Below are 72,089 nucleotides of genomic sequence, written 5' to 3'. Positions count from 1 at the left end.
AAATGAAAAGTCCTAGTTATTTCTTAGCCAGAATAGTATTGTCATGTCTAATCAACTTTTCTTCTTAAGGCATGGGTCTTTCACTGATCACCATATGGCCAGGAACTATTCGGATAAGTCATCAATACATTGATTGAGTTCTTGATACTAAAACTCTATAAATTTAACAACTTATGGCATGGTTACTGAGTCTTTTTAGTTTCTTGATCCATATTTGACTTTGGGTTTGCAATTTACTGTTTCCAGTGAAAGTCAGTTTGAAGCGGAGCTCACATTTGCTGGTTTGCTGCCACGTGCCACCTCCCTTGCAACCCCGAAAGGCAGGAAATTAATTAAAAGACATTTTACATGATATTTCGAATTTATTTCCATCAACATTTATCTGTGTTTCATTGTTGGGCTGTAGCCTTGAAGGGAGGGCTTTGAATTTGAAATATGTTATTTCCGCTTGAAGCCGATATGTCTAGACTTTCCCAATATATCCAATCGATCCAAGCCGAAGAGGGTTGTTTGTATGTGGTCACCCCCTCAATGCTATGATAGCTCATTCATAACTAGAAAACGATGACAAACAATCAACCGTAGTGATAAGGATGATCCATTCGGACCAAACAATCAACCCATTGACCTAGAAAACGATGACAAAAGTGATTCCATTTTAGGTTCTTAATTGGCTTAATTTACTCGTTTTGATCGATTAGTTTTGTTTATTAAATTAAACAATTAACTTCATTTTCTTTATTCATTTAATTTCTTAATTTACTTAATTAACTTTATTAAAGTGGCCCATGCCCATTATATATATGTATTTATGTATGTATGTATTTCTACCCTAACATTCCTATCTAAGGGCTAAATCTATCAACCGCTTGAACTATTTGACCTAGATGATCAAACCTCTGACCTAAAACCTTGGTGGTTTCTGTAGAAAAAACAATACAAAGTTTATGAAGAACAAGAAAAATAAAGAAATTTTGAAGTTGCAGATTCACCTTTAAACAATTAAACAATTAATAAGAAGGGAAACTTTGATAAATAAATCAATTTCAAAAAAGATATTGAAAGAATTTGGGGTAGCAATCCATATGAAAGAAAATTTGGAAAATAAACATTTTGGCCAAAAGTAATTAAATAGGTACCTTGGACATTTTCATGCCTCTTTTTGGAAGATTCTAAACTTTAGTAGACGTGATTGCAATTACCAAACTTTAGAAGAAGTTTCAGCAACAAGCAGAAAGCTTCAAAGGAAGTTTCAACAATTTACCCTTTAAATTATACCATAATGTTCAATGGGCCTTAGGAGCCCAATTCGCTTTTTAGTTTCCCATATTGAATTGGCTGATACTAAAGATTGGACTTGGGTCGAGGGCCCACTCCCAAGTCCCAACACCCTATAAAGAAGGCTCAATTCAGCACTCCCCTTGGAAGCAGAAATTGGGCAGGAGCCGAAAACCTAAAAGTTGTGCATTAGCACCTACGGGGGAAGTACATATGCCTTTTGATATTCCTCTACTTATTATATTTTGGGAGAATGACGGTTCAACCCAGGTCAGAATTTTTAGTCTCAAAGTACAGTTGGGATAGTTGCCAGGTCAGAATTGATGCCAATTCACGGGCAGACATTGGTGTATAAAATGGGGGTTTTTAACATTTTGAATGTTTATAAATCTACAGTAAAATTCAGAAATCTGCATTGTACCTGTCCATACTTTTCCATTATATTTTTATACTCCATTGTTTTTCTTTTGTATCTTATAAAAAATTTAAGAAAAGTTATAATTTTTTCCGGTGTTGTTGAACTTTCTCTTGATCTATGATTTTTTTTCACAATGAAAGACTTATATATATTATCTGTAATTTACCCTTAATTGGCACCAACGTGAGAATTCATTTTTTGTCTAATTTGCTTCCCTCCATCTCAAAATTCATTTTTTGATCGTACAGTTTGGATCAGTATGGGGAAGATGCTAAATTCACGAGGGTGATTTTGTGGCATGCATGTCAGATTTCAGAGTCCAAGTCCAAGTCAATGGGGGAGTATTTTCTTTTTTCTATTATTTTTAAATCTTTCCGTGTAAAAGTCGATCCTACTAATGTTTAGTGGTTGAGGTGAAATGATTTGCCTGATCGAAACTACTAACCAGCTGGTAGTATAGCTAATATCATAACCGGAAAAGGATCCATTTTTTGTTATATCTTTTAATTTTTGGTAATTTATCATATTTTATTGAAAATCATGTTAATCCATCTTTTTTTAATTTTTGGATAATTTTTGGTAATGATGACAAAATTATTGATACTTTATTTTTGGTTATCTTCTTGGCTAATTTCTGTTCATTAAATGTAATTTTCTGTTATTTATAGCTTAAATTAAAATTTAATTTTATTACTTACAGTTTCAAATATAAATTAAATAATTTTTAAAATGAAACTTGAAAGGCTACTTTAGACTATAAAATTTGAAAGGTCACTTTTGATGTTAAAAAATTGATTAATTAAAAAATAAATTTTATTCATTTTAAATCAAACTACTTAAAGGATTTTATCAAATTAGAGTCATTACATTAACAATAATTAATTTAATAGTAAATAATTAAAAATAATTAAGAATAAATTAATAGTAAATTAATAGTAACGATCATGAATGGCAACACGGCTGGGCAGGGATGGGGAGCCTCTCCCCATGAAAATCCCCATCCCCGTCCCCACTAATGGGGACAAGGTTATCCCCATTCCTGTTCCTACGGGGATCCCCATCCCCCGTGATTTTTTATAATGTTAACCATTTTTTTTGTTTTTTATTTTATTTATAAAATAAAATTAAAATAATTAAATTTACAATCCTATTAGAAAATATTCAACCATATTTTAAAAAATATTAATATATAGATGTATGTGTACACTTGTACATATATACATATATTAGTGGGGATCCCATAGGGCGGGGATCGGGGACCTCGTGGGGTGGCGAGTGCTCTCCCCTTCCCTGCCCCGTCCCCTCTAACGGGGACAAAAATTTCCCCATTCTTGCCCCTGCAGGGGAAAAATCATCCCATCCCCACCTACCCCATTCGGGGTGGATCCCCACAAGGATCGGGAAAATGGGAAAAATTGCAATCCCTAAAACAATAAAGGGGTTTATGATGGTATACTAGTTAATAATTAGTCATTAAATTAATAATTATTAAGAGTAAAATTATTCTTTAAACTCTAACATAGTTTTCTTAACTAATAGTAAATTAACAATCGCATACTAAACTTAGTAACTCAATTTGATTAATTAAACTAATTTATTCGATTTCTTTAATTACTTTATTTACCTTTATTATTTTACTTAATTAGCAGTAATTTAATCAACTTATTTACTTTAACAAGCTTTGATTATTTAATTATTCTATTTACTTTATGAATTAATCATTTCACATAATTGGCTTAATTTACTTAATTATCATAATTTATTTAATTAACTTTAAGCCATCATACACCATTGAAATAATTTGCTTAATTAAGCTTATTAAAGTGGCCTTTCCAAATGTGTGCTTAACGTGGCGTTTCCATAAGAGTTTGAGGGTAAACATGACAGGCCCCTTTTCTATGAATATATCTACATGCAAATTTAGATTGGACTCCAACCATACTCAGATATAATCAAGTAAAATACAATAAACAACAGGACTTGAAATAGTTTCCATGCACGAGACGTGGATCTAAAACACATCAGTAAACTTGTAATATTAAAACCAATATTAGTGATAGCCTGATAGGTATATATAAACTACTTTTATATGTGTATTGTCTGAATCAAGCCTGATAGCAGGGACTCGTGCCATATATGAAAAAATCTGAAAGATTGAATAATTTTATTTATTATTAATTAATAATCAAAATTTTCGGTTAATTAATTAAAAATATTCAATGTTATTATTAATATTTAAAATTTTAATAAGTGTATTTTTCATTTAATGTTGATTTATAAAAAGAAGTTATTGTTAATTTAATTAATATGGACAAATATTTTTTAATTAATTTAATCTTATTAACCATTTGTAGGAATTTTATTAACAATTATTATTTTCATTATTTTTAATGAAACTTTGATTGACTTTAAATAAATAGAAATAATTACAAAAGCTAGCATTTTTATTAATTTCACTAATAATTAACAATTATGTAGGATTAGCAATGGGGTGGAGCACCCCATCCCTGTCTCCACTCTCCAGTCAAGACACTCTACACCATCCCTATCCCATCCTAGTATCAAGCAAGTTCAAGGCAAGGCAGGACCCACTCCTCGTTAGGGACGAGGAGTCCTCAAATTTCCCTGCCTTATCCTTTGTGGTGTGAATTCAGGGCAAGGCCCCCACTCCTCATCAAGGATGGAAAATCCTCGAATTTTCCTTACCCTGTCCCCAGTGTCGAGCGGGCTCAAGGCAAGGCACACGCTCCTCGTCAACCCAATATTTATTTTGATGACAAAAATGATCAAAAGGATATATTGAGTATCAACCACATGGTAAATTTCTAAAAGTATATTAAAATGTCTTTAATTTTCAAAACAAGTAATTTTATGAAAATTTTGGAAAATTTATTACATTTGTGTAATTTTGAAAACTTGTTCAAATTTATTTTTAAATTGTTATTAAATAATTTATTTTCTTTTTAAATATTTACTTATAGAATTACACTAATTTATCTTATATTTTGCTAATATAAACTAATTAATAATTTCCTTTTCCATTATTATACTAATTTATCTTATTAATTTGTGTAATTATTGGTTCAAATTATAGTTTTCCCTTTTCCATACTCATTTATCTTTAAAAATTTTCAATAATTAACAATGAAAATTATATAATTTTTCAATAGCTTTCCAAAGTCTATTAGATGTAATAAATTTTCCTAAAATTTTAAAGATATTCTAATAATTTACAATAATCATTTAATACATTGTAAATAAACTTTCAAATTTTTTCTAAAAGTGCAATATTATATCTTTTAATTTCTAAAATGTTATTTTATGAAAATGTAGTTTTATGAAAATTTTTGAAAATATTATGGAGATTTATTGAAAATTATTTTAAAACTTTATTTTTATGAAATAGTTTACTAACAAAATTACAATAATTTATCTTTTATTTTCCAATATAAATTAATTAATAATTTCATTTTCCAACATTATAATATTTTATTCCCTGCATTCGATTATTAACTATAATAACAATAATAACTTAAATTTTAATTTTTTTGTAACTATTAAATATAATTATCACTTTTATAGAAACTAATTAATGGGTTTTCAATTTTTATAAAATATTGTTAATTAACATAAGTATAACAACATTTACCCAAAATATTTTAAAAAGTTATGATGAGTTAATTAATGATAGTATTTATTAATTTTTGGTAATTTACTAACTATATTTATTAACTTTTGATAATAACATTATTTAACATTCATTTAATGTGGATTTAATTTTAATTATATTTAACAATTATTAATTAATATAAATATTTTAAAGGAAAAATTACTGTAAACCCCCCCATAAAAGGAAAACCTCCTAACACCTTAATGTTGAAAATCCAACCGCTGAAAACCGATAATAAAACCAAAATACCACTGCAACCCCCTCTAGTCGCAGATGTGATATACACCACCTATCTCTCAATTCTTTGACCATAATTCCCATATGAAACTCAGAGATCTGAACACCCTTTATGCAAAACTCTCGATACATGATTTAGATGCCCACAACTGAGTCTTTTGTTTTTTGCTTGTAAATTATTTTTTTATAAAACAAGTTATAAATTAAAGGTGCACGTATGAATCCTATAAATTTCTGTTTAAGCTTTCTTGTTGCGAAAAGAAAATCAAGCATTTATTCAATGTTTAGATGAAGTGACCCAATAAATGGGGTTACAACTCCTCGACCATCTAAAAGAAATTTGTTTTTCTAGAAAAAAGAGAGAGGAATTAGATATCGTAGCTCAAATCATGTAATACATTTTGGTTGCCACCATTGGCCATCTACTAATATAAGGGAATCTTTAGGGAACGTCGATGGGTGGCATTAGGATGGAGTGGGTTTGGTGGTCATCGAACCCCTCTGCACTTGTCGGAGCGGCCTACGGGTGATTCTACCATTTTCTAGAAGCAGTCGCGGACGGGGGGCATGGGGGTAGACGAGCGGTGGAAACACTTCATTGTGATGGGGAGAGGGCTCTTGGACGTCCCCAAAGGAGGCGGAGATGCCCTAGGCCAATGAGGTAGGCCGACGGTGGGAAACTATGCTTTTTCAAAACTATCGTTTCTCTCTGTTGGCCTGGGCCATCAGGCCGATGGTCGATTGGAAGCTGCCGAGATGCTCGATGGGTGAGTGCTAGTAGGATGGAGTGGGTTTGGTAGCCATCGAACCGCTCCGCACCCGCCATAGCAGCCTCTAGGTGATTCTGCCATTTTGGAGAAGCGGTCCCAAAGGGGGACATGGGGGGTAAGCGGGTAGTGGAACCACCTCCACGAGGTGGGGAGAGGTTTCCTTGACGTTCCCAGAGGAGGGAGAGATGCCCCGGGCCAATGGGGAAGGCCGACAGTTGAAAACGATGCTTTTGCAGAACCATTGTTTTCAAGCATTGGCTCGGGTTGTTGGGTCGATGGGTGATCAAAAAGTGACTGGATGCTTAGTGGGTGAGTGGTAGTAGGAGGGAGTGGGTTTGGTGGCCATCGAACAGCTCCGCACCTGTAGACAGGCAGTGAAACCACCTCCACATGGTGGGGCAAGGGCTCCTAAACGTCCCCAAAGGAGGCATAGATGCCCCGGGCCAACGAGGAAGGTCGACGGTGGGAAACAATGCTTTTTCAAAACCACCGTTTCCCATTTTCGACCCGGGCCGTTGGACGATCAGAAAGTGTTTGGATGCTCGGTCTATGAGTGGTAGTAGGACGGAGTGGGTTTGGTGGCCATCGAACCCCTCCACACTCGTCGGAGTAGCCTTCGGGTGATTCTGCCATTTCTGAGAAGCGGTCCCATAGGGGCGCGAGGATAGACGGGCGATGGAATCACCTCCACGTGGTGGGGAAAGGGCTCCTACACATCCCCAGAGGAGGCGTAGATTCCCCAGGCAAGGAAGGTCGACGATGGGAAACAATGCTTTTTCAAAACCACCGTTTCTCACCATTTGCCCGGGCCTTTGGGCCAATGGGTGATCGGAAAGTGTCCAGATGCTCGATGAGTAAGTGGTAGTATGAGGGAGTGAGTTTGATGGCCATCTAACCCCTCTACACCCACTGAAGCGACCTTCGGTTGATTCTACCATTTCCGAGAAGTGGTCCCGAAGGGGGGGAGGGGCGGCGGTAGATGGGCAGTGGAACCACCTCCTTGTTGAATCCAAGGTCTTAAATTCTGATCAAATATTAAATCAGATTCTAATGCATAATTTTACTAATCAAATCTAATTCAAATTTATGAACCCGATCTGAATCCAATCCAATTATATCCCTAATTGTGAATCGATATCTATCAAATATGCACATACAAATTTAAACTCCACTGCCCATGAACTAGCATATAAAACATGTAATATATATTAATAGATGGCAGATGGTGGCAGCCAAAATGTTCTTTTTAGATGGATTGGGGAATTATAACCAGTGTTCAAAAACACCAATTATTGGGTTACTTCATGTAAGCATTGAATAATTGCTGGATTTTCAATGGGCCTTAGGAGCCCAATTCTCTTTTTAGTTTCCCATATTGAATTGGTTGATACTAAAGATTGGACTTGGGTCGAGGGCCCACTCCCAAGTCCAAACACCCTATGAAAGCTTGTATTTTCCCTAATAAAGAATACATATTTACAGGTGAGACCCACAATTGAAGACTGATATCCTGTCTTTTTCCGAAGTCTTAATTGGCACCAACCATGAAAGCTTGATTTTTCCACACGTCATTTTACAATAAACAAAACTATCAAATACTTTCTCTTGATCTATGATTTTATTCACAAAGACTTATATATATTATCTGTAATTTACCCTTAATTGGCACCAACGTGAGAAATGGATTTGTCTCTTAGCTATCATGCTTTTTTCTGTGCTGATTTTTATTGGTCTTTTCCATTAATGTAACATTTGAATACAATAAAGTTCCATTTCCTTGGTTGTGTAATTTGCTTCCCTCCATCTCAAAATTCATTTTTTGATCGTACAGTTTGGATCAGTACGGGGAAGATGCTAAACTCACGAGGGTGATTTTGTGGCATGCATGTCAGATTTCAGAGTCCAAGTCCAAGTCAATGGGGGAGTATTTTCTTTTTTCTATTATTTTTAAATCTTTCCGTGTAAAAGTCGATCCTATTAATGTTTAGTGGTTGAGGTGAAATGATTTGTCTGATCGAAACTACTAACCAGCTGGTAGTATAGCTAATATCATAACCGGAAAAGGATCCATTTTTTGTTATATCTTTTAATTTTTGGTAATTTATAATATTTTATTGAAAATCATGTTAATCCATTTTTGATCATTTTTGGATAATTTTTGTTAATGATGACTAATTTCTGTTCATTAAATGTAATTTTCTGTTATTTATAGCTTAAATTAAAATTTAATTTTATTACTTACAGTTTCAAATATTTAAATTAAATAATTTTTAAAATTAAACTTGAAAGGCTATTTTAGACTATAAAATTTGAAAGGTCACTTTTGATGTTAAAAAATAAATTTTATTCATTTTAAAACAAAATACTTAAAGGATTTTATCAAATTTGAGTCATTACGTTAACAATAATTAATTTAATAGTAAATAATTAAGAATAAATTAACAGTAACGATCATGAATGGCAACACGGCTGGGCCGGGATGGGAAGCCTCTCCCCATGAAAATCCCCATCCCCGTCCCCGCTAACGGGGACAAGGTTATCCCAATCCCTGCTCCTACGGGGATCCCCATCCCCCGTGATTTTTTATAATGTTAACCATTTTTTTTTGTTTCTTATTTTATTTAAAAAATAAAATTAAAATAATTAAAATTTACAATCCTACTAGAATATATTCAACCATATTTTTAAAAATATTAATATATAGATGTATGTGTACATATATACATATATAACGTATGCATACATATATACATATATTAGTGGGGATCCCATAGGGTGGGGATCAGGGACCTCATGGGACGGGGAGTGCTCTCCCTATCCATGCCCCGTCCCCTCTAACGAGGATGAAAATTTCCCCATTCTCGCCCCTACAGGGGGAAAATCATCCCCATCCCCACCCCATTCGGGATGGATCCCCACAGGGATCGAGGAAATGGGAAAAATTGCCACACTATGCAAAACAGAGCCATCAACAGGTTTTGATACAAGTAAAATTAATACAAATATAATGTGTAAAACTTTGTATTTTGCTTGTATTCACACTACATATTTGTATATGCACAGCTCATACACAGGCTGTAGGCTCTGTTTGTATTTACACGAAATATATTGGTATTTACACTCTTTTCAAATGGAGCCTAAGGGAATAAAGGTAGCAATTTGTCTAATTAGACGACTTGACTTGTAATAACTTATCTTAGGTCTACGACTCTACATGGTTGAAGGCCTTGAAACACACTTTTCCAAGCAAGCATCTATTGATTTTGGAACTGAAACACTTGGAAATTTTGGCTCTACCATAACTAAAGTTAAAGGCATTGAAAGAGATTGGTGCGATTATTTCAAGATCACTCTTTCTTGACTTAGCTTCAACCTGGAAGCTTAGGTTGAGGACTGAGGTAGCCCGATGTGGCCGGGCTAAACTGACGTGGATGAGCTATGCTGACCTGGCCGAGCTAGGATAATGTGGCAGGGTGATAGTTGGGCAGTTACGTATCTCGAAGAGCCAGTTCAGCCATGACCCGAACACTACTAAATTTGGAAAGATAACGCCGATATTTGTTGGGATTGAACCTAAGAAGTTAATGTGTGAGAGAATCATATGGGACAGATTTAGACAAGGACAAGAGGGCCCGTAAAAGAATTATTCATCAGGTAGAATTTCTCCAATTTGGCATTGTTCTCTAATAACCAGGTGGGAAGCTGCCCCCTTCGGGATGTTGTTGTTGAAGAATTTGACTACTCGCAAGTCATGTTGGTAGTAAAGGGAACTAAGAATAGAACCATTTTTGTATGTGAAGCTTGATAAAATGAGGACGAAACCCAAGTCGGAGAGTCGGTTTCCACTAGTTATTTGTTTTCTATACTTATAAACACTTCAACTTTGGAAAAGAATCTTCAATAGCTTACGTTTTTGCTAAATGAACTAGTAAAATTTCTTTTTGAAGTACGTTTGTATATAAATCTAGAGCTTATACTAAGGCTGCTCATATAATTGGTCAAAAGGCAAAAAACTTTGGATGTTTTACACAGGTAGTACTCACCACCTGAGTAGCTGGAACCTCATATTTGTAAGAGGTTCCAGCATTGGATGTTGTTTACTTTTTCATTATTTTTTGATTAGTGTTAACCGAAAATTTAATATTCATGTATTCTTTTGGTCGGCAAGAAGTAATTCATTGTCTATTCAAACTAAAGGGTTGAACATAGACCCAAGTTGTGGTCTAAGCACTGATCAAGAAGAATCTGTTGACTATTTATTCTTGCAATATCACTGTTCAAAACATAAGGCTGTCATTGGTTTGAAAGAAAAGGTAAATACATAAAGGGAAAACCAAGGACTGATAGAATAACACTAGACTAAAATGTGCAACCTTTATAAATTTAATCAAAAAGTTAAAAGACATGCAGTGAATGAACCAAGGAAACGTCAGAACAATACTAATTTCAGAAACATTGGTGCATGTATAAATACATATAAATGAACCAAGGAAACCTACATATATTATAAGATGATTCAAAATATTTTGATTATTGATTTTATGCTTCCAAGCTTCTGGTTTAGATTGTCGTGAACTTCAGCAGTAGTTGAACTAGAAGAAACAAGCTGGAAAAAGACGAAAGTAGCCTGAAAAGAGGAGATGGGATCAGGTCCCCCCCAGGTTGTGTAGTCCATAACTTTTGATCTAGGCAACAAAATGACAAATATGGTATAAGGATTATACGTATTAATAAGAATTTCTGTTTTATCCTTTGCTTTTCGCTATATAAACCTTTAGAAAATAAGAGAAAAACCAAAAATGGAGGTTAAAACTTTCATAAAAATCTTATGACCTTTACTTCAAATTTCTATTTCTCTCTTACTTTTACCTAACCAATATTATGTTTTATAATTTTATCCCATACAGCACATATATAAAGCTGCAACTTAGAAGTCAGATACAACACATATATAAGGCTGCAACTTAGAATTCAGGTTGAGTTGGGGCAGGCTGATACTCGGGTTAGGGTTAGGGTTGAAATTCATGAACCCAACTTTACTTTGACTTGCGTTAGGGTTGACCCCTTGGGCAACTTGAACCCAACTCTATGGTACACGTCATATATAAATACATATATTATATATGATATATCATACATAGATTTGCTTAGATGCATGATAGTTGTTTAGCCCCTATCACATACTATCATGTCTTTAAGACAATCACTTAATTTAATCCCAATCCAAAAGACTAAAACCCTAATAACATATTTTATTCTTCCTCTCCTCTCAGCCCTTTACTACCTATAAGTCATAACTCGTTTATGACTAAAAGAACTAATAAAAACATAGATTTTCTGTTCTTTTTTTTTTTTACTAAAAGAACTAATAAAAACATCAACAAACAAATACTAATAAAACATGGATCAATATATGCAATGAAATTTGAGTTAAAATATGCGATTGACAAGCTCTACAAGATTTTAAGAAATGGGAAGAAGGTTGGGTTGGGCCCAACCCGAGCCAACCCAATCTGAATTTTGGGTTGGGTTGGATTAGGGTTGAAGGAACTTAGTTAGAGTTAGGGTTGGATAGATCGGGTTGGGTTAGGGTCAGAGTTGGGGTTTAGAACATAGGGTTAGGCTAGGGTTGGCCCCAACCTGACCTAACCCAGCCCAACTTGCAGCTCTACGCATATATATACTTTTTCTTAGGAATGCAAATAAGTCGGATTAGATCTAATTTGAACCTAAATCTGATCCGATAAGAGCTGAATTTGGATACCTCCATTGATCCTAACTGATGAGGGCGGATTTGGCCCTCTAGTGAAATTGTAACACCTGGCACCTCATGCAAATCAAGTGCAGCCTCTTGACAACTGGGCAGCTCGGGAAGCTCATGCAGCTCGGCAGAGCTCGCCACAAGCAGCTCGGCATAGCTTAGGGAGCTCGGTATAGCTAGGGGCAGCTTGGCATAGGCAGCTGGCCACTCCGCAGGCAGCCTGGCGTCTTACGAAGAGCTCGCCACTTAGGGGCAGCTCGGCACTTACAGGTAGCTCGGCATAGGCAGCTCGCCACAGGCAGTTGGCCACTCCGCAGGCAGCCTGGCGTCTTATGAAGAGCTCGCCACTTAGGGGCAGCTCGGCACTTACAAGTAGCTCGGCATAGGTAGCTCGGCACTTAGCGGCAGCTCAGCGTATGGCAGGAAGATCTCCTGCCTGACAACCGTACCTGATAGATCCAGAGACCTGCGCCCACGTCTCTCGCTAGGCGGCGCTGTAGGAATGTTAACTACAGTGAAAGTATGGCTTTCGTAGCAATTCTCCATGAAAGATCTTGGAGAAGCCTCCTATATATTGGGTCTTCGACTCTATAGAGATAGATCGAAGTGGATAATAGGATTATCCCAATCTGCTTACATTGACAAAATAGTCAAAAGGTACATCATGGAGAATTCCAAGAAAGGAAATGTTCCTTTCAGGCACGGAGTCACTCTCTCCAAGAAGATGTCTCCCAAGATTTCTGAGGAGATTGAGGGCATGAAGGACGTTCCCTATGCCTCTGCCATAGGGAGCATCATGTATGCCATGTTGTGCACTCGCCCTGACATTGCTCGGTCAGTGAGTGTGGTAAGCAGATTTCAAGCCAACCCAGGGCAGGAACACTGGACCACTGTGAAAAATATACTCAAATATCTACGAAGGACAAAAGAGTTTTGTCTGGTATTTGATGGTAGTTCACTACAGATCCAAGGATATACTGATGCTGATTTCCAGTCGGATCCAGATGATAGAAAGTCTACATCTGGATATGTTTTCACGATAGGATTCTGTGTTGTTTGCTGGAAAAGCAGCAAATAGGGGTCCACGGCAGACTCCACAACTGAAGCCGAATACATTGCCACAAGCGAGGCTGCCAAAGAAGCCGTATGGATGAAGAAGTTCATTCACGAGTTGGGAATAGTTCCATCCAGCACATCACTCATCCCGTTGTTGTGTGACAACAATGGAGCAATTGCTCAGGCTAAGGAGCCATGAGCCCACTTGAAGTCAAAGAACATCGAGAGGAAGTACCACATACTGCGGGAGATTGTCGGTAGTGGGGACGTCCTGATTCAGAAGGTAGCATCAGCGGAAAATGTAGCAGACCCATTGACGAAGCCACTATCACAGAAAGTGTTTGAGAAACATGTGGAAAGCATGAGACTCCAGCTTGTACCAGATTGGACCTAAGTGCAAGTGGGAGTTGTTAGACAGTCTTTGTATGCCCTTAGCTCCAATCAGAATGATGTACTTTTGACATTTATTGTAAATAAATAAAGTGCATATTTGATTCATGTTCTTGTGGTGTGTTTCTGTGCTATACCCTTAAACTGGACACTTAATGAGACTCGTGTTAGTTTAGAATGTTCACAGCCGGTGGATCGGTTTGGGGAGACCTATCCTGATAAGGCTAACATTGATGTGCCACCAAGTCAGTTGGGGTGGCCTGTCTCAGCCACCAGGGTGAGACCCAAGGCACATGCCGTGTAGGATTAATTAAATCTTTGAATTGGACCAGATTTGCAGTATTGCCCTGGACCTTGGAGATTAATGGGCAAAACTGGAAAGTTACACCTGACCCCTAGACTCGATTATGATACTGCACTAGGTGTCGGATTGGACTGTCTTTGATGTACCAATTAGTGAGATCCTTAGCGGGGATGCACTCTCTTTGATGGAAACCAAGACTGCCGGCAGCCAATTTCAATCGTTGAGATTTGTTTTGCAAAATATATTTTATATGAGATATAAAAGTTTATATATATTACGATTTTTAAAATGTTTGCAAAAGGTTTTAATTCCCGGGATCCATATAAGCAAAGTGTGCAACACTGTTCCTTGCAGCTGAGGGAGAGGTCCTCTTTTGTCGGGCAGTGTTTGATCATTATGGGCTGAGAAGTTAAGTATAAGGCCATTGAGGGTAATGCCTGATGGGCTAATCTTGCATCTGCCCACAGCCCCTGGGTTTTATAAGGTGGCTTGGCCCAGGGACCACTTAATGTAAGTGTTGGGCCCAATAGAAACCCATGTGATGGGTTTCTGGTGGTGCACTGTCCACAACAGTGTATTCGGCCAGCCCTTGTAACAAAGGCTGGGCCGAGCCCATGTGGCTGATGTGTAGATCAATGCTTGGGTCCCATGACATACCAAGAAGCCCAATTGGGCAGCAGTTTGGAAGCAGTTTTGAGCACATAGACTTATTGGGCCTAAAGCCCATTTCGAACTGGCCTAATTTGATTAGTTAAATAGATGGGGCGGATCTAGTATTAAATCAGCAGATAGGATAGAGTCCTACCCTATCCACTCAGAGAGTCCACATCTGAATTCAGATCTGGAAACCTCGTGATAAGATCAGAAGAAGGCTGATCTAATCTGTAGATAAGATAAGGGTCTTATCCTTATCACTTAAAGAGAGTCCAGATTCAGATAATGATCTGAATTAGGAAACTCCTGATAGGATCATGAGCTGATCTCTTTAAGCCTATAAAAGCAGGAGGGGCAAACCATCCAAACCATCCAAGAAATTCTAGAGATACCAGATCTCAAATTACAGAGAGAAGAATACATAGTGTGACTGCGCCTTCTCCCTGTGATCCCTTCCTTCCGCCGCCATACTGCCATTTCGTTCTCTAACATTATAGGAGTGGTCAAGATTGGATCTTGACATCAGTCTTTGGTGAAAGGCTGAGAGGAAGTTGTGCTCATTGCCTCCATTGGATTCTTGCTGAAGAATTCAGTTCGTGGGACGGATCCTGCTGATTCTGCTCCTCCATCCACTGTGTCATCTTCAGTGGGAGCAATCTTTGGCGATCTTCTTTGGGCGTGAACACCTCCATTGAGAGATACTATTTCTCTGTATCAGGTATATCCCTCTCCTACTGTTTCGTTTCAAATCTGGTATAGTTTATAGTTCAAAATTGATTCTTGAAAAATATGATTTTTCTAAAATAGGGAATATGATTCCCAGTTGAAGGGAGAGAAAATTTTTGAAATTCGCCCACCCTATTCCGCAAGATTTGGGCATCCATGTGATGGATCTCTCATCCCTTCATTAGTATCCCTGGCTTGTTAGATCCCATACAACACTTGGTATCCCTGCCTTGTTAAATCCCATACAGCACTTGGTACCCCATTAGTTGAAGACAAACAACTCAGAAGAGCCTCGTGAAAGATGGCAGCTTTCAGCCTGTAAGTTTTGTATTCGTTCTTCAAACGCTCAAGCAAAGCTGTGAAAGCATCTGCACACAATGAATTGAAAACACCCTGATTTGGTGGGTGAGATCTCTCAATCTGTATGTGGGATCAAATCCTTCTTGGTCTCAATTTGAGGTTTAAGGGTAGTTTCTAATGTAATTGTATTCGTTCCTTTATATCATGCTTTTGTATAAGCTCTTTTGAGGGAAACAAAGGACTGGTTAAAGGACTAGAAAGATATTTGGTTTGGAAGATTAAAATTGTGGTTTCTAATGCTTTAAGAGGAGTGATATATGGTGCTTGGACAGTCCTCTGTCATAGCCGAATCCTACCACATACTCTGAAAAGGCATACTGTATACTATTTTTTAATGGGGGTAGTTGGTCTAGAACAGTGATTAGGAAGCATCAGTTTTCAAATATTACAATTAGTTCATCAAATCCTACCACATACTCTGAAAATGCAACTGAAAAGAAATGAGTTAATTGTAGTAGCATCAATGCATCACCTGTGATTTTCATCTATTTCATGGCATTATCAAGGTTCTAGATGAGGCCTATGTTTAAGAGGGTATCCAATATTTTCCATGTGCAAGCATGTGGCAAAAATCTAAAATTGATGGTGGGTAACTAGATGATTATTTGGATGCCCATGATCAATTCTAAAACTGAAATACTGAGTTTAATTTCAAATACTTTGTAAATTTGGTTTGGCCTATTAGATTTATCTATTCTTTACTTACGAGAATGGTAAACAGCAGCTGAAAAGCCTGAATTGTCCTGCTTAATAGATTTAGAGAAAACTCTTTCCCTTTAAAATCTATTATATCCTCAACTTGAGGAAAACCAACCCAACTCTTATCATGGACTGGTATTGATTAAAGTCTAGTTGGATTCCAAATTAGTTCTTGGTATTCTGATGGCTCAGAAAATGTTGTCACACAAAGTAGATAACCGGAAAAATATTTGACAAGTTTGGGATCAAAAGAGATTTTATGATTTTTCATTGCTCAATAAAATGTAGATGTTTGTGTAATTGTTAATTATTCAAGTATAAAAAAGACATGAAGAGACAAGAAACAGACTTGTGGGTCCGTTCGTAATGGCTGAAGTGGGTGAACTTACTAGCTTGTTGCTTTGTCCCTGAATGGATAAGTTAGCTATGGACTTTGTTCGACACCACCCATTCAAATTGTGGTTGTTTGGAAGCATCTCCAAGTTCAGTTTGACTCTGTCCATTTAAATTACGGATGGCTAGAAGTATTGACTCCATCCAAGCGACTTCATATTGGGAAGCATTGATTCCATCTGGCTGGAAAGCATCAACTCGACCGATTCAAACTACGGATAGATGGGAAGACTCCATCTTCAAAGAAATACTTCTCCTAGTTCAAGTTCGAGTGGTTTGGGGTCCCATTCTTCATCCAAGTTCGACTTCAAGCGATTTAGGATCTCATTCTTCGTCCATGTTCAAGTTTGAGTGATTTGGGGTCCCATTCTCCATGTTCGAGTTCAAAATTACTATTTGATTGTTTGTCTTCTCACAAACTTCAGAGTTAGCAGGAAGTGGTTTCTTCTTCTAACCTCGATTTGGGGGTCCCATTCCTTTTATTTTTTTTTCTTGTTTATTGTTTCTCCAATTCTTTTTGACAGGCCTAGGGAGATTTTGCGCATTTTATTTTTTGTTTGTTGTTTCTTTGTATTTGTATTTCATTGTTTAAGTAATTGAGGTGATTAATTGGTTGCTAGGTCTAAAAAATATGAGAATCATACAGAACCAAGAGGTTCATTGAGTTGTAAATGGTTTTGATGGTGTAACCTCTAGGGGGATAGATGTTCAAATATGTAATTTATGTATCAAAATTGCAAACAATTATTTGGTCTGTTTAGTGTTGGATAATTTCTAAGTCCGTAAACATATGAGAATCATACAGAACAAAGAGGTTTAGTGGGTTCTAAATGATTTTGATGGTGTAACTATTACGCGGAGGGGTAGATATTTGCAACTATAATTTATGTTTCAAAAAGCATTCAAAAAAATTATGTTTCAATATTGCAAACAATAAACTTGTCTACGTAATGCCAGATGGTATTCAACTTTGTAAAAAACTATCCAGTTTGTGTAATGCTGGATGGTTTCCAAATTTGTAATAAAGCATCCGGTCTACTCCATACCGGATGGTTTATACACTTGTGAAAATCATATACTACCTTATGAAATGTTGGGCTTTAGATGATTGTGAAGGTGTAAATACTATTTTATCACCCGAGGGGTTGAAATTTACACTGCAATAAACCATCTGGTCTGTGTAATGCTGGATGGTTTCCAACTCTATAAAACACTATTTGGTTTTTGTAATGTCGGATGGTTTCTGACTTTGTAAAACACTATCTGGTTTGTGTAATGTCGGATGGTTTCCAACTCTGTAAAACACTATTTGGTCTGTGTGATGCCAAATGGTTTCCTACTCTATAATAAACCATTCAGTCTATGTAATGCCAAACGGTTTTCAACTCTGTAATAAACCATCTAGTCCTCCCCATGCTGGATGGTGTCTAAATCTGTTAAACACCACCTAAGTTTCTCCATAGCAGATAGTCTAGGCACAATATCTGTTCTTGTTGTTGATCATATAAGTAGATATATATGTAGTCTGGGTATTAATCACATAGATAAGCATTGTGAGCTTTACTAAACTGCTTGCTATTTTAGCCAATCTAGCATTACCATTCACCACCTTCCTCTAGTACACTTGCTTTGAAGATGGAGTCGATGCTTCCAAGCAATCCATAGTTTGAATCTATGGAATTGATGCTTCCCAGCCAGATGGAGTTGATGCTTCCCAATCTGAAGTCGTTTGAATGGATGGAGTCGATGCTTTCCATCCAACCGTAATTTGAATCAATCGAGTTGATGCTTCGCAATCTGAAATTGTTTGAATGGCTAGAGTCAATGCCTCTAGTTAGTTGTCATTTGAATGGATGGAGTCGAATTTGAACTTGGAGATGCTTCCAACTAAATGGATGGAGTCAAATTCGAACTTGGAGAAGACGAATGGAACATGAATGCTTTTTGGATTTGGTGATTCTGTTTTTAACAAAAGGGTAATTTTATCCTAAAAACTTCATGTTTTCTCCCGCTCACTGAATTTGCTATTATTTCTAAACGTATCTAAAATTGTCAATTGACCAAACTTGGTCAATTTTTTTTTGCAAAAAGTCCTTAAAATAATTATTCTATTATTAATATTTTTAAAATTTTTTTAAATTAAAAATCAAATTTTTTATATAAATGTGGATTTTATAGATTATTTATTCCATTGGTTTATTCTTTTTAATTTGTAATTGGAGTTGTTGAAGATAAGTGTATGATGGTTGTTGGGATTTTATGTAGATATTATGTAATAAAAGTTAATGTATTCTATTTAATGGCATGGAATGAAAGTTGGCTAAGTGGTTAAAGATGCATTGTTTTTAGGCATTAGGCGAGTTGGGGTCTTAGGTTTGAATTACGCTAGTAGCACTTTTTTATATTGAATTTGGCTTGTTGTCAAACTGAGGGTCGATTGACTTCCATATCAGACTATATCATGCTGCACAATACACACTGATATGATAGTGTATCTTTACAGTCGTAGCGTATTCTGTGCCGGTATAATATGATACTGATACAATATGCCCCGTATTGGCGTACCGTATTGATATTTTAATCTTTGCTACTAGGTAATCTTTCTAATATGTATTACACATAATTATAATTTATGGACCCTTGTATTAATTGGTGGTGAAATCTCCATATTTCTTGATCCTAAATCTTATTGATTCCACACTCAAAGCCTTTTAACTAGCAGGCAAGGTCACCCATAGGTATGTTATCTGTGGCGCAACCTGAATCAAAGCAAGATTGTGATCTAGTTCAATTTTTGAAGGCATTTGGTAAGAATACATTTGTACATTGAAAATGATAATAATTATGAATTGTAAGACATTTTTGCATTCAAAACGGGGGAACGTTTGCAATCTAAATTAGATGCAAACATTGCACTCAAAACCCATGGGCCTACATGACATAGCACGACATCACATTGATAGCTTTCGGTAGGAAGTTCTTTTTGTGTGTAAGGGATATTAAAGTTGCTATGCTCTGGTTTGGCCGCCTCCTTTGGGTAGTGCTCCATGAAGGTTAATTAATTTGGTAGCCGATGCTGCAACAAGGTCGGGGTTGATAAAGAGCTTTTTTGTCACTACAAGAACCCTACAGGATACTGATGCACAGAGGTTTGTACCGTGCTGCACCGGAGGTTCGAAACCCATGGGCCTACATGACATAGCACGACATCACATTGATAGCTTTCGGTAGGAAGTTCTTTTTGTGTGTAAGGGATATTAAAGTTGCTATGCTCTGGTTTGGCCGCCTCCTTTGGGCAGTGCTCCATGAAGGTTAATTAATTTGGTAGCCGATGCTGCAACAAGGTCGGGGTTGATAAAGAGCTTTTTTGTCACTACAAGAACCCTACAGGATACTGATGCACAGAGATGCCCAACATTAAGTGCTCACAAGTGATTGAAATTACCTTGGTTTTTCAGAAAACACATAAAACAGAATAATAAAAAAGAATGTGAAACAATAGAAGAAAATCAATAAATCTTAGGGTTGGAGGGGAATTCTAGGGAGTAGACTTAACCAATTCTTTCTTAATTGGTAATTATAAGCGATAGACACTTAAGGAATTTGAGGGTACGTACCCAGCAAATCACATTCAAAGAGAATACAATCCGAGATGTACTGACGAATTCTGAATTTTCTTTTCTTCTGAGAAATCCTGACCTCTGGTTAAGTGATCTGTAATCTATATATTTAAAAAGCTAAAATATTTATCCAAACAACACTAAGTTAAAATTTGTGGATATTGTCCGTAACAAAGTAGTAAGTAGAGGTAATACAAACATCAATTAGATAAAACCAAACTCGTCGCCAATAGGGGTTTATGTAGAAGACTACCACCAAACCCAACAACACTGTTATATAAGAAGCTATAAAGCTTACAACAAAGGTGTCCATGTCCATGTCCATGCCATCAGGAGCTGTTTGCATAGATGGTGGTGCCTTGGAACTGTTTGTGCAATTATTCTTCTTTAAGGTTTCTCCACAAAGAAGAGGGTTGCCCTCATAGCTACTTTCTCCGAATGTTGCAAATTGTCCTTTTCTCTCTGGAGTCCTTCCGGATAGGTTGTTATGAGCCACATTGAAATTCGACAAAGAGTTTAGCTCAATCATGTGAGGAGGGATCATTCCCGTCAAATTGTTGTAGGAAAGGTCCAAACTCTCTATTTTTCTCAGATTTGAAAAGCTTGGTGGGATTTGCCCATTTAAATAGTTGTGCGACAGGTTCAATGCACGAATATCACTTAAAACACCTTTTATTAAAACACCTTTTATAGTTTCATGGATTTACTAATAGACATGAAAGTATATCACAGAACTTTAATAGAAATGGTCATTTATTAAAACACCTTTTATAGTTTCATGGATTTACTAAAATCTATCCTATAATTAAAACTTTACTAAAACACCACTTATAATTTCCAACTGATTTAATCAATCCTTAATTAGATGACAGCGGAAAATAACAAATTTGACCCTAATGTTTATTTAAATAAATTTAACCAAAATAAAATAAAAATAAAATACCATTTTTACCCTATATGAGACACGGGCAACCACTCTATTGGTTATATTTGGTTAATTTTGTTTTGTGTACAAAAAAAGTGTTAAGGGTATTTTTGGAATAAAAAATCATGGGCCTAATGGCAAAACAAATACTCCTTAATAAAAGATTGATTAACTAAATATTTTTTATTTAAATACATAAATAATATGTAAAATATTTAAAGTTTCAAGTATTAATTATTTATTGAATTTAATTATCCATAAAATCATAATTTATACTATTATTACATAATTTCAATATTAATTTTGTAATATATTAATTTATTATTAATTTTACTATTATGTTATAATTATTTTTCTACTTTGAAGAATTTTTTTGTAAATTTATTATATAATTTTGTTATTTTAAACATTTAAAATCCAGTTATGATAAATATTTAAATAATCTATAAAATATTTAATCTTTTTTCTAATTTGAACTTTATTTATTTAAAACTATTACATATTATTAAATATTTGAGAAACATTTAAATTGATAATCCAGGAAAACATAATTTAAATTGTTAGTACATAATTCTGTGATATACTTTGTAAAAATATAAAATTATTTTTTATTTTTTTAAGAAATATTTTAAAGTTATTGTTTAATTTTGTTAGAATATTTAAATAACACTTAAATTTTTTTAATCCAAACTTTCTTTAGATAGATATAGATAAAAATTAAGGGAGGGGATAAATAGGAATTAGAGATAATTTAGGTAAGAAACACTGTACTAAATTAGAGATAATTTTGGAGATAAATAGGAATTAGAGATAATTTAGAAGATAAATAGGAATTAGAGATCTTTTTGGAGAAAGTGAGGGTGGTAGTTAGGAGAAATTTCAGGAAAGAGATTATTTAACTTATTTGGAAAGTGCATATCATTGGTTGTTTAAAAAATGACATGGAATAAAAAAATAAAAAATTCAAAAAAAGGACAAAATTTTTTAACTGCTTTGGTTTTTCTATTTGGCTGATTTGATTTTGGAGGCGTTTGCCTAGTATATATTTACACCATAAATTGATGTAAAACTCCATTCTGAAATATCTTTACACTGATAATCAATGCAAAAAATGCATCAGAATTATCAATGTAAAGCTTACTCGTTTCTACCTCTCTCTCTAGACAATGGAGAGTAAGGTTGGAAATTTACAAGCTATAGGTAGGGGTGGATTCAAGCTGAGCCAAGCCGAATAGTACCAGGCTCGAGCTTGGCTCGAGACTATTCTACAAGGCTTGAGCTTGAGCTCGGTTTGAGCCAGAACCTTGAGCTCGAGCTCAATTTTGAGAAAAAATGTTTTATAAAAATTAAAATTATATAAAAAATTATTTTATATTTAAAAATTTAAGAATTATAATAATTATAATATTTTTATTATATATATTATTTTCTATAATTTTATTATATATATTTTTAGCCACTAAATTGAGCCCGAGCTCGGTTGAAACTGAGTTGAGCTCGAGCAGCTCGTGAAAAGCTCGACTCGTTGCCACCCCTAGGTACAAGCTAAAGCTATGTAGACTAAATTAACATCCAGAGAAGAATGGTTGGAAATTTACACACCTTGACAACCAAACATGATTCGTGTAAACATTTAAAAGCAACCGATTCGAATTTTCATCCATCACAAAACCGGTTCATATTTTAGTGTAAAATTGAATTTACACCTAAAATAAAACTGATTCATATTTTCTATCAGTGAAAAATTGAACTTACACCTAAAACAAACACATCCTTAGAGTTTTGCATGTCTTTATGTGTTTATTCTATTTTATCCTGGGAATATTTAATTATTGTTTACCTTAGTATGTCTTCTCCAAGAGGGATTGATGATAATGTATATATGAGAAGTCCAAATTCCACCCCATTCTGCACTAATTCCAAATTTTGTAAGTCACCCCAACCATTCGGAATTTCCTACTCACTTTTTCTATCCACTCACTACCTATCATAAATTGGAGCCACACAACTTTATTATAAATTGAGAGATGTGTGACCGCAATTCATGATGGATAGGGAGTGAGTAGGAAATCTGGGCTCCACCCCGACTGCTTGCTTGTGTTTAAACTTTAAAGTTGAAAATGAAAAATTGAAAGAGAGTAAAGAGAGGGAACAGTATTTACGATGTTAATGAATCTATTAATCTAAAGTTTCATATTGAGACGAAATTGTATATAATTTTACTTTTCAGAGTGCAATCTTGAATTGATTATTTGAGAACACTATGTGACTATCATCCCTTTAACCGGCATTGCATGATTTTTATGTCTTTGTAGTTTGTAATTATTTGGGGAGCTTGTTCGATTGGACGACTTGACTTCACAATCAAAATCAATCGTTACATGGTCTGTATTTCCAATCAATAAGTTATTGACGAGTGAAAAATAAGAATATGATTTTAGGGTTTGGATTTTAGGAATACGTGCCTAGCATAGGAACACAAATGGCTCATTTTAATTTCTATTATTTGTTTGGAAGGAATGGGATTTTGATTTCTATTTTTGGCGGAAAGGGATTCCCCCACATGGAGGAATGGCCATTCTAGGCCTCCCCTAAGGATTTGCGATTCCCATTCGAGTCTCTCAAGAAGTAAAGAACTCATGGCAAGAAAACCCTCAAACCTTAATATTAATAAAATAATAAAATATTATTAAATTAACAATAACAAACAAACATATTAATTCTTAAATATAATAATAAGTATAAATAAAATATTAATACAAATATAATTAAAATAATAATACAAAATTAATATATAATTCATGAAATAACAATAAAATAAGAATATATTCATAATTAAAATAGTAATAACATATCAGTAAAATAATATTACTGTAATAAAATATTAATAAACACATAATAAAGCACAAATATATGATTTATTAAATCATAATAAATTAATTTTAAAATAAAAACAAAAATAATAGCATGTTAATTAAAAAATAATAAATTAATAAATTAGTAATAAAACATAATACTAAATATATTATAAAAGTAATAATAATATAACGATATATTAATAAAACATTCATAAATTAATGATAAATACTAAGATATGAATTATTAAGGAAATATTAATATAATATAATTAAAAAAATAAAATACCAACAAATGAATGATTCAATAATAAAAAAATTAATTTTAAAATAAAAAACAAAAATAATCATGTATTAATAAACTAATACGAAAATATAATAAAATAATAAACCATTCATTAAAAATAATAATAAAATATTATTAATGTAATAACAAAATAATAATAAACCATTTAGTGGCCCCGTGCACCAAGTTTTCAAGAAAGAAAAAAAGTCATTTTGAATATAATGGGATTTGGGCCTCATGTTGGACATTGAGGTAGATTCATTTCTTAGCACAATGAAGCATCTAATACAAAGGATATTGGAGAAAAGAAGACACTGAAGGAAAGCCATTGTTGCTCCTTGTGGGGGTTTGCTCAAACATTCAATTGTCATATTAGGTACCGAATTGGAATCCTTTTAGGGGGCTGTAATCCTTTAAATGTAAAAGAGGTGAAAAACAAAATTTTGGCTCTAAATTAAAGGGGCCAAGATTTTAATTGCCTTTTTGGGCTTTTATTACATTATCAAATTGGTCGGGCCTTGTCTAGAATTTCACCTTGTGAAAAAATACAATAGTCCTGTGATCATGTGGTACTATTGGAGCCCTTACCATAACTATATGCAATAGTTGTTTTGGAAAAAAAAAAGAATGATAGTTATGGGCCTCATATTTAATTCCTTTTCTTTTAGTTTAATATTGTTGTAGTTATGGGCCTCAAATCCTGAGCATGCTATCCATAACCCTACTGCCACGTCATCAGGAGCTGCCATGTCATCAGATAGATCTCCTTCTACAGATGTAACTCTATCCAGATTGAGATAGAACTCAACTAACTAGATAGACCCTATCAGATAGAGTTTAAATCTATGATAAAGTTCAACGTTGTCTGGCTATCTCCAACTATTGTTCTACCCAAACTGTACTTCTTCATCTATAAATACATAGGGTTGGAATGGTTCATTAATTCCATTGAACCATTTTCCATTTATTCGGTTTTTCTATTTCTAGTTTTATTTCTTTAACTTGTAAAAAGGTGGGTAGCAAACGGTAAGGATGACTAGAGAAGGATGAACACCCTCAATTGCTTGCTCCTCATCTTCTCTAGCCCATGTCAAATTGTGGATTTTGGATCAAACAAAGAAGGCAAAGGTCGGAGAGGCATTCGATATTCAATCTCCAAGCCTACTACTCTGAGGGCATTGGAGAGAAGAACGACCATCCCTGAATCGCTGCCATTAGACCTGTTCATGGGTCGGGCCGGGCCGGGCCGGGCTGGGGCCAGGCTTTCACTTGTCATTAAGGGAAATATGCTAGGCCTGAGCCCGAGCCCGGCCCGACCAACGGGCCTATAACTTGGGCCCGAGCCCGGCTCTGATAAAAAGCCCGAAGCCCGAGCCCGAGCCTAAAGCCCGACCTAATAAAAAAAAACAATTTTCCCTATTCAAATTAGAATTAAAAATTCAGATAGTTTTTTTTCCTATTTAAATGAACAATGGGCCTACAAGATGGTTTTTTTTCCCTTTCTTTTATATTTTAAAACACAGTTTTACATTCATAAATCAAAAAATTTATTCAAATTGACATAATAACATTACTCACTTTAAGTCTAATATTGGGCCGGGCCGGGCTCAGGCTGGGCTATTTTGACAAAACCCAAGCCTGGCTCGAATTTATTGCAGGCCGGGATTTTTTGCCCGAATTTAAGCCCACAGGCCTATAACCACGTTCAAGCCCGTCCGAGGGCCGGGCCGGCCCATCGGGCCACCCAACCCATGAACAGGTCTAGCTTTCATAGGTGTCATTTTCAGAGATTGTTATGACCCTCTCCCACTGGTAGACCTGGACAATATCCGCCACACATCTCATCTGTGTGGACTCATTGTTAGTCATCCATACCAAGAAAGGATGACTAGAGAAGGATGAACACCCTCAGTTGCTTGCTCCTTATCTTCTCCAGCCCATGTCGAATTGTGGATTTTGGATCAAACAAAGAAGGCAAAGGTGGGAGAGGCATTCGATAGTCAATCTCCGAGCCTACTACTCGGAGGGCATTGGAGAGAAGAACGACCTTCCCTGAATCGCTGCCATAGGTGTCATCTTCAGAGATTGTTATGACCCTCTTCCACTGGCAGACCCGGACAATATCCACCACGCATCTCATCTGTGTGGACCCATTGTTAGTCATCCTTACCAAGAAAGGCCATTGCATGGACGTTAGTGATGCAGAGGCCGCGGATGTAGCCATGGATAAGACAGGGACTCGTGCTCGATTCCCGACTTAGGCAACTAAAATTGTCTCCTGCCATTAGATTCTGGAATCTTTTCTTCAAATGGTTGATTAGGAGACTGAGGTTTAATCCTCATTCATTTCATTTCTTTGGATGTATTTGCCTTGTTGATACTTTTGGCGTTTGAGAAATCAAGCTGAAAATGCTTTAGGTTGAAACATCATTCATACTTGTATATTTGGATGTGATTGTCATCCCTTTCTCAACCGAAAGCAAGTGGATCAGGATTCCTATATTTCTCCTTGGTGACTTCACTCAGTTGTTGCCAACTCTATGAACCTTCTTCAAAGTTAAGTTTTGATCAATTCTTAGATTCCTATATTTCTCCTACATGCATGCAATCGAGTAGGAGGAATTGCATTTCTCCGGCCTCTGTTTGGTTTGACAGGAAATAAGAAAGGGATAGAAAGAAAGTTGAGGGAAAATTCTTAAGAAATTTGTTTAAGAAAAAGAATAAAGGTTGCAATTTGTCCGATTAGACGACTTGACTTGGAATAACATGTTTTTTTTTCTTTATTGAACTTTTGTCCTCATGCCCATCCACGTAGAAAATTCGGGCTTTGGGCCCCATGTTGGAATAAAGAAAAAGGTAAAGGAAAGGAAAGCCCATCCAACTTTTTATAACCACTGTTTAAAAGAGAGAGAAATATACTTGGGGTGAATTCCTTTTCCCTTACCTTAATTGCTTTTAGGGGGGGTGGGGTGCATTCTTTTATTAAATGTAAAAGAGGTGAAAAACGAAATTTTGTCTCTAAATTTAAGGGACCAAGATTTTAATTGCCCTTTTGATGTTTTTACACTAGAGATGTAAAATTAAAGGGGCCAAAAATGCAATAGTTCTGTACTTCTGTGATCATGTGGTACTATTGTAGAATGGAGACCTTATAGTAACTGTAAGCAATAGTTGTTTTTGGAAAAAAAAATGATAGTCAAAATATTTGATAAATCCGTTGACTGGCTTGCTTTTGGAAACAACCTTTGTTTCCCACTCACGTTCCAAAGTCTTGCAATTAAAGAGACAACTCCAAAGCATCAAGAAAGGTACCCTTTCTATTTCTGAATTCACACAGAAGGCCAAAGGTATTGTTAACAACCTTTCTGTTGTTTCTGAACATCTCTCTCGACAAGATCTTGTTATGTGTATTTTGAGTGGACTTGGATCTGAATATGAGTCCATTATTACTGCTATTACTAATAAACCTAATTTTGATAGACTAAGAGTTGCTGATGTTGTTGAAAAATTACTCAATCATGAGTCTTGGCTCAAAGAAAATCATTTTACTAAGTCTGATGGTGGAGCTTCTGCCAATTTTGCTTCAAACAATAAAAGTAACTCACAACACTCCCAGCAGTCGTGCAATAGTTCACATCACGGCAGAGGTAGAGGTGACCATGGGAACCAAAATGATGGTTCTAGAAGAGGTCGTGGATGTAGCAATATTATCTCTCGATTATGCAACATCTCTAGCCATGGTGTTTGGAAGTGTAGATGTAGGTTTGAAATCTGCTATCTTGGTTCAAATTGACAACCTACTCAGAATCCCACACCAGATCCAACTGCTACTTTTCACACTGGTTCTTCATCACAGTTTGATCCGGCCAAGTATCCAGACTTTGGAGCCATACCCCACATCACATCCGATCTGGACAATCTGCAGATTCGATCAGACTATGGCGGGTCTGATCAGGTGAAAGTTGGTAATGGCGCAGGTTTGGGAATTAAAAATATTGGTTCTGTTATTTCTCATGATAAAAACAAATTTTATCTTAAGGATATTTGTCATGTTCCCTCTATTTCAAAGAACCAAATTTCTGTCATCAAATTTACCAAAGTTAACAATGTTGTCTTTGAATTTCATCCTTCGTATTTTCTCTTGAAGGATCATATGGGGAGAGTTCTTCTCCAAGGGCCCAGTAAAGGTGGACTCTATCAATTTTCCATTTCCGCATCCATTCCTTCATCTTCCAGCAGTACTGCATTTATTGGCGAGAAAGCATCAGTTTGGCATCATCGATTTGGGCATGCTTCAGTTAAAGCAGTTCAACAAGTGTTGTCTCAGTTCGGTCTTCCTTATCATGGTTCGTTTAATATTTCAATTTGTCATGCTTGTTAGTTAGGAAAAAGTCATCGTCTTCCCCTCCCTAGTTCGTCGTCGTCTTACAGTAATCCTTTAGAACTTATTTATTCAGATGTATGGGGACTAGCCCCAATTGAGTCAAATAATGGTTATAAATATTATGTGTTATTTGTTGATGTTTTTTGTAAATTATCTTGGATTTTTCCTATGTGTCGTAAATTTGATGTGTTTTAAGTTTTTTTCAAATTTAAACGGCATGTTGAGCTATTATTTGATAGAAAAATTAAATGTATTCAATCTGATTGGGGAGGGGAACATCGGAGACTTTCACAGTACCTTGACTCTCAAGGCATCCGACACCGTCTTGAGAGGGGAGCATGGTTGAAAGGAAGCATCGCCATGTGATAAAGTCCACTCTCACCTTACTGGCCGTCGCCTCTCCCCTAGAATTTTTGGTTTGATGCAACTGAAACTATGGTTTTCCCAATCAACCACATTCCTTCACAGACTCTTCAAGGCAAGTCACCATATGAACTTTTATTTCAGTGCTCACGAGATTATTTTCTGCTTCGCACCTTTGGCTGTGCATGTTATCTGTTTCTTCATCCGTACAACATACATAAAATGGATTTTCATTCTTCCCTGGCTTGCCACCACCATCTTCAGCTCCAGCACCCAGATCCAAGGGTGTTCACTTACTGCCAGTATGTATGTCTCGACTATCAGCACATGCTCTTGCAGCTTCGTCATCACCCCAGACATCTTCCGGGACAGATGTACCCAGTTCCGATTCTAGTGATAATGATGTTGCAAGCGCTGGTCTTCCTTCTGCTTCAGATGAACTTCCACGCACACGACCTCGGACTCGGCTGGTGCAGGATTTAATGAACACTACATAACCTGTCCTTGCTCCTGTTCAGCGCACTCATTCTATGGTCACCAGGTCCATGCGCGCTCAAGCCTCTGGCTACTCGGTACCCTCTGCCCCTCTGTTATACTGCTTCTGTTGCTACTATTGAATCTGAACCTAGCACTTATTCCCAAGCCTCTAAACATCGTCATTGGTGTGAGGCAATGTCCAAGGAGTTTCAGGCTCTTGTTTAGAACAAGACTTAGGATCTTCCTCCGTATCATTCCTCGATAAATGTGGTACGTTCTAAATGGGTTTACAAGGTCAAATGGAAACCCAATGGATCTTTGGGTTGCTATAAAGCCCATATTGTTGTGCAAGGTTTTACGGAAATATCATGTGTGGATTTTTCTAAAACTTTTAGTCCTGTTGTTAAACCCACTACCGTTTGTACTATCCTCTCTCTTGCCATTTCTCATCAATGGGTTATATGGAAACAGTACTTTGATAATGCTTTTCTCAATGGTCTGGTAACTGAAAATATTTACATGCGGTAGCCTAAGGGTTTTGAGGATGCAGATCGGCCCAATCATGCGTGTAAGTTATCTAAAGCCCTCTATGGGCTTCAACAGGCTCCTAGAGCTTGGTTCTCACACCTTAGTTCTAAGCTTGTTGAACTGGGATTTCGTACTTCTAGCTTTGATCCCTCTCCTTTTATTTACCCTCATGGTGTTCATTGTATCTATTTGTTGTTATATGTGGATGATGTTATACTTACTAGCACTTCCTTAGCTATTATCAATTCTGTTATTGCCAAACTGAGCCGTATGTTTCAGCTCAAGGATCTTGGTGATCTCCAATATTTTTTGGGTATTGAAGCTCACAGGGATCACATCGAACTTTATCTCTGCTAATGCCAGTACACTACTGATCTTCTTCATCGTGCTGGGCTGGCTGGTGCTAAACCTCTCTCTACTCTTATGGAAACAAGTGCTAAACTCTCTAGACTTCATGGGTCTCCTCTCTCTAACCCATCTCAATACAGGAGTATTGTGGGCGGACTGACATTAGTTTTGTAGTCAACAAGGCCTATTAGTTTTTACATAATCCCACTGATGAACATTGGATAGCAGTAAAGCATATTCTTTAGTACCTCAAATATACCCTAGATCACGCTTTGTTCTTCTCTTCTCAGTCCTCTACTAGATTCTTGACTTTTTCTGATGCTGATTGGGCAGGATACCCTGATGACTGTCGGTCTACTAGCAGGTATTGTGTTTATCTTGGTTCTCATCTAGTGAGTTGGAGTGCTAAGAAGCAGCAGATTTCTACTAGATCCAGTACAAAAGCAGAGTTTCAGTCCCTTGCCAATACTGCCACCAAATTAATTTGGTTGCAATCTCTCTTATAGGATCTTGGAGTTTGACTTCCATTTGCTCCATCACTTTATTGTGATAATGTTGGAGTTTGTTACCTTGCAGCTCATCTGGTCTTCCATGCTCGGACTCGTCATATCGGAGTCGACTTTCACATCCTCAAGAGCTGCCATGTCATTAGATAGATCTCCTTCTACCGTTGTAACTCTATCTAGATTGAGATAGAACTCAACTAACTAGGTAGACCCTATCAGATAGAGTTTATCATAGATTTAAACTCTATCTAATAAAGTTCAATGTTATCTGACTCTCTCCAACTATTGTTGTACCCAAACTGTACTTCTTCATCTATAAATACACAAGGTTCGAATGGTTCATTAATTCCATTGAACCATTTTCCATTTATTTGATTTTTCTATTTCCTGTTTTATTTCTTTAATTTGTAAAAAGGTGGTTTTTCTATTTCTTTAACTTGTAAAAAGTAAAGATGACTAGAGAAGGATGAACACCTTCAGTTGCTTGCTCCTTATCTTCTCCAGCCCATGTCGAATTGTGGATTTTGGATCAAACAAAGAAGGCAAAGGTGGGAGAGGCATTCGATATTCAATCTCCGAGCCTACTACTCGGAGGGCATTGGAGAGAAGAACGACCATCCCAGAATCGCTGCCATAGGTGTCATCTTCATAGATTGTTATGACCCTCTTCCACTGGTAGACTCGGACAATATCCACCACGCATCTCATCTGTGTGGAACCATTGTTAGTCATCCTTACCAAGAAAGGCCATTGCATGGATGTTAGTGATGCAGAGGCCGAGGATGTAGCCATGGATAAGACAGGGACTCGTGCTCGATTCCCGACTTGGGCAACAAAAGTTGTCTCCTGCCATTAGATTCTAGAATCTTTTCTTCAAAGGGTTGATTAGGAGACTGAGGTTTAATCCTCTATCATTTCATTTCTTTGGATGTGCTTGCATGTTTGATACTTTTGGCATTTGAGAAATCAAGCTGAAAATGCTTTAGGTTGAAACATCATTCATTATTGTTTCTTTGGATGTGATTGTCATCACTTTCTCAACTGAAAGAATCTACTTTCTTTGAGCAAGTGGATCAGGATGGTTTGTATTTCAAATCCTATTCGACGGACAATAGTGCGAACATCCCTTGGTGACTTCACTCAGTTGTTGCCAATTCTAGGGACCTTCTTCAAAGTTAAGTTTTGATCAATTCTTAGATTCCTATATTTCTGCTACATGCATGCAATCGAGTAGGAGGAATTGCATTTCTCCGGCCCTATGTTTGGTTTGACAGGAAATGAGAAAGGGACAGAAAGAAAGTTGAGGGAAAATTCTCAAGAAATTTGTTTAAGAAAAAGAATAAAGGTTGCAATTTGTCCGATTAGACGACTTGACTTGGAATAAGATGTTTTTTTTTCTTTATTGAACTTTTGTCCTCATGCCCATTCATGTAGAAATTTGGCTTCCTTGACTTCGCTTCAGCAGGCTCTGTCCACCAAGTTTTCAAGAAAGAAAAAGTCATTTTTGTGGAATTAATGCTTATTTAGAATCTAGAATTCTAGATAATGAATTTTGAATATATAATGGGCTTTGGGCCCCATGTTGCAATAAAGTAAAATTGGAGTCTTTTTTCTTCCTGAAATTAAAGTGATGGATAGTCGTAGTTATTTGAGATGACTTGGAACCAGGGACTCGTCAACGGTCCATATATGTATGACTTATATGAGTCATGTCTGTCCAATTACTCGACCATTTTCTTAAATTTATATTTTAATAAGATTAAATCTTCTACCTGTTTTTTCATTCCCTCTTTGCTTTCCACAACACTCTAGTACTTGACGTAGGGGCATAGAGCCCATTAGCATTAACCATGTCATACGGTGGATGTTTTCAATGCACGGTGTAATGAATTTTGAATATAATGGGCTTTGGGCCCATGTTGGAATAAAGCAAAATTGGAGGGAGTCTCTTTTCTTTCTGAAATTAAAGTGATGGATAGACGTAAGTCCCACGCTTTAGCAATATATGGTCATGGTTGCAAAATGAAAAGTCCTACTTAGGTTTGTTCGCCACCCAATCATCTGGCCAGTTGCCTTCGGCTATGTTTGGTTTCAAAGAAAATTAAGAGACAAAAAGAAGGTCCGGGGAAATCTCAAACAAAATTTGTGAAATCCCTTGACAAGTTTTCCCCAACTTTTTTATCTCTCTTATTTTCTTTCAAACCAAACACAGCTTGGTGAGTGAGAAAATTTCACTTCCAAGCCAGCATCTCATATTCCTTTCTTCATGTTTGTTAGCACAATTCCCAATGATGCCCTTTGTTACCTCTTTGCTATTCCTTTCTTGCACATTATTTTTGCTTGCATTAATACACATTTTTCCAGCATTTTCCCTGCAATAGATTTTTCTCTTTTTTATTTCTTTCGGCCCTTGCCATAGATATAGAACCATGTGGGTTTATATGAAAATCGTTGCTTTTCTGGAAGTTACGACTAACATTTATATATCTATCAATAAAATGTATATATAGAATTGTACATACAACCATGAAGTTTATAGGCAACCCAGATGAACAGCTAGTGGAATCTGTCTAAACTAAAGTTTCTTGAAGAGGTGATACATTAATCAAGTAGACTAAACCACAACCGTCGCCAGCTAGTGGGCTATGATAGCATGACCCATGGCCTAGCATGGCATGTTGGCATGCCCGAATAGCAGTCTGGTACAGTATGACACAAAAATACCCATATAGTTACTTTTGACCAAAATGTTTATTTTACAAATTTTCTTTTCATATTAATCACTACCCTAAATTCTTCTGATTTCTTTTTCGAAATTGAATTATTTTTCAAATTTATCCTTTATATCAATCACACACAAAGGTAAAGCTGCACCTGTAAATTCTTTTTCTTTTTCTCATAAAGTCTGTATTGTTTTTTCAGTAGGAACTAGTCTCAATAATAACTGCATGGTATTTTAGACATTTTCATATCTTTTGTTAGAAGATTCAAACAGAGGAGGTCTACTTGCAACTGTCATAAAGTTCAAGAGATGTGATTGAAATTACCAAACTTAAGGGGGTATTTAAGCAATGGTCAGAAACTTCAAGAAAAGTTTCAGCAATTTGCAATTAATCGCATAGGTTCATCATGTGCCATCGAACGATATTCTGATTCTGCAGAGGAGCGCGACACAATATGTTGTTTATTCGTTTTCAAAGAAATAGGTGAGTGCCCCAGCAAAACAAAATAGCTAGTCAACGAGCGTCGCGTTAATGGGCAACTTGCCCAATCTGAGTCGCAATAAGCATATAGATGCAGATCACTGTCAGAACGCAAAAATATACATTGTCCAGGATTCCCTTTCATATATCGCACCACTCACAAAGCTGCCTTCCATTAGAGCGCCCTCTGCCAACGCAAGATGATGATTCTATTCAATAGGAACGGATGTTGGTTTCGCTCCCAATAGTCCACATTTCGAAATAATGTCCAGGGCATACTTCCGTTGAGACAAAAATATACCCTCAAGTCCACGAGCTACTTCAATACCCAAGAAATATTTGAGTGAACCCAGATCTTTCATATGAAAGCACCGATTGAGATATTCCTTGAATTTCTTAATGGCCACAGTGTCATTTCCCCCAACAATCAAGTCATCAACATATATCAGTACGTGCAAACGAACATTGTTTTTGAAATAGGTGAACAAGGAGTAGTCAGGATACGATTGAACAAACCCGAATTGTACCAAGGCCGCTGTTAACTTTGAGAACCAACATCTAGGCGCTTATCGTAATCCATAGAGTGATTTCTTCAATTTGCACACTTTTGTTCGATCCATAGCTGTAAAGCCTGGAGGCAACTGCATGTAACCTCTTCATTCAAATCCCCATGTAAAAATGCATTATGTACATCCATCTGATGCAACTCCCAGTTCCTTGTGGCTGCCACGGCTAAGAATGTTCAAACAGTCACCATTTTGTCCACAGGTAATCCAACCCCTCAACCTGTCTATTCCCAAGAATAACTAGGCGCGCCTTATGCCGTTCAACCGTCCCATCTGAATTATATTTGGTCTTATAAACCCATTTACACCCTATTGCCTTTTTCCCGGGGGGTAGAGTCTCCAATGTCCACGTGCCATTATCCTCCAGCGCTTGGATTTCCTTCCTCATAGCTTCCCTCCATTTTTCACTTTTTACCACCTCGGAAAAACTGGTGGGCTCGGTTCCTATAGTAACTGCAGCTAAGAAAGCTCGATGTCTAGTAGAGAAGTTAGCACATGTCACATAATTTGCTATGGGATAGGGAGTTGTACGTGAGGACCTTGATTCAGAATTGGCTTGTGTGAATGGGGTCTTTCAAACAATGAGCAGTATAGGTCACATAAGGCTTTAATAAAACAGATGGCGTGCGATGTCGATGCCCCCTGCCAAGTTATTCCTCTGGTGTTGTTTGTGGTGTTGGATCCACACCAATTCCACCATCATTTTCCACGTCCTGCATACGCCCTCCATCTCCTTGTTCCTCCTTTTCACCACCATTCTTTTCATTTTCGAGGCTTCCCCTTTCATTCACACAAATAGTATCTTCGTCACTCCTCCTGTTTCTATTTCTTCTGTGGTTGTGAAGAACACCTTTTCTTATTCCAAAATCATCATCATCAATCACGGCATCAATTAGTGCAATGGGTGAGCCAGGGTTACTCTCCAAAGTCACTTCTACACTAGTGGCATATGGAAATATACTTTCATGGAAAACTATATCACGGGAGACAAAATATTCACCTCTTTCAATGTCATATACGCGCCATCCTTTCTTTCCGTAGGGATAACCCACAAAGACACATTTCCTACTCCTTTCTCCAAACTTATCCTTGTCTCGAGGACTCCAATGAGCATAACAAAGACAACCAAACACTCTCTTTTGCTCATATTGAGGTGGTGTCCCAAACAGTACCTCATAAGGAGTCTTCCTGCCAAGTAAGGAAGAAGGTGTCCTATTTATCAAGTATCCTGCTGTTAAAATACACTCCCCCCAAAAATAAATGGGTAAGCCTGCTTGAAATCTCAATGCTCTCGCAACATTTAAGATATACCTGTGTTTTCTCTCCACCCGACCATTTTGTTGGGGTGTCCCAACACACGAAGTTTGATGCAGAATGCCATGAGTCTCAAAGTATGATTTCAAGCATTTAAATTATGTTCCATTATCACTTCGAACAGCCCTGACTTGCTTGCCAAATTGATGCTCTGCCATGGCACAAAAACCCACACAGCACGTGAATAATCATCAACAATTGTTAAAAAATAAACGGCACCACAAGAGGTAGGCACTTTATAAGCACCCCATGTATCACAATGGATTAGAGAAAAACAATCATCAGCTTTATTTCTACTTTCAGGAAAAATTTCCTGAGTTTGTTTTGCCCTGTAACAAACACCACAGGGTTCATCTCCTTCAGTTCTACTACTTATTGTTGTGCAAGTGTACATGTCTCTGTCTTGGTTGGCTGAAGCAAGATGGTATTGAGCCATTAAGATGGTTATCAGACAAATTTATAAATTGAAGCTCTTCAAGTGTGCAAAACTCGACAGACAATGGTCCTTCAAGATGATTATTAGCCATGACAATGGCATTTAGATTTGATAAATTCTTCAACCATGCCGGTAGCCGGCCAGATATGCTGTTATGATCGATATCCAATGCAGCTAAACTAGAGTTGTTAGACAAACTATCCGAAATGCTTCCTGTAAATAAATTTCTATACAAACGTAAAATACCCAATTAGTCAGGTTAGAAACCCTTGGAAGCATTTGACCATGCAAATTATTATCTGAAAGCTTGAGGAACTGTAGAGAAGAGCACCCAATAAACAAATACTCTAGAATTTACCCAGAAAAAGAATTGGTAGGCAGATCCAAAAGCTAGTGTATATATTAAAATTAATAAATATTATAATTACCGAATTCAGATTTTAATAAAGTCGGTTGGATCAAATCCGAATCCAATCCCCAATTATTAATCAAATGTAAATTGTAACATTCGAATTCGATCTGATTACAAAAATATATGATCGAAATAATTGGATCGGATATCGGATTGAGGCTCGAATTTTTGGTTATCATCATTGACAGGCCTAGTGGCCACCCCTCCACCTAGAAAAGTTTGTAGGTAAAAAACAACATAAGATAACAGACTCTTTCCTTACACATTCAAAATTAAAAATTAGAAAAAGGAATTTTATTAGCAAACAATTTTCCCAAAAGTAATATTAGAATCTTGTCTTCAAAGGATTGGTTAGGAGGGGACTGACGTTTAATCCTCTATCACTTCATTTCTTTGGATGTGATTGCCTGTTTGATACTTTTGGCGTTTGAATTGAAGATTGAAATGCTTTAGGTTGAAACATCAATCATACATGCTAAATTGAACCTCGATCTTGTTGTGATCGTCATCCCTTTGGGACGATAATGCTAAATTGGCCTGTGTGAGATGCGCTTAGTGAAGAGCAGATCTGGACTCTTTGGGATAGAGGGAAAATCCTATTGGACGATAGTGCAAATATCGCTTTGGTCAAGCATTATGCATCCCGCGATTCAACAAGGAAGAAGCACAGCTCCAAAGTGTCTACCATGTACCAGGTATGGAAAAGAATTTATTATCAGTATCTCAATTAGCTGCATCTAGTAATTATGTAGTGTTTGATCCAAATGATGTTAAAGTTATATCGAAGAATACATACACCAAAGGCACTACTTATGGAAGGACGAAAATTAGAGTCTATCTACGTAATGTCTGCTGAATTAGCTTATGTAAAAAAGACTCAACGTAATGAAACCACTGATCTTTGGCACGCAAGACTTGGCCATGTTGGATATAACAGGCTCGAAGTAATGATGGCAAAGTCAATGTTGAAAGGCCTCCCTCAATTGGAAGTACGGACCGACGTAGTATGTGTTGGATGTCAATATGGTAAGGCACACCAATTATCATATATTGAATCAAAGTTTCGAGCTAAACAACCTTTGGAGCTAATTCACTCTGATGTGTTTAGATGAGTGAAGCAAGAATCAAACACCGGGACGCAATATATGATAACATTTATTGATGATTTTTCAAAGTACGTATGGGTGTACTTCTTAAAAGAAAAATCTGAAGGATTTTCAAAGTTTATAGAATTTAAAGAAAAGGTCGAAAAAGAAGTTGGGCATAAAATAAATGCCTCTGCACTGATAATGGAGGAGAATACACATCAAGAGAATTCTCAGATTATCTCAGAAAACATGGGATACGACGACAGTTGATACGTCCAAATACTCCACAACAAAATGGAGTAGTTGAGAGAAAGAACTGGCTTTTAGCTGAAATATGCAGAAGCATGTTGCATAGTAAAAATGTGCCAGGACAATTTTGGCCAGAAGGCATGAAAACTGCAACACATGTTATCAATCGACTACTGTAAGTATCACTTGGCTTTCTCTCACCATATGAGAAGTTATGGAATCGTTGACCCATAGTAAGTTACTTTCTCGTATTTGGTTGCGTATGTTATATATTTGTGCCAAACCATCTACGCAGCAAATTCGATAAGGAGGCAATGATAACGAAAGAAAGGGATGGAGGTGTTCTGATCCGAATACCAATCGTTGCTATACATCTTGAAATGTGGAATTCAATGAAGTTACGTCTTGGTGGTCATCTGAGAGAATTATACTACCTAATTCTGAAATTATGGAAGAGAATTTACAAGAGAAGATAAATGAAAAAGAAGATTTAGAGCCCCAACTTAGTTCATCTGATACTCAAAAATCTCTAGGACCATGGAGCACTAGTGTTCATGAGCAAAAGACAGCTGAAGATATTAGACCAAGTCAGATGGAGGAGCTAGAGGAACAACCAAGACAAGAATTACGAAGGTCAACTAAGGTTAGACGCCCTAACCCTAAGTATATAGATGCCGCACTCGCTGAAGAAGTCAACAACTTAAAACCAATCGCTCATGAAGATGCTTGTAAAAGTGAAAGGTGGCAAAAGGCAAGAAAAGAGATTCAAGGCTTAAAGCAAAATGAAGACTTTGGATGATTAGCTAAAGACAAATTGTTGCTGAAGGGGAGAAATGAGAAGTCAGCACCGACTATTATTTCGTGATAGGGGAAGAGTTTATTAGGAAGGTGTTTGATCAATTTAAGAGAAAACAAGTCTAGAAAGGACCTGATGCATGAGGATTGATACCGCTTGTAGGAAGAACAAACCATCGCTTTGGTGATGATGAACCTATTTTGAAAGATGATGAAGATTTGTTGGAGTGCTACAAGATTGGGGGGACTGCCCAAGAGTGGGAACTTACGAAAGTTTGAGGATTTTTGTTCGGCCAAAGGACTTAATCCAGGTAGTTTGTGTGCCAAGTGGGTCCAATGGTTGGGTTGTGCTATGAGTTTTCTATAGGACCATACCTAGTGAGGCCAGGCGTTTTTGTTGATGCTGGTTTGGATTTATAATTTCATAGTGGACCTTATCTAGTCTTTGGATTTTGGTTTGGACCATATCATATCTTCTTTTTTCTTCCTCTTCGTTTTCTTCTTCTTCTTCTTCTTCTTCCTTTTTATAAAATTATTTTTCTTATTAAATAAAGAGAGAGAGAGAACAAAGTATGAAATTATAGCTCAAAGTATTCTCTAGTTGCTAGATTCGGTTAATCATTTGAACTGTTCGAAAGAACCGGTAACTGGACCCTTGACCGGTTTGTTTTTAAAAACCACCGCCTAGCCTTAAAACCTAAGACCATGATAGTCCTCTTTTAATTTAAAGGCCATGTAAGCATGAACATTGGGTCTATGTGATGCAACATTATTATATAGATGGATGTGTAGTGAGATCATAAATGCAAGCTTATTGCTAAAAGATCATAAATGGATGAACAGGAAACAAAATCATACACACCCGGCTAAACTATCTATCACGAGTGAACACTCCAGTGTTTCGAATGTGATTAAAATGATTTAGTCATGCACTCTCCCTCTTACTGTTATATGTCATTTGGAAGGGGATATTCTACCCACATCCCTATGAGATTCTTGTCTACAACCAAATGATGGATGCATGGGCCAGATTACAATTTCGACTATGAGATTCAGCGCTGTGCTGTAATGTCGATAAATGGATGCATGGCCGGATGCAAATTTATGTCAAAGAAGCTGACATACCTTGAATTGGAGGAGTGTCATTGAATTTATTCCAACTAGCCTCCGACAAAGTCAAAACATAGCAACACATAGCAACACGAAATAATTATAACATAATATTCAAATAGATATATAAATTCTTTTAAACCCGATCAATCTACCTAAACCCAGCCCGGCCCAACCCAAGACCGAGCCCAGCACAAGTTATGTTGGATAAAGCTCAGATTGGGCCAGGACCGACTGCGTGGTTTCCCCAAATTTTGGGTTGCATGAACCAATTCAAAGCTCTATATAAGTTCAAATTGCTCAACGTGACACCAGTAGTTGTGCTGTTGGATTATAATGTATCATAAACCAATATGTAACGACATTTTTTAACTGGTGATAATATTACCTGGACCCTCAATTTAAGCAAAAGCTGCAAAATAGCCAGGCATTTGATGGGGACGAAAGTTTTGAAAGCAGGGTTGAAATAGTGATTTCGGACCACATTATCTATATTTTTATCCAGCGGTGATTCAACTAGATTTGAGTAATTTAATACAAGTCATAGCAATTTACATACATGGTTGCCTTTGAGGGAACATGGTGTAGTGAATACCTACTTGGACTCCACACATGATTGCCATCTAAGCAACATGGTGAAGTTAAATGTTTTTGTAGATATTCCCTTTTATTAATTCCCATTAATTATTTTCTTCCTTTGTTTCTTAATTTAAGTAATTATTCTTACATTTACAAACTTTTCCTTTTTAATCCATTTTCACTAGATCTCCTTTCCTTCTCCTGCTATATTTTATTGCTTTCCACTTCTTGTTTTCCCTTTCCACTTTAGTGTTTAATCGTCTAGAAGAGTAAGAAAAACAATGAAGGAGTTGGAAGAGCACAATCAGGTTGCACTCAACTTCTTAGTTATTATTTTCTCATTTATTACATTTTGTTTAACAATATGATTGTTTGATGTAAAATCTGTGTTCACGTTGAACCATGTTTATGTAGGGGTTCCAAAATTGAGCATAATAAGGACTTCATCTAGATTATTTTGAAAAAAATAAAGATTTTCTCAGTAGAAATGAACAAAGAATTTTCTTCACAAAATGAAAAAAAAAAAACTCAGTTTGATTGTGGTTCATATATAGTGGGATATGTCCACTTAAATACTTGTGGGATAGGTTCAATGCACGGATTCCCTTTATGTCTCCAATTTCATACGGGAAGTGACCTATTAATTAGTTGCATGAAAGATCAATTCCAGACAAGAAAACTTCCCAATTTCTTTCATATGGTTCGTTTTCCCTTGCAAATGTTATGTTGTCGAAGCATGAACGTATCTGACCAGAAAGAATGTTGTGGGAGAAGCCCATTATGCTAAGCCTCTGCAACTTAGGAATTCTACCTTCAAATTGATTTCCTTCTAAGAGAAGGGCACCTAAATTTGAAAGTCCACCAATCCACTCTGGAATGGCACCAGTTAAGTGGTTATAACTAACATCCAGAGTCACCAAGGAGGAGCAATTAGAGAACGCCTTTGACATTGGTCCTTTGAGCCCATTATTTTGAAGATGTACATGCTGCAATGAACTTGGACTAAAAATATTTGGTACTGAACCATGAATATTGTTATCCAGTAAATGAAGTTGGTCCAGTTGCCATAGTTCATGTGGGACACTGGTCCTTCAAGACAATTATTAGTCATGGCAAGAGATATAAGTCTTGATAAATTTCCCAACCATCCAGGTAGAGGACCATATATGTAGTTATGACTGACATCTAATTCTTGCAAATAATTAGAACTATTCAGCAAGCTATCAGGAAGGTTTCCCATAAAGAACTTGTTGTCTAGGTACAAAATTCGCATGTGCGTTTATGGTTTTCGAACTGCCGTTGACCTGGATGGTTGGACCGTTTTGCCTGGAAACCACCCAGGCAATTGGTTCCGTTTTACCCTAAATCTGGTGTTTGACCAAAAATCGTCGAATCGGTCAATGATCCATTGACCCAAGCGGTCAAACCGTCGATCCTTTCAATGATTTTTAACTGTTTTTAAATTTTAATTATTTTGTACTTTTTTAAATTATTTTGTCAGAATGGATCATCCATTCGGACTGGATGGTTGAACTGTCGACCTAAAAACCAATGGCCAGAACGGTTCCAGTTCCGGGTCATTTTTTAAAATGTTGGTCCAATCCATTTAAGTAATTATTTCTAGGTTTGGAAAGATAACATTGATATCTCTATTGGGATCGAATCAGAGAATTGTTATGAGAAAGACACAATTGAGACATATTTACACAGGGATGAGGTGGAAGAACAAGAGGCCTGTAAAGGAGTTATTCATTAGAGCTAAACTTTCTAATTTGGAATTATTCTCTAACAACCAAGTTGGAAACTGCCTTTCAAGTTCTCGTTGTCAAAGATTGAACTGTCCACAAGTCGTGTTGATGGTAGAAGAAGCTTGGAATGGAACCATTTATGAATGTTAAGCTTGATAAAATGAGAGACTTCAATTGGAAACTTGGAACCTAAGTTGTAGAGTTGGTTTCTACAACTAGGTTGTTGTCTATAGAATGAAACACCTCGAGTTTGGAAATGTTAGCTTAAATGAAAATGAACCTTGGAAACGATTATAGGAAAGAGAAGTACTCAAGTGAGGTGAGATTAGGGGTGTCAAGTGGACTGACCAGTCCAATCCAATCCAATGTGAGTCTATTATAAATGGACCAGGTCCAATCCAATTCGATGAATGTTTTGGACCAATTTGGACCAGCCCAATTCAATGTTTGGACCGTCCAATCTGTTCAAATTCATTTTGATTTAGATTGGGTTGAACTCAAACCCAGTCCATTGACATATATATTCTTATCTTATATCAGTGGACAAAATATTGGATTAATCCAACTCAATCCAAAATAAATTTGTTACGGACGGACTATGTCCAATCCAATCTAATAAATATTTTGGACCAGATTGGTACAATCCAATATGTCTTATTGGTTAGTCCAATCTATCCAAATTGATTTTGGACTGGATGGGATCAAATCCAAAACAAGTCCATTGACACCCTTAGGTGAGACTAGTAATGAACGATGTATCAATGCTTCCTTGGTATTGATTAGAAGGAAAATCCAATAGTCGAAGGGATGTCAAATTTCGCAAACATGAATATGGGAGATTACCCACAAAATCATTACCACTAAAGATCCAACAGTCGAAGGGATGTCAAAAAAGACCACCGCCTTTAAAGCCTAGTCCAACATGGTTCAATCATTTCTAAAGCGGTGGTATATCAGAACCACTGGCTTTGAGTTAATAAAGCTGGTGGTCTGGACCACCAGCTTAGATCCCCTTAGGCCACCGCCTTAGTGTTACAAGTGAATCCTTCACCGTGCCATCAAGCACCTAGCATCGTGCCATCAGAGTGCCTACAGCGTGCCTTCATGGTGTCACCATGTGTGTCATGGGTGGGCTATGTATGTATCTTGTAAGGGGGGACCACCAATGGCGTTATTGTAATTATTTAGTATGATTTTCCACTCTTTTGATGTTTTCTTTTGTCACTCCCCCAAAAGCTTAATGTACTCTTTGAGGGGAGGTAGGTAGTTGAGTGAATCAGTAGTGTGTAAAGGTTAAGCACGAGATCCCCTCGACACTGAACTGTGTGCTTGTGCTTGCCATCTATTAATGCAATACAAATAACCTTTTGCTAATTCGTGTGTCATCTTGTTGCCTTTTCGTGTGTGTTTGCTTCGCCCCATTCGAGTGTCGCACGGGGCCTCAACGATCAACCTGTGACAGTTGGTATCAGAACAGGAGTTCCTTCCTTGCTATTCGACCTGTGACACGAGTGACAGCATGAAGCACAAGAGGGACATCATGGAGGAGATTGAGCATGAACTCTCCACATCCCATGAGCCCGACGGTGCACCCGCCGATGTCATCGACAAGGACAAGGCATCGAAGCCCAACAAACATGAGAAATCTTTCAACAAGCATGCAGCCATTGACTTGCACATGCTACATTGTGAAGCCACCGTAGGTGAGATGTAAGACTCGATTGATGAGCTACATCAAAACATGGAAGCCATGGACACCACACTAGTCGAGATGGAAGGTCGCTTGAGTAGAGTCATGGACGAGGTCCGTGACATAATCAATGGCACACTCAAGGAAATTTGTAGCACTACGCGCCAACAAGAAGTAAGCTTATCCAACTTGCAAGTTCAAGACAAGCTTGACAATTTTCAAGCCTAGCTCGATGAGATGAAGAAAGAATGGGCAATGTGGAGAAGAACCATCTCCACATCAATGGCCGTCTAGGCCCAATTAGATGAAATGAAAGCAGAGTGGGCCTCAATGAAGTCAGACTTATGTGCCTCTTCTGACATCCAAGCTCAACTAGAGGAACTCAAAGCTGAATGTGCAATCCTAAAGAGGGCCATCGCCAATCCAGCCAGCACCTCATTTGCACATACTCCCTCCCACATCAAGATTAAGGAGCCAACATCCTATTCAGGTACCCACAACGCACGGGAGCTTGACAACTTCTTGTGGAAAATGGAACAGTACCTTGCTACCGCCAATGTGACTGATGAAACGACTCAGGTGCGTACTACTACTATGTATTTGACTGATGTTGCTATGTTGTGGTGGCGCAGAAGGTGTGTTGACATAGAACGTGGTACGTGTGTTATTCGTACCTAGGTTGACATAAAAATGAGAGCTGAAGAGATAGTTCTACCCAGAGAATGTGGAGTACTTTGCTCATCGCAAGATGAAGACTCTCAAGCATGGCGACTCACTCCATGAATATGCCAAAGAATTTTTAGCCATCACATTAGAAGTCACCGATATGTCAGACAAGGACTTATTGTTCAAATTCATGGATGGCCTAAATCCTTGGGCCAAGCTCGAGCTCCAACGACGTAATGTTTAGGACCTTGCCTCCACCATGGCCGTGGCTGAACAACTTAGTGAACGGAGACTGTCAGATGATGAAGGAAGCAGACCAGCCAGCCCACATACCACACATTCGAGTGGGGGAGATAGAAAACCAAGTCCCCCATAGGAGAAGCAGCCCTTCAACCACAAACCAGTCGAGCACCACAAAGGGAAGCAACCACAAGGAAGTCAAAGCTACTACAACAATAGATATCAAGGGAGACCCAGCTGTCCTCCCACTTGCTACATTTGTGGGGAGGAGCACTTGACCAGGAATTTCCCAAAGCGAGTGAAGTTGAATGCCCTCATTGCCAAACTAAGTGATGATGAGCACAGTGATGGGGAACGGAGTGCCCAAGCGTCAAGAGTGGGCGCCCTCCAACTTTTCAATGTTATGATGAAGAAGGGGGCTACTTTGAAGCAGCCTGCCTTAGTCAAGAGAGGACTGAGGTATGTTGACATATGCCTTGGCGGGAGGCCAACTAGGGCCCTGGTTGACACAGGGGCCACTCACAATTTTATCTCTACTTTAGAGGCCAAGAGACTTAACTTGGCCATTTCAAAAGAGCCTGGCTGGCACAAAGCTGTTAACACAGGTGCAAAACCCATTGAAGGCATGGCTCGTCGAGTAAAACTTCGAGTTGGCACCTGGGACAACGAGATTGATCTCTCCGTCGTACCCATGGATGACTTTAATGTTGTCCTAGGCATAGAATTTTTTACATAGGCAAGAGCTGCACCAGCACCTCATCTAAACGCCTTGCTGATCATTGACGAGCCGTCACCCTATATGATTGAAATGATTGTTTCAGCTGACACCAAGAAGAAATAAGTCTGAGCCCTTCAGCTCCAACATCCAACCCCACATCAAGAGATGTCAAAGGACTCGACAGCAGCAACCAAGGACACTACCACCAGATGCGGTCGTGCCAACTCCAAGAAGACAACGCCACAGCAGCAATGGCATCAGCAGAAGCCACATCCGCACTAGAAGCCTCATATGCCCTTAATTGATTGGCCCAACAGAAGACCCAAGGCCGTGTCCAATTTTTCCCACATCTACTACTACAACCACTAGGGAGAGCTAGTGTCACCCAAGCCATTTAGGGACCACTAGAGCACCATCCCTCAGGCTAAATCCCATAGTAGATCTATGAGTCACCCTTGGGGAAAATATCATGGGAAGTAACACCCCAACAATCCAAAATATCATTTTGACCCTTACCTGGCCCAAACCTTCCCTATAACCAAGCTGAATCAGCCACTAACATTTTGATCCTTACCATAGTATGATTTTCCACTCTTTTGATGTTTTCTTTTGTCACTCCCCCAAAAGCTTAACATACTCTTTGAGGGGAGATAGGTAGTCGAGTGAACCTGTAGCATGTAAATGTTAAGCACGAGATCCCCTCGACACTAAATTGTGTTCTTGTGAATGCCATCTACTAATGCAATACAAATAGCCTTTTGCTAATTCGTGTGCCATCTTGTTGCCTTTTTGTGTGTGTTTGCTTTGTTGCTTAGGCTTACTCGCCCCATTCGAGTGCCACGCGAGGCCTCAACAGTTAACCCCGTGACATTAGGCCAATTAAAATGTTTCTTCCATTTTTAAGTGGTGGTCTAGACCACTGGCTTAGATCCCCTTAGACTGCCGCCTTAGGTCGGTTAAAATGTTTCTTCCATGTTTAGGTGGCAGTCTGGACCGCTGGCTTAGATCCCCTTAGACCACCGCCTTAGGTTAGTTAAAATGTTTCTTCCATGTTTAGGTGGCATTCTGGACTGCTGGCTTAGCTCCCCTTATGCTGCCGCCTTAGGTCTTTTTATATCTAAGGTAGCAGTTGTATGACAGCTGCCTTTGTTTTTTTATTTTTTATTCTTTATATCAATTTGATTTCAACATTTTTTTGGTACCTATTTAATATAAATCTCATGGCAGATAATACATAAAAATCAATTTAAACAAAAAAATGCAAATAAAAAAAATATTTAAATTATTAATTATTATAATATCCAAAAAAATTACTTAAATACAATATCCAATTGACATATAAAAAAATACAAGGAATTTAAAATCCGTGCATAAGGCCCCATGAAATCCATGTTTTGTATTCATTCTTTAAATGCTCAAGCAAAGCTTTCACACAAAGAAAATCTAATCATAACTAATCACACGACCAAACAAAACCGATGCTATTTTCCCAGAAAACAGCCTATGTGGCAACATCAATGCCAAACAAAAAAAAAATGAGCTGTTTTCTAAGAAAATGGTGCTACAGATGCTCATGCATACAACACCATTTTATCAGAAAACATCTCTGAAGAAACGGCATCGATGCCAAACACCTACCAAATAAACCAGCTTCAATTCCCCAACACTTCATAGCTGGCAAGACTTTTTTGGATTATTAGGTATGCAAATTAAAGATGGAATGGAAATGAGCAATGGATATAATTGATTAATATAAAGGTGAAGTAATGTTCAGAAAGGGTAATTTCAGTAGAAGAGGTAGGATTTTGTGGAATCTGACCTCTCTTGTGTTATGTTGGTTGCAAAGAAAGAATTAAGAGGAAAATTTTTGAAGAAAAGTGCATGAAGAAGAAATGCTTTGAAAGAATTGAAAACACCCTGATTTGGTGGGTGAGATCTCTCAATCTATATGTGGGATCAAATCCTTCTTGGTCTCAATTTGAGGATTAAGGGTAGTTTCTAATGTAATTGTATTTGTTCCTTTATATCATGCTTTTGTATAAGCTCTTTTGAGGGAAACAAAGGACTGGTTAAAGGTCTAGAAAGATATTTGGTTTGGAAGATTAAAATTGTGGTTTCTAATGCTTTAAGAGGAGTGATATATGGTGCTTGGACAGTCCTCTGTCAAAGCCGAATCCTACTACATACTCTTAAAAGGCATACTGTATACTATTTTTAAAGGGGGTAGTTTGGGTAGTTGGTCTAGAAGCAGTGATTAGGAAGCATCAGTTTTCAAATATTACAATTAGTTCACCAAATCCTACAACATACTCTGAAAAGGCAACTGAAAAGAAATGAGTTAATTGTAGTAGCATCAATGCATCACCTGTGATTTTCATCTATTTCATGGCATTATCAAGGTTCTAGATGAGACCTATGTTTAAGAGGGTATCCAATATTTTCCATGTGCAAGCATGTGGCAAAAATCTGAAATAGATGGTGGGTAACTAGATGATTATTTGGATGCCCATGATCAATTCTAAAACTGAAATACTGAGGACAACCAACTCTTTCCCTTTAGAATTTATTATATCCTCAACTTGAGGACAACCAACCCAACTCTTATCATGGACTGGCATTGATTAAAGTCTAGTTGGATTCGAAATTAGTTGTTGGTATTCTGATGGCTCAGAAAATGTTGTCACACATAGTAGATAACCGGAAAAATATTCGATAAGTTTGGGATCAAGAGAGATTTTATGATTTTTCATTCCTCAATAAAATGTAGATGTTTGTGTAATTGTTAATAATTCAAGTATAGAAAAGACATGAAGAGACAAGAAACAGACTTGAGGGTCAGTTCGTAATGGCTGAAGTGGGTGAACTTACTAGCTTGTTGCTTTGTCCCTGAATGGATAAGCTAGTTAAGGAGTCGTTTGTTTGACTCCATCTGATGGTGTGCAATCCGGTCACTCCTACCTGGCACTCGCGTGGCTCCCGAAAGGTACCTGAGATGAGGAAGAAGAAGAATCCCCGGGGGGTTTGCCCGACGGGAACACTCCGACGATTAAGTTAGTATTCTGTGTAAGAAGCAAGGAGATGATAAAGGCTAAGAGTGAGATAGCGCAAGTGATCAAGAAGATACCCCTGTTCTCTGAGAATAGGCTCCTTATAACAGAATTCCGTTGTATCAGGCCCACTGGCCTCTGACAGGGCAGGTACAACCGCCACTGTCAGCCTGCCACAGCCATTATAGGTAGGGCTGAGGTGGCACGCACAGGGTCGTCATTGCAGGGTTCACGCCTGTCAAGTGTAAGACTCCCTCTAAAGGTGGCAGGCACAACGCTCTCTGACAAGGGACATGGCGGCTGTCCCAGATTTGTCAGGTACGGTGGTCGGGTAGGAGATCTTCTTGCGATATGCCGAACTACCCCTTCGCGAGTTACCTTGTGCTGGGCTATCCCGTAAGCGACGAGCTGCCTATGGCAAGCTATGCCGAGCTGTCTGGCCCAAAGTGCTTTTACCTCAGGGTATTTAGAGATGGATCGGTGTGTTCCTGTCTGGGAGTGGCCCGAGATCCCTTGGGAGGAGCTCGGATTCTAGGGAAGGTCAGGGGACCCCGAGCTCAGAGGCAGCCCGAGGTGCCCTAGCCCCGGGGAGGAGTTATAGGCCAGGTGGCTCCCGACGAGTAGTCTATCCCACCGAGTTACTTGGCTGAACTCGGGGGGACCTCCCCTCCGAGTTGCGGCTGCGTGTGTTGCGCTGTCACGCTGAATCACTATTTGAGCAAGGTCACACCCACGTGTACCCGTGCTATGAGGTCGGGTGAAATCACCCTCCATCAATTGCCCCCCACTCCCTGTGCTGGCGGCGTTGACCCAGTGCAGGGAGGTCATGACGTGTTGGGTGGATTTGGCTTCGGTACTCATGCCACTCCGTCATGCGCTTCGTCCAGCTGGACCGGTCCAGTGATCGGTTCGATCAAGAGAGACCCGGGTCACGTTTAGTTTACGTGCGGACCTCACATGATTTGGACTTCGCGGACGTCAAAAACGCGCTAAACCGTTTTCACCTCGAGGAACCCGCAGCCGTGGCTATAAATAGAGGGGGACCCTTGGCCATTTCTTCGCCACAAAGTCTTCAGCGTCAGTGTTTGAGCTCGTGCCAGAGGCTTCTTAGCTCGGGTCTTCCAGTTCGTCCTATTTTCCCAGTCCGGTCGGGTTCCTTTGGTGAGTCTCCTGAGCTTCTTTTTTCTTTCCAGTTCGTTTCCTTCCTTTCTGCCTGTTATGTCATCTAGCGTAGGTAGCCTAGCTGATGAGCCCGAGGTGGGTACCTCGGCTCAGGGCGGCTCTTCGGCTACCCAGCCGCCCGATGTACGGGTGGCTTCGGGTTATCTGGCATCCACCTCCCACCGAGGTCGGGTGCCAGACCAGTTCGGCCCTTCCATCATGACCCCAGAGAGGCTCCAGGACCTCATACAGAGGTTCCATCTTCCCGGGGAGTATTCATACAGTCTCCCTACCAGCAACTTCCCATGGGAGCACGGTCCTGATGAGATCGTGGTCTTTAGGGAGCAGTTAGTAGCCGGACTCCGACTTCCTCTTCACCGCTTGATTGCTGAGGTGCTGGTGCACTTCAACATCACTTTGGACCAACTTCACCTAAATTCCATATGGAATGTGGTTGGGACCATTTCTCTTTGCTTTGACCGATCTCTTCCCATCGACCCAGACGTTCTTAGCACCATTTTGGCCATAAAGAAGAGTGCTTCGGGCACTCTCCTGGGGCACAGACGGTCTTATTACCTGTCTCCCCACCCGGGTTTCAAGCTCATGCACAAGTTCCCGTGTAAAGTCCCGACCTGGAAGCGGGACTACTTCGTAGTTGGGAGCAGCATGGGGTGGCCCTTCCCTACTGACTGGAGGGTGGCCGTTCAAGACCCCGGTATCATCCTAGATGGGAAGACCAAGAAGGCACTCCAGTTGCTGGCTCAGCTCGGTTTAAATTATAAAGAGTTCACATCCGAGGAGAAGCTCATCCAGGCCGGCTTGAGCTCGGGTAGGTTTTGCTTCACTTTGGTTTTTTGTCTGCATGTTTACTTCGGGATTGCTAACGCCGAGCTTCACTGCAGGTCCTATGGAGGCGGAGAAGATAGACAACCAGAGGCTCTTCCGCCAGATGAAGAGAAAGAAGCGCGTAGCCAAGAAGGCGCGCGTCGAGTCTCCTCAAGCCTCTACCGAGACTCAATCTCCACAAGCCCTAGCTCCGGAGCCCGAGCTCCGAGGTACTCCACCTGTCATCGACCTGGAGGGAGACGCGGTGCCTCAGAGGCCCAAAATGGTGGCAGAGCCCTCTGCTAAGTCCACCGAGCCTGTCGTCGGGAGTGCTACGGAGGCTGCTGCTGATGCTCACTCTGCAGAGACTACTACTGGGGCCCGTCCTGCTAATGCTGCCGTCGAGGCTTTCGAGGAGTCTGCCCATGACGTGGAGATGACGGCGTCCAGCTCGGAGGGTTAGGGGAGCCGAACCGTCTTGAACCCCCAGTGCAGCCTGGAGAAGAGCAAATTGACAACATACCTGGAGGAGGTCACTGACTGGGCTGACCTTACTCCTGGTCAGCTCGGTGCCCGAGCTGCCACTCATACTATGGTGGTGAGTTTTTTTTTTTTTTTGGTTTCCCTTTTGACTGGTTTCCCTTTTGCAGGTGAACTTTTCCGTACGTGCCTTGACCCTTCAATCAGATCGGCACCTGAGGCGGGCTCTAGAGGTTGAGAAGTCATCCTGTGTAGCCCATACAGAACTAAGGGCGGTTCGCGGACAAGTCCACCGCTTGGAAAGTGACGCCTCGGCTCAGAAGAACTTCATCGAGGTGCTTCTGGCGGAGAAGTGCGAGCTGGCCCGAGATAAGGATAGATTGAGGGCCGATGTGAACGGGTACAAGGTCGGCCAAGAGGACATGAGGCTCGAGGTGGACACCCTTAAGGTAGAATAGGATGCTCTGAAGCTCAAGGTGCAGGGCCTTAAAGAAGCCAAAGGGAAGCTGGAGCACGAGGTGGAGGACCTCCAGGAAGACATTAAGGAGAAGACGGCGATCTTTGAGGATGCCCTCAAGGAGACCAAAGTTCAAGCCGTCATCGACTATGCCAAATCTTCGAGGTTTGATGACGTGATGACCGAGGCCTACCGCAGGGGCTTCAAACTCAGCCGGTGGTTAATCAGGCACCTCTACCCCGAGCTCAATACGAGTTCCATCACTACTTCTCGGATCACTGATGAAATCGTGCATCAGTCGAAGGATGACCTGGACTCCAAGGATGAAGGCGCTGACGATGAAGTAGAGGATGCTGGCCTGGTTACTACCCCCGAGGAGGTATCTGGGAAAGACAACGAGCTTCCAAAATAGCTCGGTCCCTGTATTTGCTAAACACTTGAGCAAATTTTTTCTTTTACTTGCCAAAGTGGTTGCTTTGTTCTGAACTGTTAGGCTATCAGGCTAATTACCCGAAGTGAGGGTTCCTCAACTGCCGTGATCCCGAACTGTACTCCAATACTTAGTTGGGGTAGCCTTATGTACACCGAGGTGAGTGACATAGTAGGGTACATGCCCGACCTGTCTTTACCTGGGTTAAGTTGACATCAGTTGTCTTGAGCGGGTTCAATTAGTTGCATGCCGGGGTGGGCCACACGTCACAAGGTTCGTGGATGAACTGCCTGCGCCTTAGGCATTGCAAGTACTTAGCCTATGCCGATGGGGCGGCTAAGCCTTATGTGGTGCCAAGGTCTTTCATTAGCTCGGCGTTTTAGCCCTTAGGCTGGAGGAGCAACTTATAATCCGTTCTCTTATAGTTCTTCTATGCCGAAGAGGCGACAGGGTTTTATAGCGCCGAGACCATGTCAGCTCGGCACTTTGGCCCTTAGGCTCGGGTAGTGGCTCGTGGCCTACTCGATTGTTACAGATAGTATTGTCTTAGGTTGACAAATTTCCATGCCTGAGGTACTTGTTTGCCTTCGAGGGTCTCAAGCTCGTACGTTCCTTCTCCGAGCACTCACTTCACTCAGTAAGATCCTTCCCAGTTAGACTCGAGCTTGCCAGCGCCAGGCTCAGGTACCATAACATTACGAAGGACCAGGTCGCCGACGCGGAGGTTCTGCTTCTTGAACCTGGCGTTATAGTACCGAGCTACTCTCTGCTGGTAAGCTGCGGTCCTGATGTACGCGAGGTCCCTTATTTCATCGAGTAGGTCGTGGTTGGTACGCAGCTCGTCTTTGTTCGTCTGGTCACTGTATACTTCCAGTCGCAGCATAGGCACTTCAATCTCTGCGGGGATAACTGCCTTGGTGTCATAGGTGAGGTTGAAGGGGGTTTCTCCTGTGGCGGTCTTTTCCGTAGTTCGGTAAGCCCATAGAACACTGGGTAGCTCGTCTGCCCACAATCCTTTAGCTTGGTCCAATCGTGCCTTCAGTCCACGGAGGATGGCTCTATTTGTGACTTCTACTTAACTGTTTTCTTGAGGGTGTGCAACTGAAGTGAAATTCTGTCGGATCCCCATGTCTTGGCACCAGTTCTAGAATTTGATGTCCTCGAACTGCTTGCCGTTGTCAGAAATTAGTACCCGGGGTAACCCGAAGCGGCACACAATGTTATTCCAAAAGAAGTTTTGGACATTCTGGGTTGTGATTGTTATAAGGGGTTTGGCTTCCACCCACTTGATGAAGTAATCCACTGCTACCACTAGGAACTTCCTTTGGCCTGTCGCTGGTGGAAACGGTCCAAGTATGTCGATGCCCCATTGTGCGAAGGGCCACGGGCTGGTGAGATACTTGAGGTCGGCAGCAGGCTGATGGTAAATGTTGGCATGCTTCTGCCATTTGTCACATTTCCTGACAAGCTCAAAGGCATCTGTCTTCATTGTTGGGCAATAATACCCCTGTAAAAAGTGCCTTTTGGGCGAGGGCCCTGCCCCCCAAGTGTCCGCCGCACAGACCCTCATGAGTGTCGCGGAGTACAAGCTCGGCTTCGGTAGGTTGCAAGCAACGCAGGTAGGGGAGCGTGTAGGATCTCCAGTATAGCCGTTCGTCTATCATGACGTATTTGGCTACCTGGCGCAGCACCCTTCTGGCTGCATTGCGATCTGCGAGGAGGGTCCCATGTAGCAAGAAGCTCGCGAGCAGGCCAATCCAACTCGGCTCTTCTTGAACGATGGGAGCGACCTCCTCTGCCCCCCGAGAATGCTAGGCTAAGGCAGGTCCTCTATGTACATGGTTCTCATGGTGAGGTCGCTGGTGCTGGCTAATCTAGATAGGGCATCGGCCTCAGCGTTCTCCGACCTAGGGATTTGCCTGATGAAGTGTGACTAGAAGTTGTGCAGGGCCTCTCTGACCTTGGCTATGTAGGCGACCATGGTTGGCTCGCATGCTTCGTACTCGCCAGTGACTTGGTTGATCATGAGTTGGGAATCGCTGCAGATAACGATGTGCTTGGCTTTTACCTCTCTGGCTAGAGCTAATCCGGCTATCAACACCTCGTATTCTGCTTCTTTGTTAGATGCCACAAACTCATAGCGTAGCGCGTACTCCAATTTCGTGCCACTTGGTCCATGCGGAACTATTCTAGCTCCGCTGCCCTGTTGGTTCGAGGAGCCATCTACGTGAAGGATCCAGGGCTCCTCATCCCAGTTCGCGCTTGGCCTAACTAAGAGAGATGTCACACTGGCTACTACCTCACGGGGCTTGGACTCCACCGGCCTGAGAACTTCGGGCTCACCCGAATTGGGGATCTCGTGCTCAACTGGCCTGGGAACATCGGAGCCGAACATGCACTCGATGATGAAATTTGCTAAGGCTTGGGCCTTAATAGCAGTTCGCGGCTTGTACTGGAGGTCGTACTCGCTGAACTCAATGGCCCACTTCTTCAACCGACTAGAGACCTCGGGCTTAAGTAAGACTTGCCTCAGATGTTTGGTAGTGAGGATGATGACAATATGAGCTTGGAAGTACGGGCGGAGCTTCCGAGCTGCAATTACCAGTGTGTATGCTAGCTTTTCTATCTACGGGTTTCTCGTCTCTGCTCCCTGCAATATTTTAGTAACATAATAGATGGGTCGTTGGACCCGATCTACTTCCTTTATTAGTACCGAACTGACCACTTCATCGCTTGCCGAGAGGTACAATTCTAAAACATCGCCCTCCTCGGGCCTGGTTAAGATTAGCACACTAGCGAGGTATTTCTTGAACTCCTCAAATGTGAGCTAGCAGTCTTGGGTCCATTTGAACCCTTTGCTTTTAATTGCCTTAAAGAAAGGTAGGTAGCGGTCCGCCGACTTGGACATATAGCGTCTCAGGGCGACAATGCGGCCATTTAGTCTTTGGGCCTCTTTCATCTTCCGGGGTGGTCTTATGTCTAAGATGGCCTTAATCTTATCCGGATTGGCCTCAATGTCGCGCCGGTTAATGATGTATCCTAGGAATTTGCCCGAGGTGACACCGAAAACACACTTGTTTGGATTCAGTTTCATGTTAAATTGTCTAAGAATTTGAAACACAGAATGCAAGTCTTGTATTAATTCGTGTGAGAATTGAGTTTTGACGACCATGTCGTCTACATAACACTCTACTTTTCTGCCAATTAACGGCTCAAACAATTTATTTACAAGCCTTTGAAAGGTTGCCCTAGCATTTTTCAATCCGAAGGGCATAACCTTTTAGCAGTATAGACCAAATTCTGTGATGAAGGCAATCTTTTCCTCATCGGCTGGGTCCATCATGATTTGGTTGTAGCCCGAATAGGTGTCTAAGAAGCTCAACAACTCGTGCCCCGAGGTCGCATCCACCAAGTGGTCAATTCTGGGCAGTGGGAAGCAGTCTTTTGGGTAGTCTCGGTTTAGGTTGGTGTAGTCGACGCACATGCGCCACTTGCCGTTAGCCTTCTTTACCAAAATGGGGTTGGCTACCCAGCTCGGGTAATGGACTTCTCTTATGAAGTCGGCTGCGAGGAGCTTTGCGACCTCCTCATCGACTGCTTTCCATTGCTCCGGGGCTAGGTTGCATTTCTTCTATCTAACGGGCCTAAATACAGGATCAGTATTGAGTTTGTGAGTCATAAGGTTAGGGTCTATACCGGGCATCTCGGCCGTGGACCATGCAAAAACATCTAAATTTTGAAGTAAGAAACTTACTATTTCGAATCGTAAAGGTTCCTGGATGGAAGCACCGATCTGTAGAGTTTGAGCTGGGCTTGCTGCTGACTTCTTCTCCGTTGGTTGCCCTGCGCTACCCCCACACCGAAGTCTGTAGGGAACTTCATTGCCAAATAATAAGTGGAGACCACCGCCTGTAGAACATGGGTGATTGGCGTCCTATTATGGCATTGTATGGGGAGGGGGTCGCGACCACCAGAAAGTCGTGGTTGAGTCTAACTGCACAGGGCCATGTGCCGACTTCCACAGGTACAGTCACTTTCCCAAGGGGCCTGACTTCTTCTCCGTTGAAGCCCCCTAGAGGAGTGTTCGCGGGCTTCAAGTCACTTCCCCGCAACTGAAGCTGGTCAAACGCGGATTTGAAGAGAATATCCGCCGAGCTGCCTGAGTCAACAAGTACGCGCCTGACCTTGAAGAAGTTGATCCTCAGCTTAATCACAAGAGCGTCATCATGGGGGTAATGGACCCCTCACGCATTGTCCTCCATGAAGAAAATTTGTTCTTCCATCTTCGGCCTCTTCGGAGGATTCTGTTTTTCTTGGGCAGCTTCGCAAACTGATGCGCGGGCTGCTGCTGAAGTACAACCTACAACAACCGAACCTCCCACTATCACATGGATGGTGCCCCGAACTGGCCTCTCTTCTAGAGGCTGCCTTTGTGACTGTTCGGCCAGCCCGCTGCTGGACTCGGGAACATCCTTATCGTGCTCCCCTTTTCGACTTGCCTTACTATTATTATTATTCTTATTTTGTACAAAGTTCTTTAAATATCCACGATGGATGAGCTCCTCTATCTCGTCGCGGAGGTTTTTACAATTGTTGGTACTATGACCGTGATCTCTGTGAAAACTACAATACAAATTCTTGTTTCTCTTACTGGGATTCCCTCTTAGCTGAGGTGGCCACTTCACGTACGGGGTGTCCTTGATCACCATTAGGATCTCGGCTTGCTTTGTATTTAGCGGGGTGTAATCAGTTCGGTCTGCCGTAGGAGCTCGGAACGGCTGGGTTGGCCTTGCCCCCCGAGCTATGTTCTTCTTGTTTTGACTATCCCCTTGGTTGGGGGGTTCCCCTTCTCTCTTTCTTTTTTCGGGCGCGCCCTCGCCCTTCTGGTTGACTTCCTCCTCTATGGCTATGAACTTGTCCGCGAGTTTGAGGAAGGCTGTAATGGTCTTCGGCTGGTCAAAACCCATATGCCACTTGAACTCCTTATGGGTCTCACCCTTCTTGGCCGCGGCGAGCCGTACCGCGGGGTCTAGGTGCGGTATTTGCATGCACGCGTCATTGAATCACTTGATGTAGCTTCGGATTGATCCTCCCTCTCTCTGAACTATCCCGAGGAGGCTTTCCTCAGTTCGCGGGCACCGCTTGCTCATGATGAAATGGGATGTGGAGGCTTGTGCGAACTGTGCCCAGCTTCTTATCGAGCCGGGTGCAAGGTTCTGGTACAACGTGCGGGCAACTCCTCTGAAGGTGGTGGAGAAGGCCACGCACATGCAGGACTCACTGGCCCTTGCTAGGTGCATCTGGGATTGGAAGGCATCCACATGATCATTTGGGTCGAACGACCCATCATATTTGTCGAGAGTGGGGAGTTTGAAGTCTTTAGGCATTGGAACAACCAGGAGCTCGGGAGATAGGGGGGAGCGAACAAAAAGGAGGGGAACTTTAACTTCACCCGAGTTTACCTCTTCCCTGCCTTTGAGCTCGGGCAAGCTATAGGTGGTAGTTCGGCAAGCTCGGCGACGGCTTCTTTGTCTCTTGGCCGGTTCCGCGTTGGTGCTGCTCACCTCTGTACTGTCAGGTATCATTTGTGCAAGAAGCGGCTCGGGTTGCTGGTCACCGATGCAGACAGAGGGGTTCTGCTTCGAGTCCGTAGCCAATTCCGTTGCATCAGGCCCACTGGCCTTTGACAGGACTGGTACAACCACCACTATCAACCTGCCACAGCCGTTACAAGCAGGGCTGAAGTGGCACGCGCAGGGTCGTCATTGCAGGATTTGCGCCTATCAAGTGTAAGACTCCCTCTAAAGGTGGTAGGCACGACGCTCTTTGACAAGGGACATGGCGGCTGTCCCAGATTTGTCGAGTACGGTGGTCGGGCAGGAGATCTTCCTGCGATATGCCAAACTACCCCTTCGGGAGTTACCTTGCGCCGGGCTATCCTGTAAGCGGCGAGCTGCCTGTGGCAAGCTATGCCGAGCTGTCTGGCCCGAAGTGTTTTCACCTCGGGGTATTTAGAGATGGATCGGTGTGTTCTTGTCTGGGAGTGGCCCGAGATCCGTTGGGAGGAGCTCAGGTACTAGTGAAGGTCAGGGGACCCCGAGCTCGGAGGCTGCCCAAGGTGCCCTAGCCCCAAGGAGGAGGTATAGGCCAAGCGGCTCCTGGCGAGTAGTCTGTCTCGCCGAGTTGCCGGGCTGAATTCGGTGGGACCTTCCCTCCGAGTTGCGGCTGCATCTGTTGCACTGTCACGCTGAGTCACTATTTGAGCAAGGTCACACCCACGTGTACCCGTGCTATGAGGTCGGGCCAAACCAGCCTCCATCACCATCCATTCAAATTGTGGTTGTTTGGAAGCATCTCCAAGTTCAGTTTGACTCTGTCCATTTAAATTACGGATGGCTAGAAGCATCGACTCCATCCAAATGACTTCATATTGGGAAGCATTGATTCCATCTGGCTGGAAAGCGTCAACTCGACCAATTTAAACTACGGCTGGATGGGAAGAATCCATCTTCAAAGCAATATTTCTCCTACTTCAAATTCGAGTGGTTTGGGGTCCCAGTCTTCATCCAAGTTCGAGTTCAAGTGATTTAGGATACCATTCTTCGTCCATGTTCAAGTTTGAGTGATTTGGGGTCCCATTCCCTTTATTTGATTGTTTGTCTTCTCACAAACTTCAGAGTTAGCAGGAAGTGGTTTCTTCTTCTAGCCTCGATTTGGGTGTCCCATTCCCTTTATTTTTTTCTTGTTTCTTGTTTCTCCAATTCGTTTTGACAGGCCTAAGGAGATTTTACGCATTTTATTTTTTGTTTGTTGTTTCTTTGTATTTGTATTTCATTGTTTAAGTAATTGATGTGATTAATTGGTTTCTAAGTCTAAAAAATTTGAGAATCATACAGAACCAAGAGGTTCATTGAGTTGTAAATGGTTTTGATGGTGTAACTACCTCTAGGGGGATAGATGTTCAAATATGTAATTTATGTATCAAAATTGCAAACAATTATTCAGTTTGTTTAGTGCTAGATAATTCCTAAGTCCGTAAACATATGAGAATCATACAGAACAAAGAGGTTTAGTGGGTTTTAAATGATTTTGATGGTGTAACTATTACATGGAGGGATAGATATTTGCAACTATAATTTATGTTTCAAAAATCATTCAAAAAAATTATGTTTCAATATTGCAAACAATAATCTTGTCTGTGTAATGCCAGATGGTATTCAACTTTGCAAAAAACTATCCAGTTTGTGTAATGCTGGATGGTTTCCAAATCTGTAATAAAGCATCCGGTCTTCTCCATGCCGGATGGTTTATACACTTGTGAAAATCATATACTACCTTATGAAATGTTGGGGTTTAGATGATTGTGATGGTGTAAATACTATTTTATCACTCGAGGGGTTGAAATTTACACTGCAATAAACCATCCAGTCTGTGTAATGCTGGATGGTTTCCAACTCTATAAAACACTATTTGGTTTTTGTAATGCCGGATGGTTTCCGACTTTGTAAAACACTCTCTGGTTTGTGTAATGCCAGATGGTTTTCAACTCTGTAAAACACTATCTGGTCTATGTGATGCAAGATGGTTTCCAACTCTATAATAAACCATCCATTCTATGTAATGCCAAACGATTTCCAACTCTGTAATAAACCATCTGGTCCTCCCCATGCTGGATGGTGTCTAAATCTGTTAAACACCACCTAAGTTTCTCCATAGAAGATAGTCTAGGTAGAATATCTGTACTTGTTGTTGATCATATAAGTAGATATATATATAGTTTGGGTATTAATCACATAGATAAGCATTATGAGCTTTACTAAACTGCTTGCTATTTTATCCAATCTAGCATTACCATTCACCACCTTCCTCTAGTACACTTGCTTTGAAGATCGAGTCGATGCTTCCTAGCAATCCATAGTTTGAATCAATGGAATTGATGCTTCCCAGCCAGATGGAGTTGATGCTTCCCAATCTGAAGTCGTTTGAATGGATGGAGTCGATGCTTTCCATCCAACCGTAATTTGAATCAATCGAGTTGATGCTTCCCAATCTGAAATTGTTTGAATGGCTAGAGTCAATGCCTCTAGTTAGTTGTCATTTGAATGGATGGAGTTGAATTTGAACTTGGAGATGCTTCCAACTAAATGGATGGAGTCAAATTCGAACTTGGAGAAGACGAATGGAACATGAATGCTTTTTGGATTTGGTGGATTCTGTTTTTAACAAAAGGGTAATTTTGTCCTAAAAACTTCATGTTTTTTCCTGCTCACTCAATTTGCTATTATTTCTAAATGAAACTGAAATTGTCAATTGACCAAACTTGGTCAATTTTTTTTGCAAAAAGTCCTTAAAATAATTATTCAATTATTAATATTTTTAAATTTTTTTAAATTAAAATCAAATTTTTGATATAAATGTGGATTTGATAGATTATTTATTCCATTGGTTTATTCTTTTTAATTTGTAATTGGAGTTGTTGAAGATAAGTGTATGATGGTTGTTGGGATTTTATGTAGATATTATGTAATAAAAGTTAATGTATTCCATTTACTGGCATGGAATAAAAGTTGGCTAAGTGGTTAAAGATGCATCGTTTTTAGACATTAGGTGAGTTGGGGTCTTAGGTTTGAATTACGCTAGTAGCACTTTTTTATATTGAATTTGGCTTGTTTTCAAACTAAGGGTTGATTTTCTTCCATATCAGACTATATCATGCTGCACAATACACACTGATATGATAGTGTATCTTTCCAATCGTAGCGTATTCTGTGCCGGTATAACATGATACTGATACAATATGCCCTGTATTGGCATACCGTATTGATATTTTAATCCTTGCTACTAGGTAATCTTTCAAATATGTATTACACATAATTATAATTTATGGACCCTTGTATTAATTGGTGGTGAAATCTCCATATTTCTTGATCCTAAATCTTATTGATTCCACACTCAAAGCCTTTTAACTAGCAGGCAATGTCACCCATAGGTAGGTTATTTGTGGCCCAACCTGAATCAAAGCAAGATTGTGATCTAGTTCAATTTTTGAAGGCATTTGATAAGAATACATTTGTACATTGAAAATGATAATAATTATGAATTCTAAGACATATTTGCATTCAAAATGGGGGAATGTTTGCAACCTAAATTAGAGACAAACATTGCACTCAAAATTGATCAATGTAAAACAAAAGTGATCCGTGTTTGTGCACTAATCACAATCAAAACCATTTTCTAAGAATGCAAAATCTATTAATACAAAATTAAACCAACTTTATATTTTCATGTACCATGCATATTTGTATTTGCACTTCTTACGATGACAAAGTTATCAATCACATGGCAATGCCAAGTGGTTTCATTTATAATTTCTTCTGTTTTGCTATCTTTTGTCTTTTGGTTAAGTCTACTGTATTCAGAATTTTTATTTAAATTGTACTACTTTTAAGTTTATTTAGATTATAGATTATTCGAGTTTGATTTTTTAAGTAATTTTTCTTTTTTCAAAGTATTTTGGCGTTTATAATTAATGAGATTAAAGAGGGCTATTGCTGAGCATGCATCTCTCTAGTGATCTTTGTGTAAATATAAGAGCAAAAATAATAATTGGAAAAGTGCTTTCTTTTATGCATTTTCTCCACTAAATAGAAAGGTTGTAAATGGATTTAACCTCCAAAATAGTGATCCCAGAGGCGTGTAATTGCAGATGACATTGATGAAGAAATACTTTCATCTGGTTATAGAATTCAAGAAAGATAGAGGCATCTATTTCAACAATCATTTCATATATTAGACTAAATGACATGATTTCATTTTCTTTTAATTGGTTAAAACTTACTTTTATTATTCTTTCATTTATTAAAATATTATCTGTCAAAAAAAATTGAGTCTTACATAAGGGAAAGCTTTTAATTGTACAGATTGTTCAAATTAAGACTGATGTTAATGCCGATTCCCCCTTTGTGTAGCAGCTTCCGAATTTTGGCTATTGGAAGATAAATACGGATGGGAGTATTTTTGAATTCTTAATTGGTTAAATCCATTTCACCGAACTGAATTATTATTTGGAGCAACGAAATAACACTTGGGGTCATGTATATTACAGTTGACTTCTTTCTTATTTATTGAATCAAAGTTTTGTTGGCGGGCCAATAGACTTCCAAAAGCCTTGAAAGTTCTTTTTGTGTGTAAGGGATATTAAGTGCTCACAAGTGATTGCAAGTACCTTGGTTTTTCAGAAAACACAAAAAACAGAAAAATAAAAAAGAATGTGAAACAATGAAAGAAAATCAACAAATTTTAGTGTTGGAGGGGAATTCTAGGGAGTAGACTTAACCAATTCTTTCTTAATTGGTAATTATAAGCGATAGAGACTTGAGGAATTTGAGGGTATGTACCCAGCAAATCACATTCAAAGATAATACGATCCGAGATGTACTGATGAATTCTGAATTTTCTTTTCTTCTGAGAAATCCCAACCTCTAGTTAATTCCATTTCACCAAACTGAATTCTTATTTGGAGCAATGAAATAATACTTTCTCAAAAAGAAAAAGAAAATAAAAAAAATGAATCTACAAGGATGAAGTAGGAGAAATGTATTTCTCAAGAGTATTTTGGTACCACTGCATCATATACAATTGTTAATTAATAAGAAAAAGATAACATTTTGTCGAACTATGAGACTTGAGTTGTAAGAATAAGTGATTGGTAATCTATATATTTAAAAAGCTAAAATATTTATCAAAACAACACTATGTTAAAATTTGTGGATATTGTCCGTAACAAAGTAGTAAGTAGAGGTAATACAAACATCATTAGATAAAACCAAACTCGTCCCAATAGGGGTTTATGTAGAAGACTGCCACCAAACCCAACAATAGTGTTATGTAAGAAGCTATAAAGCTTATAACAAAGGTGTCCATGTCCATGCCATCAGGAGCTGTTTGCATAGATGGTGATGTCTTGGAACTGTTTGTGCAATTATTCTTCTTTAAGGGTTCTCCACAAAGAAGAAGGTTGCTCAATCATCTAAGGAGGGATCATTCCCATCAAATTGTTGTAGGAAAGGTCCAAACTCTCTATTTTTCTCAGACTTGAAAAGCTTGGTGGGATTTGCCCATTTAAATAGTTGTGCGACAGGTTCAATGCATGAATATCACTTAAATCTCCAATTTCAGGTGGGATATTGCCTACTAATTTGTTGCAAGAGAGATCAATTCCAGACATGAGCTCAAGAACAACACCCTTGTAAATTTCGTACCGGAATTTTGTTGTGAACTCCACTTCTAGTTCCACCGTGATGTATTCACCACCCAGATCATTTTTATATCCAAAAAACATACTTTTATATGAATACAACTCAGCATATCCGAATCCAGTAAGCTCAACTTCTGAATTTCTTCCATTTGAGTTTGATTCTCCTTTAAATGTGATGTTATTTAAGCAAGAGGTATCGAACCTGAGAGAAAGTTGTGAGACAAGCCCATTATGTTGAGATTTTTCAACTGGCACAATTGAACTGGAATTTGACCTTAAAATTGAATCCCTTTCAAAAGCAGGGCATTTAGGGATGAAAGCCCACCAATCCACTCTGGAATTCCCCCATTTAAGTGGTTATCCCTAATGTCCAATGTCATCAAGAAAGTGCTGTTTGAGAATGCATTTGTCATTGGTCCTTCCAACCTATTTTTCTGAAGATGCACATGCTCCAAATATTGTGAGCTAAAGCAAGAAAGAATCAAGCCCTGAATATCGTTTTCAGAGAGATCCAAATATCTGAGCCGATGTAGTTGACAAAACTCACTTGGAATTGATCCTTCAAGATGATTATTATGCATAACAAGAGACTCAAGACTTGATAAATTTTCCAACCATCTAGGTAGTGGACCGGATATGTTGTTATGACTGATATCTAATTCAGACAATTGCTGGGAACCATGCAACATGGTATCTGGAAGATTTCTGCCAAAGAGATTGTGATCCAAGTATAACAACTCCAACCAAGTTAGGTTTGTAATTGTAGGAAGTACTTTTCCATACAAATTATTGCACGATAACTTAAGAAATACTAAGTTGGAGCACCCCGTGACCAAGTGCTCTGGAATTTGAACTTATAAATTATTATTGGAAAGATCTAGAATCTGTAAAGATTTCATATTATCGATTGATGGGGGAATTTTACCTTCAAAACAATTTTGTGATAGCTTTAAGACTTCTAAATTTGGAAAGATGACACCGATATTTGTTGGGATTGAACCAGAGAAGTTATTGTTAGAAAGGATCAAAACAGACAAATTTACACAAGGATGAGGAGGAAAGCTACTATGGGAGACCTCAGTTCGGCACCTTGGCACCGGGGAGACCTCAGCTCGGTCCTGAACTAAGGGAGACCTCGGCTTGGTCCTCGACAACTAAGGGAGACCTTGGCTCGGTCCTCATCAGCTAAGGGGGACCTCGGCTTGGCGCTCATATCACACCTCGGCTTTACAATCAGAGGCAACCGAGCTCGAGCTTGAACTTCCTACCTTTTGACTTGGCCAAGCTCGAGCTCAAGTCGCTAGTTCGAACCAAGCTTCAGCCTGTAATTTATGACTGAGCTGAGCTCGAATAGCAGGATATTCGACTTGGGGTTAGCTCGAATCCCTAGTGGAATAGAGTTTTATTAAAATAAAATAATAAGATTTTGTCTCAATAGGAATTATGGGATATTCAATACCTTGTCTTACTATTAAATTGGAATAATACATAATAGTTGTTGTGGTGGCATGAGGTTGGTGGGGGAGATGGGAAAAGATCTATATTGAGAAAATATAACTGTCGGTTTTGGGCTGTTTCTCTCTGTGGTTGGAGGGTGTTCTCGTGGTGTCTCCTTGTTCTTCTTCTGGCCATGGTGCTTTGGCGTCTCTGTTTTGTGGTGTTGCTGGGGGGCGGGGGGGGTGGGGTCCCTATCTTGGGTGGGCTGGGGGCCTTTTCTCTCTGTTGGGGGCGTGGGGGGGAGATATCCCTCCGGGTAGGGATTTCTTCTTCAGGGGTGGTTGGTTTCTTGTGTGTCCTTTCTCTTTCGTCTCTTTCTTTTCAACCAATCTTTTTTTTTATTTATCCCATACAACACATATATAACTGCCTTAGAAGTCAGGTTGGGTTGAGCTGGCTGGTGGTCGGGTTGGGTTGTTGTCTTTTCCCCTTCACCCGGTTGTTGGTGGGGCCTGGGGTTTTCTCTCCTCTCAGCCCTTTGCTCCTATAGCATCTCATAATACAGTCATTCTGCTTCTTTCTGTTTCTTTTTTGTTTAAAAAAACCCCTTTCCCTACGGGGGGAGGGATGTGATTGAAATTACCAAACTTCAGGGGGTATTAAGCAACGGTCAGAAACTTCAAGAAAAGTTTCAGTAATTTGCAATTATTTCAGTTCAATTAATTCATTTTTTAGAAATTTTGGTTTTGGTTTTCAGAATTGAAACATGGTTAACCAAAATAGCCAAAAAACCGAAACGAAAATTTCAGTTTTGATTATGTTGATTTTTCCTCAATTCAATTTGTTCGATTTTTCATTTTACAAATTTGATTAAAAAATTCTATTTGTTGGTTCAATTTTAATCAATTTAATAAATTAAATACTCAATCCTATAAATGAGTATAGCTGGTTTTGTCTACTCTTGGGACCCTTGTTGGGTGAGTTGTGGTTCTTGGATGGTTTTCTTCTGTCGGTCCTATTGTGATGGCTCAGTAGGTTTTTTCCTGGTTCTTAAGCTCAGGTAGGTGGTCTTTTCTATTTTATTTGTATAGCTTTGAGCGTCCGCTTTAATTTTTTATTGTTGGCTGTTACTTTTTATATATCTCTTTTTCCTTTTAATGCAATTTTTGTTTTGCCTAATTGCCTTATTGAAAAAAAAAAAACATTCTCTATGCATAATTAGGTATGCTTATATGTATGTATGTATAAATCATTGCTTAAATAAGAGAAAGCTTTTAATTGGTCAATAGATTGTTCAAATTAAGACTGATGGGAGTATTTTGAATTGTTAATTGGCTAATTCGATTTCCCCAAACTGAGCTCTTATTTGGAGCAACGAAATAACACTTGCGGTCATGTACGTTATAGTGGGCTTCTTTCTTATTTATTGAATCAAAGTTTTGTCGACGGGCCAATATATTTCCAAAAGCCTTGAAAGTTTGTGGTGTAATTATTTCTGTGTATTTCACACTTTGGCTTATTGTATGGCTTCAACGGGCCCATTTGCATACTCTTGTTATCAAACTGGAAGCCCAAACTACTAAAACGGGTTTATGATTGCATGATAGTTAGAGTTGTAAATCGAATCAAGTTGCATGTGTCCCGGTATGGCTTGGCACAGCTTGATATGGCACAATGACAAATGCACCATGTCAGACCCGGCACAGAGATTCATACAGTATTGGGCCGGGGGTTCAAAACCTATCCGCCGGCATGACATAGCACGACAGCACGTTGATAGCTTTTGGTAGGAAGTTCTTTTTGTGTGTAAGGGATATTAAAGTTTCTATGCTCTGGTTTGGCCGCCTTCTTTGGGTAGTGCTCCATGAAGGTTAATTAATTTGGTAGCCGATGCTGCCGTAAGGTCGGGGTTGATAAAGAGTCTTTTGTCAGTCAAAGAAGAATACGATCCAAGATGTACTGATGAATTCTAAATTTTCTTTTCTTTTGAGAAATCCCAACCTCTAGTTAATTCCATTTCACCAAAATGAATTCTTATTTGGAGCAATGAAATAATACTTTCTCAAAAAATAAAAGAAAAAAACTGAATTTGCAATTGTTAATTAATAAAAAAAAAGATAACAGTTTGTGGATATTGTTTGTAACAAAGTAGTAAGTAGAGGTAATACAAATATCAATTAGATAAAACCAAACTCGTCGCCAATAGGGGTTTATGTAGAAAACTGCCACCAAACCCAACAACAATATTATATAAAAGCTATAAAACCTACAATAAAGTTGTCCATGTCCATGCCCATGTCCATGTCATCAGGAGCTGTTAACATAGATGGTCGTGCCTTGGAACTGTTTGTGCAATTATTCTTCTTTAAGGGTTCTCCACAAAGAAGAGGGTTGCCCTCATAACTACTTTCTCCGAATGTTGCAAATTGTCCTTTTCTCTCTGGAGTCCTTCCGGATAGGTTTTTATGAGCCACATTGAAATTCGACAGAGTTTAGCTCAATCATCTGAGGAGGGATCATTCCCATCAAATTGTTGTAGGAAAGGTCCAAACTCTCTATTTTTCTCAGATTTAAAATGCTTGGTGGGATTTGCCCAAATCATTTTCAGATCCAAATGACATACTTTTATATGAATATAACTCACCATATCCGAATACAATAAGCTCAACTTCTGAATTTCTTCCATTTGAGTTTGATTCTCCTTTAAATGTGATGTTATTTAAGCAAAAAGGTATCGAACCTGAGAGAGAGTTGAGAGAGAAGTCTATTATGTTGAGATTTTTCAACTAGCACAATTGAATTGGAATTTGACCTTCCAAAATCATGGCATTTAGAGATGTAATCCCACCAATTCATTCTGGAATTCCACCATTTAAGTGGTTATCCCTAATGTCCAATGTCACCAAGGAAGTGCTGTTTGAGAATGCATTTGTCATTGGTCCTTCCAACCTATTTTTCTGAAGATGCACATGTTCCAAATCTTGTGGACTAAAGCAAGAAGGAATCGAGCCCTATATATCGTTTTCAGAGATATCCAAATATATGAGGTATTGTAGTTGACAAAACTCACTTGGAATTGATCCTTCAAGATGATTATTACGCATAACAAGAGACTGAAGACTTGATAAATTTCCCAACCATCTAGGTAGTGCACCAGATATGTTGCTTTGACTGATATCTAATTCATACAATTGTTGGAAGGATGGAACCCAGGTTTAATGCACCATTTTTTAATGTGAAGCCTGATAAGGCAAGAGACTTCAATTGGAAGGATGGAACCCAGGTTGAATAGTCGTTGGCCTCAACTATTAGCCCGTTATCTTTATATTCAAATGAATCAAGTTTAGAATGGTTAGCGAAGGAATGAAATGAAAATGAAACTTGGAAGCGATTATGTGAAAGAGAAAGGTATTCAAGAGAAGTGAGGCCAGCAATGAATGATGTGTCAAAGCTTCCTTCAAATTGATTGTGAGAAAGATCCAATGCGCGAAGGGATGTCAGGTTTCCTAAACAATGGTTGAGATTACCCACGAAATCGTTGCCACTAAGATCCAACTCCTGAAGGTTCCTTAGTTTGCACAACCCTGTATGGTGATTCAAAGCATATATATGTAAATTAAATAATGATTTTGTATATAACTAACAGTGCATTATTTAGAGAGAGCATAAGAAATGACACAAAATAGATCAAAAGATTTTTGGTTTGCCAATAATTAACTTACCTTTATGTGGTAGTTGAGTGCCATTGAGTCCAATAGCTGAAGCAATTGATAAGAACTTGAGAGAAATCATTCCCCCCATGTTCTCGAGAAATTTGTTCTTGAGCGTAGAATAAGATAAATCTAATAGCTCCAAATTTCTCAAAGTATTCAACTCTATTAAGCAAAAAAAATGAAAAATATTAATTTAGAAATTTGTTGTTGAATAAGACTGTACTATCTCCAAGCAATTATATATTAATGAATCTACAATTAACATACCTTCACTAAATGGATGCATGGCCAATATCATGAGTGGAGTCAAAGAAGCTTAATTACATAATTATTGGTGGAGCAATGTCATAATTGAAACTATTGTAACACCAATCCAACACTTGCAACCACCTACTTCTACAAATTATTAATGAATGTTGGGAGTAATGTGTGATGGGGCCCATGGGACGGCAAAAGAGCTTTTGTACGTACCTTGGATTGCTTGAACACTGCCATTGAATCTATTCCCACTCAAATCCAACATTTGCAAGTTCTCCAGACCGGCAAGTTCTGCACATCATTAATCATTAATGAAAGTTGAGAGTATAATCATCATTAATCATCTGAATTCAATATACCTTCAGCAGGAAAGTTCCCTTCCAAATTGTTCCCACTGAGAAACAGATTCTTGAGGGATTTGAGGGCACCCAAAGACGGCAGGATACTGTTGTTGAAAGCATTCCAACTCAAGTCGAGAACCTCCAGCCTCTTTAATCTACCCAACGGTTCCAGCCCTGCAATAAGAATAAATACATCCATCCATCTCGCTCTCAACGGCTGGATATTACTTATAGGCTTTGATAGACTATCTACCTCCCTTGATCTCCGAAATTAAAGATGACATAATATGTTGACAGTCATGATTTAATTACCTTTCTACCCTCAATTTATTACACATTAAAATCAGGAATGGTTTAATTACCTTTCCCATGCATATATATATATATATATATATTTAAAATAGATGAACTGAAAGACGACTATAAAACAAATTGCAGTTTTCTTGCAATACATTCATTGTCTGCCAAACCTCGAAACCCGTTCTCAGATAAGTCAAGATGTTGAAGCTCTTGAAAGGGAAGAAACAAGCTGGCATTTAGAAGCCAAATTGGTATATGTGCATCATCATATGATGACCATCTGTTTCTGGTAAAATTGAGAGAGAGTTGGATGATTCTGCCAGTGGTGAGATTACATTGAACTCTCTCCCAGGAACAACAATCATCATTATCATCGTCCTCAACCCAAGATGGGAGACGGCCGGAAGAAGTATCATCATCATCAGTCCATGGAACAGAAGCCTTGAAAGCTAAAAGAGCCATCTTCTCCTGCTCCAAACATGCCATTGATTCATGATGATGATGATGAAACTGATGTAGCAGCAGCATAACAATAAGCCATGCCCGTAATGTTCTCATCCTCAAAGCCCACTCCATGATTTTGAGAAATGGATGGATTTCCCCTGTTTCAGCTTTCTAACTCCCCTCTCCTCGCTGTAATTAGAGCAAATTGAATAATAAGCGTTGTGGTCTACATATTACCACAACATACCCACAAGTTCTACATCTTATAGACTTGAAGTAAAATTGGAGTCTCTTTTGTGTGATGGATAGACGTAAGTCCCACGCTTTAGCAATATATGGACATGGTTGCAAAATGAAAAGTCGTAGATGGTGGTGCCTTGGAGTCCTTCTTTAAGGGTTTTTCAACATTATAATATTTTATTCCCTACATTCGATTATTAACTATAATAACGATAATAACTCAAATTTTAATTTTTTTGATAGTTACTAAATATAATTATCACTTTTATAGAAATTAATTAATGGGTTTCCAATTTTTATAAAATATTGTTAATTAACATAAGTATAACAACATTTACCCAAAATACTTTAAAAAGTTATGATGAGTTAATTAATGATAGTATTTATTAATTTTTGGTAATTTACTAACTATATTTATTAACTTTTGATAATAACTTTATTTAATATTCATTGAATATGGATTTAATTTTAATTATATTTAGATATTTATTAATTAATATAAATATTTTAAAGGGAAAATTACTTTAAACCCCCCCTTATAAAAGGAAAACCTCCTAACACCTTAATGTTGAAAATCCAACCGCTGAAAATTGATAATAAAACCAAAATACCACTGCAAGCCCCTCTAATCGCAGACGTGATATACACCACCCATCTCTCAATTCTTTGACCATAATTCCCATATGAAACTCAGTAATCTAAACACCCTTTATGCAAAACTCTCGATACATGATACATGATTCAGATGCCCACAACTGAGTCTTTTGTTTTTTGCTTGTAAATTGTTTTTTTTTAATTCTTAAATGTTTAGTAAATAATATTTTTATTTTTATTTTTATAAGTAATAAATATGTTAGTATAAAATACAATTTAAAATATCAATTAATAATTTATAAAAATATATAATTTTAGAATATTTCAAATCTATTAAAACATCTAAGATACATATCACATGTACATTAGTAATTTTTAATTTCTAAAATAATTATTTCATGATTATATTAAATTCTCTAAAAAAATGTGAATAATAAATACGTTGACTTGGTCAATGGTGATAAAGACTACCTCAGGGCGGCCCCAGCATAGGTCCCGTCCCGACAAAGACGAGAAGCACGTAGATTATTTCAAGGAAAAAGAGCTTGCTGTCCCATGTTTTTGATTTGTCTCGCTTCACCCCATTGAGACTTGAGCTATATGTAGACCCCATAATTAGAAATTTAGAACTGAAGTCACATTTACTTTTGCTTCAATTGTGACTTTTCAATGGATGCATGCAAGTGCCCACAACCACATCCAGTAATCATAAAATTTCAAACTTACTTGTCTATATGTATTGTTTCTTTAACTAATTAAGGACACTTGCATTCAAATTTTATATGAATTTTTTACAATTGGATGCCTTAAAACAATGTTTACAAGGAGCCAAGTCAATGGGAGCAGTGATTTGCCATTTAACATGCCATGGCCCATGATTTGGGCCTGTCCCTCTCCTTCCCTTGCTACATCTGTTTTTCAGATTAAATTGCTTCTTACTGTCCACAAAAAAAAAAAAAAATTGCTAGTCTATAGTCAAAAAAATATGCAAAATTAACGTAAATTAAGGTGACATCATGATGGGGACATATTAATAAATCCAAGGCCATGCTTCCGCATCTCAATTCCAAGAATGACGGCTACTGGATTATGTCATGCAGTTGGGAAGAAGAGGGTCACATGTAACAAGATGAATAGTGTTGTGTCCTCTTCTAGTTCATGAGATTACATCCTACTCATTTTTTCAACCTTCAGATTGGGAGAAATCACAGTTCAAGGATTCTTTCAGATAATTGTATGAAAAGAGGCACAATATTGGAGAAAAAGCCAAGGGATGTTTAAGT

The 72,089-nt window shown here is 38.9% G+C and overlaps 1 pseudogene; it reads right to left on the bottom strand.

Annotated features, from left to right (window-relative positions):
- Nucleotides 1-20,425: 20,425 nt before the first annotated feature.
- Nucleotides 20,426-70,153, bottom strand: LOC148802798 (uncharacterized; annotated as a pseudogene).
- Nucleotides 70,154-72,089: the final 1,936 nt, after the last annotated feature.

The sequence above is a fragment of the Nelumbo nucifera genome, chromosome 2 (assembly GCF_055504915.1).
Source record: "Nelumbo nucifera cultivar China Antique chromosome 2, China Antique-T2T, whole genome shotgun sequence".
NCBI classification, from domain to species: Eukaryota; Viridiplantae; Streptophyta; class Magnoliopsida; order Proteales; family Nelumbonaceae; genus Nelumbo; species Nelumbo nucifera.
Note: the sequence above shows the minus strand (reverse complement) of the source record. Positions and strands in the feature narration are given on the sequence as shown.